The sequence below is a fragment of the Oncorhynchus tshawytscha genome, unplaced genomic scaffold (assembly GCF_018296145.1).
Source record: "Oncorhynchus tshawytscha isolate Ot180627B unplaced genomic scaffold, Otsh_v2.0 Un_contig_3519_pilon_pilon, whole genome shotgun sequence".
Classification (NCBI taxonomy): Eukaryota; Metazoa; Chordata; class Actinopteri; order Salmoniformes; family Salmonidae; genus Oncorhynchus; species Oncorhynchus tshawytscha.
The window spans coordinates 1-53,403 of record NW_024609629.1 but is presented as its reverse complement, the minus strand read 5'-3'; the positions used below and the strand labels follow the sequence as shown (position 1 = coordinate 53,403).

At 46.6% G+C, this 53,403-nt stretch overlaps 1 protein-coding gene across 2 annotated transcripts; it reads left to right on the top strand.

Annotated features, from left to right (window-relative positions):
• The first annotated feature begins 10,949 nt into the window (after window positions 1-10,949).
• On the top strand, window positions 10,950-47,645 carry gaa2 (alpha glucosidase 2). Of its 2 annotated transcripts, none has more exons than XM_042316472.1 (21): window positions 10,950-11,096; window positions 11,706-11,789; window positions 13,490-14,044; window positions 16,261-16,406; window positions 17,833-17,998; window positions 18,303-18,405; window positions 19,574-19,693; window positions 19,780-19,898; window positions 21,047-21,178; window positions 22,959-23,069; window positions 24,937-25,050; window positions 26,035-26,119; window positions 26,279-26,396; window positions 28,502-28,635; window positions 30,159-30,310; window positions 31,807-31,955; window positions 35,241-35,382; window positions 40,532-40,630; window positions 42,498-42,662; window positions 43,836-43,982; window positions 47,254-47,645. In XM_042316472.1, exons 2-21 carry the CDS (start codon window positions 11,706-11,708, stop codon window positions 47,314-47,316), a joined length of 2,904 nt encoding a protein of 967 aa, XP_042172406.1. In that variant the 5' UTR covers window positions 10,950-11,096; the 3' UTR covers window positions 47,317-47,645. The 2 variants fall into 2 exon arrangements, with proteins under 2 accessions (XP_042172406.1, XP_042172407.1); XM_042316473.1 differs by lacking the exon at window positions 10,950-11,096 and adding an exon at window positions 11,141-11,350.
• The last annotated feature ends 5,758 nt before the right edge of the window (window positions 47,646-53,403 follow it).

The window sequence follows — 53,403 nt, the reverse complement described above, 5'->3', positions numbered from 1 at the left end:
ATTCAGATTATATTCTTGTTTGTGGATGAATGGTTTCTCTGTCAGATGCACTTTATGATGTTTTTAATGAAGACCATTCAAAACCATTCATAACTCCTAGAAAAGGTGAAGAGGGCTTCCTGGAAAACGAGGATCTGGGTTTCACTGGCTCAGAAGGAGAGGGGGGACGATCAAGAGAATGAGTGGGGTTCAGAAGGGATAGGATCCCTACCAGTGGTAGGATATGGCAGTAAGAAAGGGGAGCAATGGCTAAAGGTTTCTCTGTCAGAAGGAGAGAGAGAACGAGAGGGGAACCACCCTACTATGGTAGAGGGGAAGAGGGCAATAGGCTGGGTTTATTTTTTTGACAGGGAGTCAAAGCTGAGACTGAGGTCTCTTTCCCAGATGAGCCCTGGATAGCACCACAATGCTGGGGTGGCAGGGTAGCCTAGTGGTTAGAGCATTGGACTAGTAACCTGGAGGTTGCAAGTTCAAACCCCCGAGCTGACAAGGTACAAATCTATCGTTCTGCCCCTGAACAGGCAGTTAACCCACTGTTCCTAGGCCGTCATTGAAAATAAGAATTTGTTTTTAACTGACTTGCCTAGTTAAATAAAGGTAAAATAAATCAATACTGAACATAAAGATAAAATGTTTGTCCCATCTTTCATGAGCTGAAATAACATATCTGAAATGTTCCATGTGCTTATTTTGCACAAATCTGTTTACATCCCTGTTAGTGAGCATTTCTCATTTGCCAAGATAATCCATCCACCTGACAGGTGTGGCATATCAAGAAGCTGATTAAACAGCATGATCATTACACAGGTGCACCTTGTGCTGGGGACAATAAAAAGCCACTTTAAAATGTGCAGTTTTGTCACACAAGACAATCCTACAGATGTCTCAAGTTTGAGGCAGTTTGCAATTGGCATGCTGCCTGCAGGAATGTCCACCAGAGCTGTTGCCAGAGAATTTAACATTTCTCTATCATAATGTTGTTTTAGAGAATTTGGCAGTACATTCAGAACCACAGACCACTTGTAACCACGGCAGCCCAGGACCTCCACATCCGGTTTCTTCACCTTCTGGATCGTCTGAGACCAGCCACCCAGACAGCTGATGAAACTGTGGGTTTGCACAACTGAATAATTTCTGCACAAACTGTCAGAACCCATCTCATGTAAAGCTCATCTGCGTGCTCGTCGTCCTCACCAGGGTCTTGACCTGACTGCAGTTTGGCGTCGTAACCGACTTCAGCGGGCAAATGGCCTTCGATGGTTACTGGCACACTGGAGAAGTGTGTTCTTCACGGATGAATCCTGGTTTTAACTGTCCCGGGCAGATGGCGTGTAATGTGTATGGCGTCATGTGGATCCGCCGCCATCACCTCATGTTTCAGCATGATAATACACGGCCCCATGTCGCGAGGATCTGTATGCAATTCCTGGAAGCTGAAAATGTCCGTTCATCCATGGCCTGCACACTCACCAGACATGTCACCCATTGAGCATGTTTGGAATGCTCTGGATCGACATGTATACGACAGAGTGTTCCAGATCCTGCCGATATCCAGCAACTTCGCACAGCCATTAAAGAGGAGTGGGACAACATTCCACCAATCAACAGCGTGATCAACTCTCTGCGAAGGCTGACAGTGTATTGGGGTAAATGGTGGTCCCACCAGATACTGGTTTTCTGATCCTCTTTGAAATCGTTTAGTTTATATTTTTGTTCAGTGTCACATACGATCATTTTTTTTTGTGTCAACGTCAATAAAAACATTTTCTCAAAATGATTGTTGGAAATTCAACTAACGCAAAAGCACCAGCCTTTGCCAAATGGACACACTGATTACACCGTGATCAACTGGTGGCTAAAGAAATGAGCGCATGGAACTCTTAGATGGCCTCTATAGGCCGATGCAGCAGTAGGCCCATAACTCCCATCATCACCTGAGTAACATACATAGAGGACTAAAGCCCACAGATGACAACAGAACATCCTGATATATTCAGGTTCTTTCAGTCACATTGATTTCTCTACTCTGCATGTCTGCCTCCTTTCCACTTCACTATTGCTAGTGAAGTGTAACGTTGTATTGCCCGAGTGGCGCAGTGGTATATGGCACTGCATCTCAGTTGAGGCGTCACTGCAGTCCCCAGTTCAAATCCAGACTGCATCACATCTGGCCGTGATTGTCCCGTCAGGTAGTACACAATTGGCCCAATGCTGTCCGGGTTTGACCGGGGAGAGGCTGTCATTGTAAATAAGAATTTGTTCTTAACTGACTTGCCTAGTTGAATTAAAAATAAATAGGTCTCTCAGCATTACCAGGACAGAGAAACCACACATGCTCACATGGAGCACTCCAAACAAAAAGACAATTCAAACCTTGACTAAACTCCTAAATGATGGTTATGAAATAAACAAAGTTGTTTCTCACAAGGGTAGCAGGTTGTGAACTCTGCAAAGAAAGTTTCCACTCTGAGAAGAGTAAATGACTGTAATACAAGGCATTAATAACAGACATAGCAGTAACCAAAAGACAGAGATGAACATTTACTGGTTACATATGTAATGGGGAATTTATTACAATAAACAGTAAAAGGGAAAACTATTTGCACAATGCAGTAACCAAAAGACAGAGATTCTGTAGAGCTGAGAGCATTCTGTAGAGCTGAGAGCATTCTGTAGAGCTGAGAGCATGCTGAGAGCATTCTGTAGAGCTGAGAGCATTCTGTAGAGCTGAGAGCATTCTGTAGAGCTGAGAGCATGCTGAGAGCGTTCTGGAGAGCTGAGAGCATTCTGGAGAGCTGAGAGCATTCTGTAGAGCTGAGAGCATTCTGTAGAGCTGAGAGCATGCTGAGAGCTGAGAGCGTTCTGTAGAGCTGAGAGCATTCTGTAGAGCTGAGAGCATTCTGTAGAGCTGAGAGCATTCTGGAGAGCTGAGAGCATTCTGTAGAGCTGAGAGCATTCTGGAGAGCTGAGAGCATGCTGAGAGCTGAGAGCGTTCTGGAGAGCTGAGAGCATTCTGTAGAGCTGAGAGCATTCTGTAGAGCTGAGAGCATGCTGAGAGCGTTCTGTAGAGCTGAGAGCATTCTGTAGAGCTGAGAGCATTCTGGAGAGCTGAGAGCATTCTGTAGAGCTGAGAGCATTCTGTAGAGCTGAGAGCATCTGTAGAGCTGTTCTGTAGAGCTGAGAGCATTTCTGTAGAGCTGAGAGCATGCTGAGAGTATTCTCTGTAGAGCTGAGAGCGTTCTGTAGAGCTGAGAGCGTTCTGTAGAGCTGAGAGCATTCTGTAGAGCTGAGAGCGTTCTGGAGAGCTGAGTGCATTCTGGAGAGCTGAGAGCATTCTGTAGAGCTGAGAGCATTCTGTAGAGCTGAGAGCATTCTGTAGAGCTGAGAGCATTCTGCAGAGCGTTCTGTAGAGCTGAGAGCATTCTGTAGAGCATTCTGAGAGCGTTCTGTAGAGCTGAGAGCATGCTGAGAGCGTTCTGTAGAGCTGAGAGCGTTCTGTAGAGCTGAGAGCGTTCTGTAGAGCTGAGAGCATTCTGTAGAGCTGAGAGCGTTCTGGAGAGCTGAGAGCGTTCTGGAGAGCTGAGAGCATTCTGTAGAGCTGAGAGCATTCTGTAGAGCTGAGAGCATTCTGGAGAGCTGAGAGCATTCTGTAGAGCTGAGAGCATTCTGTAGAGCTGAGAGCGTTCTGTAGAGCTGAGAGCATTCTGTAGAGCTGAGAGCATTCTGTAGAGCTGAGAGCATTCTGTAGAGCTGAGAGCATTCTGTAGAGCTGAGAGCATTCTGTAGAGCTGAGAGCATTCTGCTGAGAGCGTTCTGTAGAGCTGAGAGCATTCTGTAGAGCTGAGAGCATGCTGAGAGCGTTCTGTAGAGCTGAGAGCATTCTGTAGAGCTGAGAGCATTCTGGAGAGCTGACAGCATTCTGTAGAGCTGAGAGCATTCTGTAGAGCTGAGAGCATGCTGAGAGCATTCTGTAGAGCTGAGAGCATTCTGTAGAGCTGAGAGCATTCTGGAGAGCTGAGAGCATTCTGGAGAGCTGAGAGCATTCTGGAGAGCTGAGAGCATTCTGGAGAGCTGAGAGCATTCTGGAGAGCTGAGAGCATTCTGGAGAGCTGAGAGCATTCTGTAGAGCTGAGAGCATTCTGTAGAGCTGAGAGCATTCTGTAGAGCTGAGAGCGTTCTGTAGAGCTGAGAGCATGTTGAGAGCGTTCTGTAGAGCTGAGAGCATTCTGTAGAGCTGAGAGCATTCTGTAGAGCTGAGCGTTCTGTAGAGCTGAGAGCATTCTGTAGAGCTGAGAGCATGCTGAGAGCATTCTGTAGAGCTGAGAGCATTCTGTAGAGCTGAGAGCATTCTGTAGAGCTGAGAGCATTTTGGAGAGCTGAGAGCATTCTGGAGAGCTGAGAGCATTCTGTAGAGCTTCTGTAGAGCTGAGAGCATTCTGTAGAGCTGAGAGCATTCTGTAGAGCTGAGAGCATTCTGTAGAGCTGAGAGTATTCTGTAGAGCTGAGAGTATTCTGTAGAGCTGAGAGCATTCTGTAGAGCTGAGAGCGTTCTGTAGAGCTGAGAGCATACTGTAGAGCTGAGAGCATGCTGAGCTGAGCATTCTGTAGAGCTGAGAGCATTCTGTAGAGCTGAGAGCATTCTGTAGAGCTGAGAGCATTCTGTAGAGCTGAGAGCATTCTGTAGAGCTGAGAGCATTCTGTAGAGCTGAGAGCGTTCTGTAGAGCTGAGAGCATTCTGTAGAGCTGAGAGCGTTCTGGAGAGCTGAGAGCATGCTGAGAGCATTCTGTAGAGCTGAGAGTATTCTGTAGAGCTGAGAGCATTCTGTAGAGCTGAGAGCATTCTGTAGAGCTGAGAGCATTCTGTAGAGCTGAGAGCATTCTGTAGAGCTGAGAGCGTTCTGGAGAGCTGAGAGCATTCTGGAGAGCTGAGAGCATTCTGGAGCTGAGAGCATTCTGGAGAGCTGAGAGCATTCTGGAGAGCTGAGAGCATTCTGGAGAGCTGAGAGCGTTCTGTAGAGCTGAGAGCGTTCTGTAGAGCTGAGAGCATTCTGGAGAGCTGAGAGCATTCTGAGAGCATTCTGTAGAGCTGAGAGCGTTCTGTAGAGCTGAGAGCATTCTGTAGAGCTGAGAGCATTCTGTAGAGCTGAGAGCATTCTGTAGAGCATTCTGTAGAGCTGAGAGTATTCTGTAGAGCTGAGAGCATTCTGCAGAGCTGAGAGCATTCTGCAGAGCTGAGAGCATTCTGGAGAGCTGAGAGCATTCTGGAGAGCTGAGAGCATTCTGGAGAGCTGAGAGCATTCTGTAGAGCTGAGAGCATGCTGAGAGCGTTCTGTAGAGCTGAGAGCATTCTGTAGAGCTGAGTATTCTGTAGAGCTGAGAGCATGCTGAGAGCATTCTGGAGAGCTGAGTATTCTGTAGAGCTGAGAGCATGCTGAGAGCATTCTGTAGAGCTGAGAGCATGCTGAGAGCGTTCTGTAGAGCTGAGAGCGTTCTGGAGAGCTGAGAGCATTCTGTAGAGCTGAGAGCATGCTGAGAGCATTCTGGAGAGCTGAGAGCATTCTGTAGAGCTGAGAGCATTCTGTAGAGCTGAGAGCGTTCTGTAGAGCTGAGAGCTTTCTGTAGAGCTGAGAGCATGCTGAGAGTGTTCTGGAGAGCTGAGAGCATTCGGTAGAGCTGAGAGCATTCTGTAGAGCTGAGAGCGTTCTGTAGAGCTGAGAGTGTTCTGTAGAGCTGAGAGCGTTCTGTAGAGTTGAGAGCATTCTGTAGAGCTGAGAGCATTCTGGAGAGCTGAGAGCATTCTGTAGAGCTGAGAGCATTCTGTAGAGCTGAGAGCATTCTGGAGAGCTGAGAGCATTCTGGAGAGCTGAGAGCATTCTGGAGAGCTGAGAGCATTCTGGAGAGCTGAGAGCATTCTGTAGAGCTGAGAGCATGCTGAGAGCGTTCTGGAGAGCTGAGAGCGTTCTGGAGAGCTGAGAGCGTTCTGTAGAGCTGAGAGCATTCTGTAGAACTGAGAGCATTCTGTAGAGCTGAGAGCATTCTGTAGATCTGAGAGCATTCTGTAGAGCTGAGAGCATTCTGTAGAGCTGAGAGCATTCTGTAGAGCTGAGAGCGTTCTGTAGAGCTGAGAGCATTCTGTAGAGCTGAGAGCGTTCTGTAGAGCTGAGAGCGTTCTGTAGAGCTGAGAGCATTCTGTAGAGCTGAGAGCATTCTGTAGAGCTGAGAGCATTCTGTAGAGCTGAGAGCGTTCTGGAGAGCTGAGAGCATTCTGTAGAGCTGAGAGCATTCTGTAGAGCTGAGAGCATTCTGGAGAGCTGAGAGCATTCTGGAGAGCTGAGAGCATTCTGGAGAGAGACCCCCACACCCCCTCCCTCCCTCCCTCCCCCCTTCCCTCTTCCTGTCTCAATGTTAAACTCAAGACACATTATCTTCACACATTTTAGATGCTTTTTACTGACAGACACAAGTCAATAATCAGCTAGGCCTGATTATAATCAGCTAGGCCAAGTCAATAATCAGCTAGACCAAGTCAATAATCAGCACTGCCTAAACTGCTGGCTTCCCCCAATAGGCACATGCCTATACACTTGTGATTTGAAACAATCCACAGCTATATATTTGAAGGTGCTAATGGCCCTCTGTGGCTGAGTCAAGCTCTCTGGTAATGACTCTCTGTGGCTGAGTCAAGCTCTCTGGTAATGACTCTCTGTGGCTGAGTCAAGCTCTCTGGTAATGACTCTCTGTGGCTGAGTCAAGATGTCTGGTAATGACTCTCTGGTAATGACTCTCTGTGGCTGATTCAAGCTCTCTGGTAATGACTCTCTGTGGCTGAGTCAAGATGTCTGGTAATGACTCTCTGTGACTGAGTCAAGATGTCTGGTAATGACTCTCTGTGGCTGAGTCAAGATGTCTGGTAATGACTCTCTGTGGCTGAGTCAAGCTCTCTGGTAATGACTCTCTGTGGCTGAGTCAAGATGTCTGGTAATGACTCTCTGTGACTGAGTCAAGATGTCTGGTAATGACTCTCTGGCTGAGTCAAGATGTCTGGTAATGACTCTCTGTGGCTGAGTCAAGATGTCTGGTAATGACTCTCTGTGGCTGAGTCAAGATGTCTGGTAATGACTCTCTGTGGCTGAGTCAAGATGTCTGGTAATGACTCTCTGTGGCTGAGTCAAGATGTCTGGTAATGAATTGTGAATTCTTTTATTTAAACAGGAGGAGAATTTAAAATATTTTAACAAAAGATACATTTACTTTAGGGGAAGCCAGAATCCAAACTGCGCAGCTGCCAATTTACCTTTCTAATTAGCGAATGGCTGAAACCAGAGATCTGTAAAAAAAAAATATATATATATTTATTTTTTATTTCACCTTTATTTAACCAGGTAGGCAAGTTGAGAACAAGTTCTCATTTACAATTGCGACCTGGCCAAGATAAAGCAAAGCAGTTTGACAGATACAACGACACAGAGTTACACATGGAATAAAACAAACATACAGTCAATAATACAGTATAAACAAGTCTATATACGATGTGAGCAAATGAGGTGAGAAGGGAGGTAAAGGCAAAAAAAGGCCATGGTGGCAAAGTAAATACAATATAGCAAGTAAAACACTGGAATGGTAGATTTGCAATGGAAGAATGTGCAAAGTAGAAATAAAAATAATGGGGTGCAAAGGAACAAAATAAATAAATAAATTAAATACAGTAGGGAAAGAGGTAGTTGTTTGGGCTAAAATAGGTGGGCTTTACAAAAGCAGTAATCTGTGAGCTGCTCTGACAGTTGGTGCTTAAAGCTAGTGAGGGAGATAAGTGTTTCCAGTTTCAGAGATTTTTGTAGTTCTTCCAGTCATTGGCAGAGAAACTGGAAGGAGATCTGAAAGAATTAGTTTTGGGGTGACTAGAGAGATATACCTGCTGGAGCGTTACAGGTGGGAGATTATTTGATTTAACCAGCTGAGATAAGGGGACTTTACCTAGCAGGGTCTTGTAGATGACATGGAGCCAGTGGGTTTGGCGATGAGTATGAAGCGAGGCCAGCCAACGAGAGCGTACAGGTCGCAATGGTGGGTAATATATTTGGGGCTTTGGTGACAAAACGGATTGCACTGTGATAGACTGCATCCAATTTGTTGAGTAGGGTATTGGAGGCTATTTTGTAAATGACATCGCCAAAGTCGAGGATTGGTAGGATGGTCAGTTTTACAAGGGTATGTTTGGCAGCATGAGTGAAGGATGCTTTGTTGCGAAATAGGAAGCCAATTCTAGATTTAACTTTGGATTGGAGATGTTTGATATGGGTCTGGAAGGAGAGTTTACAGTCTAACCAGACACCTAAGTATTTGTAGTTGTCCCTAAGTCAGAGCCAGGACTCTCACCTGTAGAGAGAGGTTGGTATTATGGGTTATAATGAGAATACCAGGACTCCTGTAGAAGGTTGGTATTATGGGTTATAATGAGACTACCAGGACTCCAGTAGAGATAGGTTGGTGTTATGGGTTATAATGAGACTACCAGGACTCCTGTAGAGAGAGGTTGGTATTATGGGTTATAATGAGACCACCAGGACTCTCTCCTGTAGAGAGAGGTTGGTATTATGGGTTATAATGAGACTACCAGGACTCCAGTAGAGATAGGTTGGTAGTATGGGTTATAATGAGACTACCAGGACCCTCTCCTGTAGAGATAGGTTGGTATTATGGGTTAGACCAGGGGTCTCTGTTTCTCAGCCCCCCACGCCATGTCTATTTCTATGGGCACCAGCACTGTTCATGCCACACTACTACTGTCCAGACAGCATCAGATACAGGTCTATTTCTATGGGCACCAGCACTGTTCATGACACACTACTACTGTCCAGACAGCATCAGATACAGGTCTATTTCTATGGGCACCAGCACTGTTCATGCCACACTACTACTGTCCAGACAGCATCAGATACAGGTCTATTTCTATGGGCACCAGCACTGTTCATGCCACACTACTACTGTCCAGACAGCATCAGATACAGGTCTATTTCTATGGGCACCAGCACTGTTCATGCCACACTACTACTGTCCAGACAGCATCAGATACAGGTCTATTTCTATGGGCACCAGCACTGTTCATGCCACACCGTTCACACGCCTCTGGTTGGTGGAGAGGATGTTCCAGGTTTAAAGTTCCTGCAGTTCTACACATTTTGTCATCAGGGAGCAAAGAAAATGTTGCTGTTTTAAAACTAATTTTCTTGCCATTCTAAATATTTACCGTGTCTAATATGTATTCATTTGAGTGACAAAAAAAATTACAACATTATCTATGTGCTAAAAAAACAACTATCCCATGCTGTCATGGACTAGTTGACCCAGACATTTCTGACCAGTTATAAATATCTCTGTAATGACTGACATGACAAGAGGAACTGAACGATGAACTACCCAATTTCTACGTTGCACCTTGTACATTCTACTATTACAACTTTAAAGAGTATATTTATTAAAGCCGGACCTTTCAAAAAATGATATACACTGCATTCTGAAAGTATTCATCATCAATCTACACACACCTCATAATGACATCACAATACCGCATAATGACATCACAATACCTCATAATGACATCACAATACCTCATAATGACAAAGCAAAAACAGTTTAAAAAAAAATGTTTTTGCAAATGTATTAAAATACAAAACAGAAATATCACATTTCCATAAGTACTCAGACTCTTTACTCAGTACTTTGTTGAAGCACCTTTGGCAGCGACTACAGCCTCTAGTCTTCTTGGGTTTGACGCTACAAGCTTGGCACACCTGTATTTGGGGAGTTTCTCCCCATTCTTCTCTGCAGATCCTCTCAAGTTCTGTCAGGTTGGATGGAGAGCATCGCTGCACAGCTATTTTCAGGTCTCTCCAGAGATGTTCAAGTCCGGACTCTGGCTTGGCGGCCAGCTCTAGGAAAAGAGACCAATGGGTATACAGGTGAGATGTGCTTAAGTCCCAGCCCATGTGGGGGGGTTGAGGGGGATGAGTCTCAGCCCATGTGGGGGGTGGAGGGATGAGTCTCAGCCCATGTGGGGGGGGGGGGTGGAGGGAGGGATGAGTCCCAGCCCATGTGGGGGGGGTGGAGGGGGATGAGTCCCAGCCCATGTGGAGGGGATGAGTCCCAGCCCATGTGGGGGGTGGAGGGGGATGAGGCCCAGCCCATGTGGGGGGTGGAGGGGGCGAGGATGGAAGTGAGGAGGCCGTCCTTTACCTCAGGGTTTCCCAAACTCGAGTTGAAACCCTGTTTGACCAGTCTTGGGGTTGGAAACAGCTGGTTGAATTAGTCATTACATCTGATAGGAAAACCCAAGTCACTTCAAAACATATTATTTGATATATTGACGTTCACACATTTAATGTGCTGCTACATACTGAACATTAGAATTATTCCCCGATGCGGATGTTTCAGCTCGCTAACCGTCTCTGATTTTGACTCGAACAGCGAAACAACAAGGCTGCCCTGTTCTGCACCGTCAACGCACCTCAGCAGAGATGGAAGAGAATGCAAGACATCCCACTCCCTATTTTTTTTTTCTGGTCCATATATGGTTAATGAACGTCGCAGACTAGCACTAGCTGCTAATGCATTGGTGTCAAAGGGAGAGCCACCCTGTAGAGCAGAACGGAAATGAATATTTTTTGTTTCAATGGGAAACAGCCTGAGTGGGACATCATTTATCCACCATCTTTGACCTCACTGCCTGGGACTTGCCTGGGCACAAAGTGTAAAGAGGTGACTGGGTAGAACCTCCACAGATATAGTATCCAAGCTTTTTGTTTTATTTTTTATTTATTTAATTAAGAGATACAGGGCTGTCAGATTTGATTGAGTTCTTCCGTTTCTCTGACTCCAGTACAGTAGGTGGCGGTAGTGCACCGTTAACGGTGAATCCCGACCGCCGTTAAATCCCCCGAAGAAGAACAGAAGAGAGAACAACAACTTGTTTCAGGAAGGAGAGACGACGGCATGCTAGACACGTTTTCAAAAAACCTACATCGAGGGAACTTGTATTATTATTATTATTATTATTATTATTATTATTATTAGTGGAAAACCCGAGACAAACAGTCGAGGTAAGAAACGTTCGTGGGTGTCGCTTTCTTTTATCTCTTATCCAAGGAAATTAAGGTTAGATAGCTACTCAAACAAGCCTAATGTTGGCTACAGGGCTAACCAGCTAATGTTTACTGTCCTCACAAAGCCTCGTCCTTCACCATCCTGTGTTATGTGGCAGAGGACGTTTCATCAATAACACATTTATCGTGGATACTTTGGTGAAACGGCACGCAAGCTAAGTTAGAGGGATACTAACTAGCTCCTTGTTTAGGTAACCTTACTTTCACAGTCTCGTTTTTGTTTATTAAATCCCTGTAATGCGATATCGTGGAGTTGAGGTAAACTCAGCTTGTATCCCCAGCCGAGGTGGCCAGATAAATTCACCTTTGGCATTTACAGCACCGCTTGTGTTGGCTGTCTACGGGTCGAAAGTCTAGCAAGGCTATTCGGCAATGTCCAATTTATGAAGCTATGTATGCAATCTTATCTAACTATATGATATACAGTCGAATCACTGGAGATGTGTGTACACAGGTCTTTACAGTATCTGTAAACCAAACACTGGGTTTGATATGCCGCTATCTGTAGTGTCCTCACCCGTCTACGTTGTCCTGGTCTCTGTGTAGATGGTGTCTTATAAGAGACTGAGCCCAGAGGATGTCCAGTTCACCAACGCTGCTGCTTCAGAGGAGGCTCCTGTACGGGAGGAGGTGAGAACTACCTGACACTCTCGTGGGATTCTGTCATGTATAGTAATGTGGTCACATTTTACCCCAACCCTACAGTACCAGTCAAAAGTTTGGGACACACCTACTCATTCAAGGGGTTTTTCTTTATTTTTTTTAGTAATTGTCTACATTGTAGAATAATAGTGAAGACATCAAAACTATGAAATAACACATATGGAATCATGTAGTAACCAGAAAAGTGTTAAACAAATCCAAATATTGTTTATGTTGAGATGTCTGTTACTTAAACTCTGAAGCATTTATATGGGCTGCAATCTGAGGTGCAGTTAATTGCTGTTTTCTGAGGCTGGTAACTCTAATGAACTTATCCTCTGCAGCAGAGGTAACTCTGGGTCTTCCTTTCCTGTGGCGGTCCTCATGAGAGATAGTTAACTCTAATGAACTTATCCTCTGCAGCAGAGGTAACTCTAATGAACGTATCCTCTGCAGCAGAGGTAACTCTAATGAACGTATCCTCTGCAGCAGAGGTAACTCTGGGTCTTCCTTTCCCGTGGCGGTCCTCATGAGAGATAGTTAACTCTAATGAACGTATCCTCTGCAGCAGAGGTAACTCTGGGTCTTCCTTTCCTGTGGCGGTCCTCATGAGAGATAGTTAACTCTAATGAACGTATCCTCTGCAGCAGAGGTAACTCTGGGTCTTCCTTTCCTGTGGCGGTTCTCATGAGAGATAGTTAACTCTAATGAACGTATCCTCTGCAGCAGAGGTAACTCTGGGTCTTCCTTTCCTGTGGCGGTCCTCATGAGAGACAGTTTCATCACAGCTCTTGATGGTTTCTGCGACGGCACTTTAATTGAAGAAACTAAAAGTTCTTAACATTTTCCTGATTGACTGACCTTCGTGTCTTAAAGTAATGATGGACTCATTTCTCTTTAGTTATTTGAGCTGTTCTTTCCATAATATGGACTTGGTCTTTTACCAAACAGGGCTCTTCTGGTATACCACCCCTACCTTGTCACAACACAACTGATTGTCTCAAACACATTAAGAAGGAAATAAATTCCGCAAATGTATTTTTAACAAGGCACACCTGTTAATTGAAATGCATTCCAGGTGACTACCTCATGAAGCTGGTTGAGAGAATGCCAAGAGTGTGCAAAGCTGTCATCAAGGCAAAGGGTGGCTACTTTGAAGAATCTCAAATATTTGGATTTGTTTAACACTTTTTTGGTTACTACATGATTCCATATGTGTTATTTCATTGTTTTGATGTCTTCACTATTATTCTACAATGTAGAAAATAGTACAAATAAAGTCAAACCCTTGAATGAGTAGGTGTGTCCAACATTTTGACTGGTACTGTGTATGTACATATTACCTCAACTGCTTCGAACCCCTGCACATTGACTCTCTACCGGAGTAGCTTGAGTGCCAGTCTGTTTCTACTCTGTCACCAACTCCCTCTGGGATTTTCCTGCCCAAACATCGGGGCGGCTTTTTTACAAAAGAGCAGAAACAGACTGGCACTCAGGTAATTGACTAGTGTCCTGTCCAGGGGGTGTACTGGTACACCAAGCTGCCTCACACTGCAGAAACAGGAGATAGGCTCCTGCAGGGCTAACGTTCTTACCCAGACTACACCAGTGTGTTGTACTGCCTTGTACTCTACTGTTTAGTATTGTGTCGTATTGCAGTCAAACTGTAACTGTCGTTGTGATTTCAGGGGAAGGACCCAGAGGAGACAGAGCGCCCCCTGCTGCCCCGGAGGCCCTCCTGTTCTGCCACCACGGCTCTAATATCCCTGGGCTCCCTGCTGCTCCTGGTCTGTGGCCTCTGGCTTCTAGTGACCATCTTCTGGCTCCAAGCCCCCTCCAACAGCGTCCCCCACAGGGCCCCGCCGCCCAGGGGCTCCCCAGGGACGGGTGGGGGAGACGGGAGTAGAGCCCTACCAGAGCCCCAGGCTTGTGGAGTGGTCCCAGAGGCCTGGAGGTTTGACTGCTACCCAGAGAGAGGGGTGGTGGTGACCAGGGAGTTGTGTGAGGCGAGGAACTGTTGCTTCATCCCTGCCTCCTCCTCCCCCCCTGCCCCGGGGAGGAACGGTGTTCCCTGGTGTTTCTACCCTCCTGGGTTCCCCTCCTACTCCCTGGTGTCTGTTAACGCCACAGACTTGGGTCAGACGGGAACTCTGGTGAAGACGGTGAAGACCTACTACCCTAAAGACATTCTGACCTTACAGCTGGAGCTCCTCTATGAGACAGACAACAGGCTCCGAGTCAGGGTGAGGAGCCAGGGAGGACACCAATGCATACAGTGGGGCAAAAAGTATTTAGTCAGCCACCAATTGTGCAAGTTCTCCCACTTAAAAGATGAGAGAGGCCTGTAATTTTCATCATAGGTTCACTTCAACTATAACAGACAAAATGAGAAAGAGAAAAATCTAGAAAATCACATTGTAGGATTTTTAATGAATTTATTTGCAAATTATGGTGGAAAATAAGTATTTGGTCACCTACAAACAAGCAAGATTTCGGGCTCTCACAGACCTGTAACTTCTTCTGTAAGAGGCTCCTCTGTCCTCCACTCGTTACCTGTATTAATGGCACCTGTTTGAACTTGTTATCAGTATAAAAGACACCTGTCCACAACCTCAAACAGTCACACTCCAAACTCCACTATGGCCAAGACCAAAGAGCTGTCAAAGGACACCAGAAACAAAATTGTAGACCTGCACCAGGCTGGGAAGACTGAATCTGCAATAGGTAAGCAGCTTGGTTTGAAGAAATCAACTGTGGGAGCAATTATTAGGAAATGGAAGACATACAAGACCACTGATAATCTCCCTCGATCTGGGGCTCCACGCAAGATCTCACCCCGTGGGGTCAAAATGATCACAAGAACGGTGAGCAAAAATCCCAGAACCACACGGGGGGACCTAGTGAATGACCTGCAGAGAGCTGGGACCAAAGTAACAAAGCCTACCATCAGTAACACACTACGGCGCCAGGGACTCATCCTGCAGTGCCAGACGTGTCCCCCTGCTTAAGCCAGTACATGTCCAGGCCCGTCTGAAGTTTGCTAGAGAGCATTTGGATGATCCAGATGAAGATTGGGAGAATGTCATATGGTCAGATGAAACCAAAATATAACTTTTTGGTAAAAACTCAACTCGTTGTGTTTGGAGGACAAAGAATGCTGAGTTGCATCCAAAGAACACCATACCTACTGTGAAGCATGGTGGTGGAAACATCATGCTTTGGGGCTGTTTTTCTGCAAAGGGACCAGGACGACTGATCCGTTTAAAGGAAAGAATGAATGGGGCCATGTATGGTGATATTTTGAGTGAAAACATTCCATCAGCAAGGGCATTGAAGATGAAACGTGGCTGGGTCTTTCAGCTTGACAATGATCCCAAACACACCGCCCGGGCAACGAAGGAGTGGCTTCGTAAGAAGCATTTCAAGGTCCTGGAGTGGCCTAGCCAGTCTCCAGATCTCAACCCCATAGAAAATCTTTAGAGGGAGTTGAAAGTCTGTGTTGCCCAGCAACAGCCCCAAAACATCACTGCTCTAGAGGAGATCTGCATGGAGGAATGGGCCAAAATACCAGCAACAGTGTGTGAAAACCTTGTGAAGACTTACAGAAAAGTTTGACCTCTGTCATTGCCAACAAAGGGTATATAACAAAGTATTGAGATAAACTTTTGTTATTGACCAAATACTTATTTTCCACCATTTGCAAATAAATTCATTAAAAAATCCTATAATGTGATTTTCTGGATTTTTTTTTCTCATCTCATGTCTGCCATAGTTGAAGTGTACCTATGATGAAAATTACAGGCCTCTCTCATCTGTTTAAGTGGGAGAATTTGCACAATTGGTGGCTGACTAAATACTTCTTTGCCCCACTGTACATACTGATGCACATGAATGGACTTTATACACACCAATACATACATACTGACACACACACACACCAATACATACATACTACATACTCACACACACACACACACACACACACACACACACACACACACACACACACACACACACACACCAATACATACATAGTGACGCACACACACACACACCAATACATACATACTGACACACACACACACACACACACCAATACATACATACTGACACACACACACACACACACACACACACACACACACACACACACACCAATACATACATACTGACACACACACACACACACACACACACCAATACATACATACATACATACTGACACATTAATGCACACACATGCAAATTAATGCTCACACACACAGGCAGAAGTGCGCACACACACATAAATACAGACAGATGCACATGAATGTACTGTATAGACACACATTAATGCTCGCTCTCACACACACACACACACACATAGGCAGAAGTGCACACACACATGAATTCAGTCCCTGTGTCAGATCTCTGGGGTCTTTGGCCGTCATATCATTCATCTCTCTTTTGTTATGTTCAGATCACCGACCCGTCTGAGTCGCGGTTCGAGGTGCCAATCGCCGTGCCCAAGGCCACAGAGAAGGCCTCTAGTCCCGCCTACTCTGTGGAGCTATCCAATGAGCCGTTTGGCATCATCGTTAAGAGAACGTCCACAGGAGCTGTGCTGTATGCATGAGTTATTCTCTCTCTCTCTGTAGTTTCTACTCTCTCTACTCTCTGTCTCTCTGTAGTTTCTACTCTCTCTCTCTCTCTCTCTGTAGTTTCTACTCTCTCTCTCTCTCTCTCTCTCTGTAGTTTCTACTCTCTCTCTCTCTCTCTCTCTGTAGTTTCTACTCTCTCTCTCTCTCTGTCTCTGTAGTTTCTACTCTCTCTCTCTCTCTCTCTCTGGTTTCTACTCTGTCTCTCTCTCTCTCTCTCTCTCTCTGGTTTCTACTCTGTCTCTCTCTCTCTCTCTCTCTCTGTGGTTTCTACTTTCTCTCTCTCTGTGGTTTCTACTCTCTCTCTCTGTGGTTTCTACTCTCTCTCTCTCTCTCTCTCTCTCTCTGTAGTTTCTACTCTCTCTCTCTCTCTGTGGTTTCTACTCTGTCTCTCTGTAGTTTCTACTCTCTCTCTCTCTCTGTGGTTTCTACTCTCTCTGTAGTTTCTACTGTCTCTCTGTAGTTTCTACTCTCTCTCTCTCTCTCTCTGTGTGGTTTCTACTCTCTCTCTCTCTGTGGTTTCTCTCTCTCTCTGTGGTTTCTACTCTCTCTCTCTGTGGTTTCTACTCTCTCTCTCTCTCTGTGGTTTCTACTCTGTCTCTCTGTAGTTTCTACTCTCTCTCTCTCTCTGTGGTTTCTACTCTCTCTGTAGTTTCTACTGTCTCTCTGTAGTTTCTACTCTCTCTCTCTCTCTCTCTGTGGTTTCTACTCTCTCTCTCTCTGTGGTTTCTACTCTCTCTCTCTCTCTGGTTTCTACTCTCTCTCTCTCTCTGTGGTTTCTACTCTCTCTCTCTGTGGTTTCTACTTTCTCTCTCTCTCTCTGTGGTTTCTACTCTCTCTCTCTCTCTCTGTGGTTTCTACTCTCTCTCTCTCTCTCTCTTTCTCTCTGTCTCTCTCTCTCTCTCTCTCTCTCTGTGGTTTCTACTCTGTCTCTCTCTCTGTGGTTTCTACTCTCTCTCTCTCTCTGTCTCTCTCTCTCTGTAGTCTCTACTCTGTCTCTCTAGTCTCTACTCTGTCTCTCTAGTCTCTACTCTGTCTCTCTAGTCTCTACTCTCTCTCTGTAGTCTCTACACTCTCTCTGTAGTCTCTACACTCTCTCTGTAGTCTCTACACTCTCTCTGTAGTCTCTACACTCTCTCTGTAGTCTCTACACTCTCTCTGTAGTCTCTACACTCTCTCTGTAGTCGCTACTCTCTCTCTGTAGTCGCTACTCTCTCTCCGTAGTCGCTACTCTCTACTCTCTCTCTCTCTCTCTCTGTCTCTCTCTGTAGTCTGGTTGGAGTAATCTGGGAATTGGGATAGTTTATTTTGATTTAACATAATGCCTGTGCTTGTGTGTCTGTCTTCATGTTGTGTGTCTGTCTTCATGTTGTCTCTCTCTGTTCCCCCCCCAGCCTCAACACCACGGTAGCTCCTCTGTTCTACTGTGACCAGTTCCTCCAGCTGTCCAGCAGTCTGTCCAGTCAGTACATCTATGGGCTGGGAGAACACCGCTCCTCCTTCCTACACGACATCCACTGGAACACCCTCACCATGTGGGCTAGAGACGTGGCGCCCACGGTAACGGCTCCCATCTCCAGACCACATATTGACCGTCTCGGTCTCATCCCTTCTACCTGACCATGACTCTATTCTATATCCTGTGTCTGTAGGACCTCATCCCTTCTACCTGACCGTGACTCTATTCTATATCCTGTGTCTGTAGGACCTCATCCCTTCAACCTGACCGTGACTCTATTCTATATCCTGTGTCTGTAGGACCTCATCCCTTCAACCTGACCGTGACTCTATTCTATATCCTGTCTCTGTAGGACCTCATCCCTTCAACCTGACCGTGACTCTATTCTATATCCTGTGTCTGTAGGAGCTGACTAACCTGTACGGGGTTCATCCCTTCTACCTGGCCATGGATGAGGGAGGGACGGGGACAGCACATGGATTCTTCCTGCTCAACAGCAACGCTATGGGTCAGTGGCCACGTCCCATTACTACCTTTACTCTAGCTACTGTTTACTGGGACACGATGGGTCCTGTGGCCACGTCCCATTACTACCATTACTCTAGCTACTGTTTACTGGGACACGATGGGTCAGTGGCTCCCATTACTACCATTACTCTAGCTACTGTTTACTGGGACACGATGGGTCAGTGGCCACGTCCCATTACTACCTTTACTCTAGCTACTGTTTACTGGGACACGATGGGTCAGTGGCCACGTCCCCATTACTACCATTACTCTAGCTACTGTTTACTGGGACACGATGGGTCAGTGGCCACGTCCCATTACTACCATTACTCTAGCTACTGTTTACTGGGACACGATGGGTCAGTGGCCACGTCCCATTACTACCTTTACTCTAGCTACTGTTTACTGGGACACGATGGGTCAGTGGCCACGTCCCATTACTACCTTTACTCTAGCTACTGTTTACTGGGACACGATGGGGTCAGTGGCCACGTCCCTTTCTACCATTACTACCTTTACTCTAGCTCCTGTTTACCTGGGACATGATGGGTCAGTGGCCACGTCCCATTTCTACCATTACTACCTTTACTATAGCTCCTGTTTACCTGGGACATGATGGGTCAGTGGCCACGTCCCATTTCTACCATTACTACCTTTACTCTAGCTCCTGTTTACCTGGGACATGATGGGTCAGTGGCCACGTCCCATTTCTACCATTACTACCTTTACTCTAGCTCCTGTTTACCTGGGACACGATGGGGTCAGTGGCCACATCCCATTTCTACCATTACTACCTTTACTCTAGCTCCTGTTTACCTGGGACATGATGGGTCAGTGGCCACGTCCCATTACTACCATTACTACCTTTACTCTAGCTCCTGTTTACCTGGGACATGATGGGTCAGTGGCCACGTCCCATTACTACCATTACTACCTTTACTATAGCTCCTGTTTACCTGGGACATGATGGGTCAGTGGCCACGTCCCATTACTACCATTACTACCTTTACTATAGCTCCTGTTTACCTGGGACGCGGTGGGTCAGGCGCTGGCCTGTTCCATTTCCTTCCCTTTTACGTTCAGTATCTTGAATCTCCATTGATGTCTGAGTGATGCTGTGTGGTCTTTATGGTGTGTTTATGAATGATCTGTGGATGTTTGTTCTGTAGACGTGGTCCTCCAGCCGGGCCCTGCCATCACCTGGCGTACCATCGGTGGGATCCTGGACTTCTACGTCTTTCTGGGTCCCGATCCGGCCTCTGTGATTGGACAGTATTTGGAGGTCGTAGGTCAGTCTACAGAAAGATTATGATCTATTTCTTCCTCGTGTCCTTAGAAGTCGTCACTGTCTGATTCTCGCCGTCACCTCTCTCAGGTTACCCCGCCATGCCTGTCTACTGGGCGCTGGGGTACCATCTCTGTCGCTGGGGTTACGGAAGTAGCAATGCCACCTGGGATGTTGTCAAGAACATGAGGAACTATAGAATACCTCAGGTACTGACTCCCTCAGTGTGTGTGTATATATGTGTGTATCGAACATGAGGAACTATAGAATACCTCAGGTACTGACTCCCTCAGTGTGTGTGTATATATGTGTATAGAGAACATGAGGAACTATAGAATACCTCAGGTACTGACTCCCTCAGTGTGTGTGTGTATATATGTGTATAGAGAACATGAGGAACTATAGAATACCTCAGGTACTGACTCCCTCAGTGTGTGTGTGTGTATAGAGAACATGAGGAACTATAGAATACCTCAGGTACTGACTCCCTCAGTGTGTGTGTGTATATGTGTATAGAGAACATGAGGAACTATAGAATACCTCAGGTACTGACTCCCTCAGTGTGTGTGTATATATGTGTATAGAGAACATGAGGAACTATAGAATACCTCAGGTACTGACTCCCTCAGTGTGTGTGTGTATAGAGAACATGAGGAACTATAGAATACCTCAGGTACTGACTCCCTCAGTGTGTGTGTGTATATGTGTGTATCGAACATGAGGAACTATAGAATACCTCAGGTACTGACTCCCTCAGTGTGTGTGTGTATATGTGTGTGTATAGAGAACATGAGGAACTATAGAATACCTCAGGTACTGACTCCCTCAGTGTGTGTGTGTATATGTGTATAGAGAACATGAGGAACTATAGAATACCTCAGGTACTGACTCCCTCAGTGTGTGTGTGTATATATGTGTGTATAGAGAACATGAGGAACTATAGAATACCTCAGGTACTGACTCCCTCAGTGTGTGTGTATATATGTGTGTATAGAGAACATGAGGAACTATAGAATACCTCAGGTACTGACTCCCTCAGTGTGTGTGTATATATGTGTGTATAGAGAACATGAGGAACTATAGAATACCTCAGCTACGTTCCGCTGACTCCCTCAGTGTGTTCACAGTTCTCTTCTGCATGGAACAGGGACTGTCTTCCTTGACAGGCAGTGGAATAACTGTGTGTGTGTTTATATGTGTGTGTGTGTGTGTGTGTGTGTGTGTGTGTGTGTTCCAGGATGTGCAGTGGAATAACTGTGTGTGTGTGTGTGTGTGTGTGTGTTTGTGTGTGTTCCAGGATGTGCAGTGGAATAACTGTGTGTGTGTGTGTGTGTGTGTGTGTGTGTGTGTGTTCCAGGATGTGCAGTGGAATGATATAGACTACATGGACCGTTCTCTAGACTTCACCTTTGACCCCACGGCCTTCTCGACCCTGCCTGACATGGTGAAAGACCTGCACAGCCACGGACAGCGCTACGTCATGATTCTGGTACGTTAACCCTCTCCTCCCCCTCTAGGGGTATTACCCCTCTCCTCCCCCCTCTAGGGGTATTAACCCTCTCCTCCCCCTCTAGGGGTATTACCCCTCTCCTCCCCCTCTAGGGGTATTACCCCTCTCCTCCCCCCTCTAGGGGTATTAACCCTCTCCTCCCCTCTAGGGGTATTACCCCTCTCCTCCCCCTCTAGGGGTATTACTCCCTCTCCTCCCCCTCTAGGGGTATTAACCCTCTCCTCCCCTCTAGGGGTATTAACCCTCTCCTCCCCCCCCTCTAGGGGTATTAACCCTCTCCTCCCCTCTAGGGGTATTAACCCTCTCCTCCCCCTCTAGGGGTATTGACCCTCTCCTCCCCCTCTAGGGGTATTGACCCTCTCCTCCCCCTCTAGGGGTATTGACCCTCTCCTCCCCCTCTAGGGGTATTGACCCTCTCCTCCCCCCTCTAGGGGTATTACCCCTCTCCTCCCCCCCTCTAGGGGTATTACCCCTCTCCTCCCCCCTCTAGGGGTATTAACCCTCTCCTCCCCCTCTTGGGGTATTAACCCTCCCCCCCCCCTCTAGGGGTGTTAACCCTCTCCTCCCCCCTCTGGGGGGGTACTAACCCTCTCCTCCCCCTCTAGGGGTATTAACCCTCTCCTCCCCCTCTGGGGTATTACCCCTCTCCTCCCCCTCTAGGGGTGTTAACCCTCTCCTCCCCCCCTCTAGGGGTATTAACCCTCTCCTCCCCTCTAGGGGTATTAACCCTCTCCTCCCCCTCTAGGGGTATTAACCCTCTCCTCCCCCTCTAGGGGTATTAACCCTCTCCTCCCCCTCTAGGGGTATTAACCCTCTCCCCCCCTCTAGGGGTATTAACCCTCTCCTCCCCCTCTAGGGGTATTGACCCTCTCCTCCCCCTCTAGGGTATTGACCCTCTCCTCCCCCTCTAGGGGTATTGACCCTCTCCTCCCCCTCTAGGGGTATTAACCCTCTCCTCCCCCTCTTGGGGTATTACCCCTCTCCTCCCCCTCTAGGGGTATTAACCCTCCCTCCCCCTCTAGGGGTATTGACCCTCTCCTCCCCCTCTAGGGGTATTGACCCTCTCCTCCCCCTCTAGGGGTGTTAACCCTCTCCTACCCCCTCTAGGGGTGTTAACCCTCTCCTCCCCCTCTAGGGGTGTTAACCCTCTCCTCCCCCTCTAGGGGTATTACCCCTCTCCTCCCCCCTCTAGGGGTATTAACCCTCTCCTCCCCTCTGGGGTATTAACCCTCCCCCTCTAGGGGTACTAACCCTCTCCTCCCCCTCTAGGGGTGTTAACCCTCTCCTCCCCCTCTAGGGGTATTAACCCTCCCCTCCCCCTCTAGGGGTATTGACCCTCCCCCTCCCCCTCTAGGGGTATTGACCCTCTCTCCCCCCCTCTAGGGGTGTTGACCTTCTCCTCCCCCTCTAGGGGTGTTAACCCTCTCCTCCCCCTCTAGGGGTGTTAACCCTCTCCTCCCCCCTCTAGGGGTGTTAACCCTCTCCTCCCCCCCCTAGGGGTATTAACCCTCTTAACCCTCTCCTCCCCCTCTAGGGGTATTAACCCTCTCCTCCCCCTCTAGGGGTATTAACCCTCTCCTCCCCCTCTAGGGGTATTAACCCTCTCCTCCCCCTCTAGGGGTACTAACCCTCTCCTCCCCCTCTAGGGGTACTAACCCTCTCCTCCCCCTCTAGGGGTACTAACCCTCTCCTCCCCCTCTAGGGGTACTAACCCTCTCCTCCCCCCTCTAGGGGTACTAACCCTCTCCTCCCTCTACAGGACCCAGGTATCAGCAGTGTCCAGCCAGAAGGAGGGTACTGGCCGTATGACGAAGGTCTGAGGAGAGGAGTCTTCATCAACCACACAGATGGAAGCACACTCATCGGGAAGGTAGGGAGACACAGATGGAATCACACTCAGCGGGAAGGTAGGGAGACACAGATGGAAGCACACTCATCGGGAAGGTAGGGAGACACAGATGGAAGCACACTCATCGGGAAGGTAGGGAGACACAGATGGAATCACACTCATCGGGAAGGTAGGGAGACACAGATGGAATCACACTCATCGGGAAGGTAGGGAGACACAGATGGAATCACACTCATCGGGAAGGTAGGGAGACACAGATGGAATCACACTCAGCGGGAAGGTAGGGAGACACACACACAGATGGAAACACACTCACCAGGAAGGTATGGGATGAGAGATGGACCAGCAGCTGGAGGTCTCCTAGAGGTTAGAGAGAGATGGACCAGCAGCTGGAGGGCTCTCCTAGAGGTTAGAGAGAGATGGACCAGCAGCTGGAGATCTCCTGGAGGTTAGAGAGAGATGGACCAGCAGCTGGAGATCTCCTAGAGGTTAGAGAGAGATGGACCAGCAGCTGGAGATCTCCTAGAGGTTAGAGAGAGATGGACCAGCAGCTGCAGGTCTCCTAGAGGTTAGAGAGATGGACCAGCAGCTGGAGATCTCCTAGAGGTTAGAGAGAGATGGACCAGCAGCTGGAGGTCTCCTAGAGGTTAGAGAGAGATGGACCAGCAGCTGGAGGTCTCATAGAGGGTAGAGAGAGATGGACCAGCAGCTGGAGGAAGTGGGCTGATGGCTACATGCCGTATCCTGCCTGCCGTTGTGCCCTTGAGCAAGACCATTAACCTCTAAAAAGGTTTACTGCGCCCCCCTCTGCTCCAGCCTCTTTAACCTGTGTGTTTGTTTCTCTGGGATAAGCAGAAGGCACATTTCTGTTGATCAATAAAGTCAACTACCTCTCTTTTTCCTTGCCCTCTCTCTCTCTCCTCTCCTATGTTGTTCACCTCTCTCTCTCTCCTCTCCTATGTTGTTCACCTCTCTCTCTCTCTCTCTCTCTCTCTCTCCTATGTTGTTCACCACTCTCTCTCTCTCTCTCCTATGTTGTTCACCACTCTCTCTCTCCTCTCCTATGTTGTTCACCACTCTCTCTCTCTCTCTATGTTATTCACCACTCTCTCTCTCTCTCCTATGTTATTCACCACTCTCTCTCTCCTCTCCTATGTTATTCACCACTCTCTCTCTCCTCTCCTATGTTGTTCACCTCTCTCTCTCTCTCTCTCTCTCCTATGTTGTTCACCTCTCTCTCTCTCTCTCTCTCCTATGTTGTTCACCTCTCTCTCTCTCTCTCTCTCTCCTCTCCTATGTTGTTCACCTCTCTCTCTCTCTCTCCTCTCCTATGTTGTTCACCTCTCTCTCTCTCTCTCTCTCTCTATGTTGTTCACCTCTCTCTCTCTCTCTCCTCTCCTATGTTGTTCACCTCTCTCTCTCTCTCTCTCTCTATGTTGTTCACCTCTCTCCTCTCCTATGTTGTTCACCTCTCTCTCTCTCTCTCTCTCTCTCTATGTTGTTCACCTCTCTCTCCTATGTTGTTCACCTCTCTCTCTCTCTCTCTCTCTCTCCTATGTTGTTCACCTCTCTCTCTCTCTCTCTCTCTCCTCTCCTATGTTGTTCACCTCTCTCTCTCTCTCTCTCCTATGTTGTTCACCTCTCTCTCTCTCTCTCTCTCTCTCCTCTCCTATGTTGTTCACCTCTCTCTCTCTCCTCTCCTATGTTGTTCACCTCTCTCTCTCTCTCCTATGTTGTTCACCTCTCTCTCTCTCTCTCTCTCTCTCTATGTTGTTCACCTCTCTCTCTCTCTCTCCTCTCCTATGTTGTTCACCCTTCTCTCTCCTCTCCTATGTTGTTCACCTCTCTCTCTCTCTCTCTCCTCTCCTATGTTGTTCACCTCTCTCAGGTGTGGCCAGGTCTGACATCGTTTCCTGATTTCTCTGATGATGTGACCCATGAGTGGTGGTACGACAATCTCAAGAGGTTCCACGACAAAGTTCCCTTCGACGGACTCTGGATCGTGCGTAAGAGTGTGTGTGTGTGCTGACATCTAACCGTGTGTGTGTGTGTGTGTGTGTGCTGTCATCTAACCTTGTGTGTGTGTGTGCTGCTGTCATCTAACCTTGTGTGTGTGTGTGTGTGTGTGTGCTGTCATCTAACCGTGTGTGTGTGTGTGTGTGTGTGATGTCATCTAACCTTGTGTGTGTGTGTGTCATCTAACCTTGTGTGTGTGTGCTGTCATCTAACCTTGTGTGTGTGTGTGTGTGTGATGTCATCTAACCTTGTGTGTGTGTGTGTGTGTGTGCTGTCATCTATCTAACCTTGTGTGTGTCATCTAACCTGTGTGTGTGTGTGTCATCTAACCTGTGTGTGTGTGTGTGCTGTCATCTAACCGTGTGTGTGTGTGTGTGTGTGTCATCTAACCTTGTGTGTGTGTGTGTGTGTGTGTGTGTGTGTCATCTAACCTTGTGTGTGTGTGTGTGTGCTGTCATCTAACCTTGTGTGTGTGTGTGTGTGCTGTCATCTAACCTTGTGTGTGTGTGTGTGTGTGCTGTCATCTAACTGTGTGTGTGTGTGTGTGCTGTCATCTAACTGTGTGTGTGTGTGTGTGCTGTCATCTAACTGTGTGTGTGTGTGTGTGCTGTCATCTAACCTTGTGTGTGTGTGTGCTGTCATCTAACTGTGTGTGTGTGTGTGTGCTGTCATCTGTCATCTAACCTTGTGTGTGTGTGTGTGCTGACATCTAACCTTGTGTGTGTGTGTGTGTGTGTGTGTGCTGACATCTAACCTTGTGTGTGTGTGTGTGTGTGTGTGTGTGCTGTCATCTAACCGTGTGTGTGTGTGTGTGTGCGCTGTCATCTAACCGTGTGTGTGTGTGTGTGTGTGTGTGTGTGTGTGTGTGTGTGCGCTGTCATCTAACCGTGTGTGTGTGTTTTCCTGTGTCAGTCTGGAGTCAGATATTGTGAACGGCTTTGCCCTCTGACCCCTCTCACTTCCTGCCTAGGACATGAACGAGCCATCTAGCTTCGTGGACGGGTCGACCGTTGGTTGTCCTGACACCGAGCTGGAGAACCCTCCGTACACACCTGGTGAGACACACACACCTCTCTCATCTTGCTCTCTTTCTCTGCCCTCCCTCCTCTCTCTCTCTCACCTCTTGTTCTCTCACCTCTCTCTCATTTCTCTCTCTCCCTCGTTCTCTCACCTCTCTCTCATTTCTCTCTCACTTCCTCTCTCTCTCCCTCTAGGTATATTAGGAGGGTTGTTGAGGGCTAAGACCCTGTGTGCCTCTGCTGTCCAGAAGACCTCGTCTCACTACAACATGCACAGCCTGTATGGACTTCTAGAAGCTAAGGCCTCGGCACGGTCAGTACGACACATACACACTCTGTTACACCACCAAACTAGGATACAGTCAGACAGACATGTACACACTCTGTCACTGACTCACTTTCATTTTTAAAGACGTGACCAATACACTATAGCCACCACCTAACTAGGATATAGTCAGACGTGGCCAACACACCACCTAACTAGGATACAGTAAGATGTGACCAATACACCACCTAACTAGGATACAGTCAGACACAACTAGGATACAGTCAGACGTGACCAATACACCACCTAACTAGGATACAGTCGGACGTGACCAATACACCACCTAACTAGGATACAGTCTGACGTGACCAATACACCACCTAACTAGGATACAGTCTGACGTGACCAATACACCACCTAACTAGGATACAGTCTGACGTGACCAATACACCACCTAACTAGGATACAGTCAGACGTGACCAATACACCACCTAACTAGGATACAGTCGATGACAGTCCACCTAACTAGGATACAGTCGGACGTGACCAACACCACCTAACTAGGATACAGTCGGACGTGACCAACACCACCTAACTAGGATACAGTCGGACGTGACCAATACACCACCTAACTAGGATACAGTCGGACGTGACCAATACACCACCTAACTAGGATACAGTCGGACGTGACCAATACACCACCTAACTAGGATACAGTCGGACGTGACCAATACACCACCTAACTAGGATACAGTCGGACGTGACCAATACACCACCTAACTAGGATACAGTCGGACGTGACCAATACACCACCTAACTAGGATACAGTCGGACGTGACCAATACACCACCTAACTAGGATACAGTCGGACGTGACCAATACACCACCTAACTAGGATACAGTCGGACGTGACCAATACACCACCTAACTAGGATACAGTCGGACGTGACCAATACACCACCTAACTAGGATACAGTCGGACGTGACCAATACACCACCTAACTAGGATACAGTCGGACGTGACCAATACACCACCTAACTAGGATACAGTCGGACGTGACCAATACACCACCTAACTAGGATACAGTCGGACGTGACCAATACACCACCTAACTAGGATACAGTCGGACGTGACCAATACACCACCTAACTAGGATACAGTCAGACACCACTAGTGACCAATACACCACCTAACTAGGATACAGTCAGACGTGACCAATACACCACCTAACTAGGATACAGTCAGACGTGACCAATACACCACCTAACTAGGATACAGTCAGACACACCTACTAGGATACAGTCAGACGTGACCAATACACCACCTAACTAGGATACAGTCAGACGTGACCAATACACCACCTAACTAGGATACAGTCAGACGTGACCAACACACCACCTAACTAGGATACAGTCAGACGTGACCAATACACCACCTAACTAGGATACAGTCAGACGACCAATGACAGTCAATACACCACCTAACTAGGATACAGTCAGACGTGACCAATACACCACCTAACTAGGATACAGTCGGACGTCACCACCTAACTAGGATACAGTCGACCAATACACCACCTAACTAGGATACAGTCAGACGTGAAATACACCACCTAACTAGGATACAGTCAGACACAACTAGGATACAGTCAGACGTGACCAATACACCACCTAACTAGGATACAGTCAGACCAATACACCACCTAACTAGGATACAGTCAGACGTGACCAATACACCACCTAACTAGGATACAGTCAGACGTGACCAATACACCACCTAACTAGGATACAGTCGGACGTGACCAACACACCACCTAACTAGGATACAGTCAGACGTGACCAATACACCACCTAACTAGGATACAGTCAGACGTGACCAATACACCACCTAACTAGGATACAGTCAGACGTGACCAATACACCACCTAACTAGGATACAGTCAGACGTGACCAATACACCACCTAACTAGGATACAGTCAGACGTGGCCAACACACCACCTAACTAGGATACAATTGAGTTTTCTTTGACGGCCCAATATATATGTTTTCTCTTCTCTTCCCTCCCTCCCGCCCTCCCCCACCTCCTCCCTCTCTCCCACCCCTCCCTCTCCCCCTCCCTCCCTCTCTCTCCACCTCCCTCCCTCCTCCCCAGTGCTCTGAAGCGTATGTTAGGGAAGAGAGCGTTTGTGATCTCTCGCTCCACCTTCCCCAGTCAAGGCCAATACTCTGGACACTGGCTTGGAGACAACAGGAGTCACTGGAAGGACATGTACACCTCGATAGCAGGTAGACACACACACACACACACTCACACACTCACACACACACACACACACACACTAGGGCTGGGCGATATGTCCAAAATATCCTATCAGGATTTGTGTTATTATGGACGGTTTTACAGTATTTGATGTTTCTACTTGGTAAAAGTTGTAAATATGTTTTCTGAGTAGTGCAGGACTGTTCTCCATTCTGTAACCAGGTTGAGAGAGATGAGACATGATTAGATACCAGCCTAGTTCCATGTGACAGAGAGAGAGAGATGAGACATGATTAGATACCAGCCTAGTTCCATGTGACAGAGAGAGAGATGAGACATGATTAGATACCAGCCTAGTTCCATGTGACAGAGAGAGAGAGATGAGACATGATTAGATACCAGCCTAGTTCCAGGCTGGTATCTAATCATGTCTCAGTCTCCATGTGACAGAGAGAGAGAGATGAGACATGATTAGATCCATGTCAGTTCCATGGAACAGGAACTGAGACTGGTATCTAATCATGTCTCATGAGACTCTTAGATCTCTAGTTCTGTCACATGGAACTAGGCTGATATCTAATCATGTCTCATCTCTCTGTCTGTCACATGGAACTAGGCTGGTATCTAATCATGTCTCATCTCTCTCTGTCACATGGAACTAGGCTGGTATCTAATCATGTCTCATCTCTCTCTGTCCCATGGAACTAGGCTGGTATCTAATCATGTCTCATCTAGGCTCAGACTCATCTCTCTCTGTCACATGGAACTAGGCTGGTATCTAATCATGTCTCATCTCTCTCTAGAGGTCTCTGACATGGAACTAGGCTGGTATCTAATCATGTCTCATCTCTCTGTCACATGGAACTAGGCTGGTATCTAATCATCATGTCTCATCTCTCTCTGTCACATGGAACTAGGCTGGTATCTAATCATGTCTCATCTCTCTCTCTGTCACATGGAACTAGGCTGGTATCTAATCATGTCTCATCTCTCTGTCACATGGAACTAGGCTGGTATCTAATCATGTCTCATCTCTCTCTAGAGGTCACATGGAACTAGGCTGGTATCTAATCATGTCTCATCTCTCCATCTCTCTCTCTCTGTCACATGGAACTAGGCTGGTATCTAATCATGTCTCATCTCTCCATCTCTCTCTAGAGGTCACATGGAACTAGGCTGGTATCTAATCATGTCTCATCTCTCTCTCTCTCTGTCACATGGAACTAGGCTGGTATCTAATCATGTCTCATCTCTCTCTCTCTGACATGGAACTAGGCTGGTATCTAATCATGTCTCATCTCTCTCTCTGTCACATGGAACTAGGCTGGTGTCTAATCATGTCTCATCTCTCTCTAGAGGTCACATGGAACTAGGCTGGTATCTAATCATGTCTCATCTCTCTCTCTGTCACATGGAACTAGGCTGGTATCTAATCATGTCTCATCTCTCTCCCTCCTCCTCCAGGTATGTTAACCTTTAACCTCCTGGGTGTTCCCCTGGTGGGGGGCTGATATCTGTGCCTTCTCTCTCTCCCTCCCTCCCCCTCCAGGTATGTTAACCTTTAACCTCCTGGGTGTTCCCCTGGTGGGGGCTGATGTCTGTGGCTTCAGTGAGCAGACTGAGGAGGAGCTGTGTGTCCGCTGGACTCAGCTAGGAGCCTTCTACCCTTTCACACGCAACCACAACTCTATCGACCAGAAGGTAAGACCCCCAATGTGCCCCCCTCCACCAATGTGCCCCCTCCACCAATGTCATCTCCCCACATGGAACTAGGCTGGTATCTAATGTGCCTCCCTCCACCAATGTGCCCCCTCCACCAATGTGCCCCCATCCCACCAATGTGCCCTAGGCTCCACCAATGTGCCTCCACCAATGTGCCCCCCCCTCCACCAATGTGCCTCCCTCCTCACCAATGTGCCTCCCCTCCACCAATGTGCCTCCCCTCCCACCAATGTGCCTCCCCCTCTCCCATCTCCACCAATGTGCCTCCCCCTCCACCAATGTGCCTCCCCCCCCCACCATGTGCCTCCCCCCCTCCACCAATGTGCCTCCCCCCTCCACCAATGTGCCTCCCCCTCCACCAATGTGCCCCCCTCCACCAATCCACCAATGTGCCCCCCCTCCACCAATGTGCCTCCCCCTCCACCAATGTGCCCCCCTCCACCAATGTGCCCACCCCCTCCACCAATGTGCCTCCCCCACTCCACCAATGTGGCCCTGACACAAACTGTCATAGAAAAGTCTGTGTCTCTCTCCTCCCAGCCTCAGGACCCCCAGCGTTCAGCCCTGCAGCCTGTATATTCTGTCTCTCTCCTCCCAGCCTCAGGACCCCCAGTGTTCAGCCCTCCAGCCTGTATATTCTGTGTCTCTCCTCCCAGCCTCAGGACCCCCAGCGTTCAGCCCTGCAGCCTGTATATTCTGTGTCTCTCCTCCCAGCCTCAGGACCCCCAGCGTTCAGCCCTCCAGCCTGTATATTCTGTGTCTCTCCTCCCAGCCTCAGGACCCCCAGCATTCAGCCCTCCAGCCTGTATATTCTGTGTCTCTCCTCCCAGCCTCAGGACCCCCAGCGTTCAGCCCTCCAGCCTGTATATTCTGTGTCTCTCTCTCCCAGCCTCAGGACCCCCAGCGTTCAGCCCTCCAGCCTGTATATTCTGTGTCTCTCTCCTCCCAGCCTCAGGACCCCCAGCGTTCAGCCCTCCAGCCTGTATATTCTGTGTCTCTCTCCTCCCAGCCTCAGGACCCCCAGCGTTCAGCCCTCCAGCCTGTATATTCTGTGTCTCTCCTCCCAGCCTCAGGACCCCCAGCGTTCAGCCCTCCAGCCTGTATATTCTGTGTCTCTCCTCCCAGCCTCAGGACCCCCAGCGTTCAGCCCTCCAGCCTGTATATTCTGTGTCTCTCTCCTCCCAGCCTCAGGACCCCCAGCGTTCAGCCCTCCAGCCTGTATATTCTGTGTCTCTCCCCCCAGCTCAGGACCCCCAGCGTTCAGCCCTGCAGCCTGTATATTCTGTGTCTCTCCTCCCAGCCTCAGGACCCCCAGCGTTCAGCCCTCCAGCCTGTATATTCTGTCTCTCTCCTCCCAGCCTCAGGACCCCCAGCGTTCAGCCCTCCAGCCTGTATATTCTGTCTCTCTCCTCCCAGCCTCAGGACCCCCCAGCGTTCAGCCCTCCAGCCTGTATATTCTGTGTCTCTCCTCCCAGCCTCAGGACCCCCCAGCGTTCAGCCCTGCAGCCTGTTCAGCCATGAAACAGTCTCTGCTGCTCCGCTCCTCTCTGTTCCCTCTGCTCTACACGCTGTTCCACCGCGCACACACACACGGACACACCGTCGCTCGCCCTCTGCTGTTCGAGTGAGTTACACACACACACTGGGACACACACACACTGGGACACACACACACTGGGACACACACACACACACACACACTGGGACACACACACACACACACACACACACACACTGGGACACACACACACACTGGGACACACACACACCCACACACCTGTACACACACACACACACACACACACACACACACACACACACCACACACACTGGGACACACACACACACACACACACTGGGACACACACACACACACACACACTGGGACACACACACACACACACACACCATGGGACACACACACACACACACACTGGGACACACACACACACACACACACACACACTGGGACACACACACACTGGGACACACACACACCACACACTGGGACACACACACACTGGGACACACACACACACACACTGGGACACACACACACACACACACTGGGACACACACACACTGGGACACACACACACACACACACACTGGGACACACACACACACACCACTGGGACACACACACACACACACACACACACTGGGACACACACACACTGGGACACACACACACTGGGACACACACACACTGGGACACACACACTGGGACACACACACACTGGGACACACACACACTGGGACACACACACACACACACACAGCCTGGGACACACACACACACACACACTGGGACACACACAAACACACACAAACACACACTGGGACACACACAAACACACACTGGGACACACACACACTGTGACACACTGGGACACACACACACTGGGACACACACACACACACACACACACACTGGGACACACACAAACACACAAACACACACTGGGACACACACACTGGGACACACACACACTGGGACACACACACACTGGGACACACACACACTGGGACACACACACACACACACACACTGAGACACACACACACTGTGACACACACACACACACACTGGGACACACACACACACACACACACACACTGGGACACACACACACTGTGACACACACACACACTGGGACACACACACACACTGGGACACACACACACACTGGGACACACACACACACTGGGACACACACACACACTGGGACACACACACACACACACACTGGGACACACACACACACACACACACACTGGGACACACACACACACACACTGGGACACACACACACACACACTGGGACACACACACACACACACACACACACACTGGGACACACACACACACACACTGGGACACACACACACACACACTGGGACACACACACACACACACACACACACACACACACACTGGGACACACACACACACACACACACACACTGGGACACACACACACACACACACACTGGGACACACACACACACACTGGGACACACACACACACACACACACACACACACACTGGGACACACACACACACACACACACTGGGACACACACACACACACAGGGACACACACACACACACACACTGGGACACACACACACACACACACACTGGGACACACACACACACACACACACACTGGGACACACACACACACACACACACACACACACACACACACACACACACACACACACACACTGGGACACACACACACACACTACACACACACACACACACACACACACACACACTGGGACACACACACACACTGGGACACACACACACACTGGGACACACACACACACACTGGGACACACACACACACACACTGGGACACACACACACACACACACACAGGGACACACACACACACACACACTGGGACACACACACACACACACACACTGGGACACACACACACACACACACACTGGGACACACACACACACACTGGGACACACACACACACACTGGGACACACACACACACACACACACACACACACACACACTGGGACACACACACACACTGGGACACACACACACACTGGGACACACACACACACTGGGACACACACACACACACTGGGACACACACACACACACACTGGGACACACACACTGGGACACACACACACACACACTGGGACACACACACACACACACACACACACACACACTGGGACACACACACACACTGGGACACACACACACTGGGACACACTATACAGTACACTGGGACACTGGGACACACACACACACACACACACACACACACACACACACACACACTGGGACACCTAAAATTAATTTCTATTCACCTACCCCCAAGCCCCTAATTATAAACTGGGTGGACACCTCTGACTGCTGACATCAGACCGTATACATGTATGGGACACACACACACAGACCGTATACATGTATATTCACCTCTGACTGGGGTATACAGACCGTACACATGTATGTTCACCTCTGACTGCTGACGGTATATCAGACATACATGTATATTCACACTGGGCTGACTGTACACAGACACACATGTACACCTCTGACTGGGACACACACACACACACACAGACCGTACATGTATGTTCACCTCTGACTGCTGACGGTACATCAGACCTGTATACACACCTCACTGCTGGGACACACACACACACATCAGACCGTATACACATGTACATTCACCTCTGACTGCTGACGGTACATCAGACACGTATACATGTATGTTCACCTCTGACTGCTGGGTATACACACCGTATACATGTACATTCACCTCTGACTGGGACGGTATATCAGACCGTATACATGTATATTCACCTCTGACTGCTGACGGTATATCAGACCGTATACATGTATATTCACCTCTAACTGCTGACGGTATATCAGACCGTATACATGTATATTCACCTCTGACTGCTGACGGTATATCAGACCCTAATTATAAACTGGGTGGTTCGAGCTCTGACTGCTGACGGTATATCAGACCGTATACATGTATATTCACCTCTCTAATTACGTTGGTAACCAGTTTATAATAGCAATAAGGCTCCTCGGAGGACGGAGGACGGCCCACTACGTTGTACCTGGACACAGCCCTTAGCCGCGGTATATTGGTCATATATCACACCCCCCTCAGGCCTTAATTGTAACCCTAAACCTAATCCCTGAGTTTAAAATGGCCTTTGTCCTCATGGGGATGTGGAAAATGTTTCTACAAGGGAGAACTTTCCTTGTTTCACTCTCCTCGTGGGAGATTTTAGGTCCCCACAAGGATAGAAGAACCAACACACACACACACACACACACACACACACACACACACACAGCTCTTTCAGGATGTTCCTGACCAATGTGTGTTCATATTTTTAGGTTCCCCAAGGACGTGAGAACGTATGGGATAGACAGACAGTTCCTATGGGGGAAGAGTTTGATGGTGACACCAGTATTAGATCCAGGTGTGGACTATGTTGTGGGCTACTTCCCTCAGGGTCTCTGGTACGACTACTACACGGTAAGAACACAGCTATATATATTAACTATACATAACCCTTAATAACCCTTAATAACCCTTAATAACCCTTAGTAACCCTTAGTAACCCTAACCCCAGGTCTCTACTATACAGTAAGAACACAGCTATATATATCAACTATACATAACCCTTAGTAACCCTTAATAACCCTTAGTAACCCTTAATAACCCTTAATAACCCTAAATAACCCTAAATAACCCTTAATAACCCTTAATAACCCTTAATAACCCTTAGTAAACCTTAGTAACCCTTAATAACCCTAACCCCAGGTCTCTACTATACAGTAACAACACAGCTATATATATTAACTATACATAACCCTTAATAACCCTTAATAACCCTTAATAACCCTAACCCCAGGTCTCTACTATACAGTAACAACACAGCTATATATATCAACTATACATAACCCTTAATAACCCTTAATAACCCTTAATAACCCTAACCCCAGGTCTCTACTATACAGTAACAACACAGCTATATATATCAACTATACATAACCCTTAATAACCCTTAATAACCCTAACCCCAGGTCTCTGCTATACAGTAACAACACAGCTATATATATCAACTATACATAACCCTTAATAACCCTAACCCCAGGTCTCTACTATACAGTAACAACACAGCTATATATATTAACTATACATAACCCTTAATAACCCTTAATAACCCTAACCCCAGGTCTCTACTATACAGTAACAACACAGCTATATATATTAACTATACATAACCCTTAATAACCCTTAATAACCCTTAATAACCCTTAATAACCCTTAATAACCCTAACCCCAGGTCTCTACTATACAGTAACAATACAGCTATATATATTAACTATACATAACCCTTAATAACCCTTAATAACCCTAACCCCAGGTCTCTACTATACAGTAACAATACAGCTATATATATTAACTATACATAACCCTTAATAACCCTTAATAACCCTAACCCCAGGTCTCTACTATACAGTAACAACACAGCTATATATATTAACTATACATAACCCTTAGTAACCCTAACCCCAGGTCTCTACTATACAGTAACAACACAGCTATATATATTAACTATACATAACCCTTAATAACCCTTAATAACCCTTAATAACCCTTAATAACCCTAACCCCAGGTCTCTACTATACAGTAAGAACACAGCTATATATATTAACTATACATAACCCTTAATAACCCTTAATAACCCTAACCCCAGGTCTCTGCTATACAGTAACAACACAGCTATATATATTAACTATACATAACCCTTAATAACCCTTAATAACCCTAAATAACCCTTAATAACCCTTAATAACCCTAACCCCAGGTCTCTACTATACAGTAACAACACAGCTATATATATTAACTATACATAACCCTTAATAACCCTTAATAACCCTAACCCCAGGTCTCTACTATACAGTAAGAACACAGCTATATATATTAACTATACATAACCCTTAATAACCCTTAATAACCCTTAATAACCCTAACCCCAGGTCTCTACTATACAGTAACAACACAGCTATATATATTAACTATACATAACCCTTAATAACCCTTAATAACCCTAACCCCAGGTCTCTACTATACAGTAACACAGCTATATATATCAACTATACATAACCCTTAATAACCCTTAATAACCCTAACCCCAGGTCTCTACTATACAGTAAGAACACAGCTATATATATTAACTATACATAACCCTTAATAACCCTTAATAACCCTTAATAACCCTAACCCCAGGTCTCTACTATACAGTAACAACACAGCTATATATATTAACTATACATAACCCTTAATAACCCTTAATAACCCTTAATAACCCTAACCCCAGGTCTCTACTATACAGTAACAACACAGCTATATATATTAACTATACATAACCCTTAATAACCCTTAATAACCCTAACCCCAGGTCTCTACTATACAGTAAGAACACAGCTATATATATTAACTATACATAACCCTTAATAACCCTAACCCTAGGTCTCTACTATACAGTAACAACACAGCTATACCCCATTAACTATACATAACCCTTAATAACCCTAATAACCCTAACCCCAGGTCTCTACTATACAGTAACACAGCTATATATATCAACTATACATAACCCTTAATAACCCTTAATAACCCTAACCCCAGGTCTCTACTATACAGTAAGAACACAGCTATATATATTAACTATACATAACCCTTAATAACCCTTAATAACCCTAACCCCAGGTCTCTACTATACAGTAACAACACAGCTATATATATTAACTATACATAACCCTTAATAACCCTTAATAACCCTTAATAACCCTAACCCCAGGTCTCTACTATACAGTAACAACACAGCTATATATATTAACTATACATAACCCTTAATAACCCTTAATAACCCTAACCCCAGGTCTCTACTATACAGTAAGAACACAGCTATATATATCAACTATACATAACCCTTAATAACCCTTAATAACCCTAACCCCAGGTCTCTACTATACAGTAAGAACACAGCTATATATATTAACTATACATAACCCTTAATAACCCTTAATAACCCTAACCCCAGGTCTCTACTATACAGTAAGAACACAGCTATATATATTAACTATACATAACCCTTAATAACCCTTAATAACCCTTAATAACCCTAACCCCAGGTCTCTACTATACAGTAACAACACAGCTATATATATTAACTATACATAACCCTTAATAACCCTTAATAACCCTTAATAACCCTAACCCCAGGTCTCTACTATACAGTAACAACACAGCTATATATATTAACTATACATAACCCTTAATAACCCTTAATAACCCTAACCCCAGGTCTCTACTATACAGTAAGAACACAGCTATATATATTAACTATACATAACCCTTAATAACCCTTAATAACCCTAACCCCAGGTCTCTACTATACAGTAACAACACAGCTATATATATTAACTATACATAACCCTTAATAACCCTTAATAACCCTAACCCCAGGTCTCTACTATACAGTAAGAATACAGCTATATATATCAACTATACATAACCCTTAATAACCCTAACCCCAGGTCTCTACTATACAGTAAGAACACAGCTATATATATTAACTATACATAACCCTTAATAACCCTTAATAACCCTAACCCCAGGTCTCTACTATACAGTAAGAACACAGCTATATATATTAACTATACATAACCCTTAATAACCCTTAATAACCCTTAATAACCCTAACCCCAGGTCTCTACTATACAGTAACAACACAGCTATATATATTAACTATACATAACCCTTAATAACCCTTAATAACCCTAACCCCAGGTCTCTACTATACAGTAACAACACAGCTATATATATTAACTATACATAACCCTTAATAACCCTTAATAACCCTTAATAACCCTAACCCCAGGTCTCTACTATACAGTAAGAACACAGCTATATATATTAACTATACATAACCCTTAATAACCCTAACCCCAGGTCTCTGCTATACAGTAAGAACACAGCTATATATATTAACTATACATAACCCTTAATAACCCTTAATAACCCTAACCCCAGGTCTCTACTATACAGTAAGAACACAGCTATATATATTAACTATACATAACCCTTAATAACCCTTAATAACCCTTAATAACCCTAACCCCAGGTCTCTACTATACAGTAAGAACACAGCTATATATATTAACTATACATAACCCTTAGTAACCCTTAGTAACCCTAACCCCAGGTTATAGGAATTCTGGGTAATGACAAATAGAATGTGATGGTGGTTACAAGGCTTTTGTTTCAGGCTTCAGAGAACGTCACTTCCACTGAGCGGACAAAACATTAGGAACACCTTCCTGATATTGAGTTACACCCCCATTCAGAACAGCCTTGATTTGCCTGGACTCCACAAGGTGTGGAAAGCGTTCCACAGGGATGCTGGTCCATGTTGACTCCACAAGGTGTGGAAAGCGTTCCACAGGGATGCTGGTCCATGTTGACTCCACAAGGTGTGGAAAGCGTTCCACGGGGATGCTGGTCCATGTTGACTCCACAAGGTGTGGAAAGCGTTCCACAGGGATGCTGGCCCATGTTGACTCCAATGTTTCCCACTGTTGTGTCAAGTTGGCTGGATGTCCTTTGTGTGGTGGACCATTCTTGATACACACAGGAAACTGGTGAGCAGGGAAAAACCCAGCAGCGTTGCAGTTCTTGATAAAAACCGGTGCACCTGGCACCTACCTTACCCTGTTCAAAGGCACTTAAATATTTTGTCACACATACTCAATTGTCTCAAGGTTTAAAAGTCCTTCTTTAACCCGTCTCCTCCCCTTCATCTACACTGATTGATTTGAAGTGGAATCAATAAGGGATCATAGCTTTCACCTGGATTCACCTGGTCAGTCTGTCATGGAAAAAGCAGGCGTTCTTAATGTTTTGTTCAGTGTATAATTCACATGCTGAATATTGAATCTCTCCTGTCTCTCTTTCCTCTGTCTGCTCTCTCTCCTCTCCTCCCTCTCTCTCCTCTCTCTCCCTCTCTCTCCTCTCTCTCTCCTCTCTCTCCTCTCTCTCTCTCTCTCTCTCTCTCTCTCCTCTCCTCTCTCTCCTCTCTCCCTCTCTCTCCTCTCTCTCCTCTCTCTCTCTCTCTCCCTCCCTCTCCTCTCTCTCTCCCCTCCCTCTCCTCTCTCTCTCTCCCTCCCTCTCCCTCTCTCTCCTCTCCCTCCCTCTCCTCTCTCTCCTCTCCTCTCCTCTCCTCTCCTCCCTCTCCCTCCCTCCCTCCCTCCCTCCCTCCTCCCTCTCCTCTCTCTCTCTCCCTCCCTCTCCTCTCTCTCTCTCTCTCTCTCTCTCCCTCCCTCTCCTCTCTCCCTCCCTCTCCTCTCTCCCCTCTCCTCTCTCTCTCCCTCTCCTCTCTCTCCCTCTCCTCTCTCCCTCTCTCTCTCTCCCTCTCTCCCTCTCTCTCCTCTCTCCTCTCTCTCTCCTCCTCTCTCCTCTCTCTCTCTCTCCTCTCTCCCCCTCTCTCCCCCTCCCCCTCCCCTCCCTCCCTCTCCTCCCTCCCTCCCTCTCTCCCTCCCTCTCCTCTCTCTCCCTCCCTCGGTCTCCTCTCTCTCCCCAACTTCCCTTGTCTCTCTGTCTCTCCTCTCTCAGGGTGATTCTATCCGTAGTAAAGGAGAAGAGTTGAGGCTCAAGGCTCCTCTAGAGCATATCAACCTTCACCTGAGAGAAGGAGCTGTCATACCTACACAGGTAAACAGACAGATGTGTATACTGTACTCTATCATCTACTGCATCTTTATGTAATACATGTATCACTAGCCACTTTAACTATGCCACTTTGTTTACATACTCATCTCATATGTATATACTGTACTTGATACCATCTACTGTATCTTGCCTATGCTGCTCTGTACCATCACTCATTCATATATCCTTATGTACATATTCTTTATCCCCTTACACTGTGTATAAGACAGTAGTTGTGGAATTGTTAGTTAGATTACTCGTTGGTTATTACTGCATTGTCGGAACTAGAAGCACAGGCATTTCGCTACACTCGCATTACCATCTACTAACCATGTGTATGTGACAAATAAAATTTGATTTGATTTGTTAACATATGTTTCCCATGCCAATAAAGCCCCTTAAAGCCCCTTGAATTGAATTGACAGAGACAGAGTCAGAGAGACAGAGAGAGAGAGTGTTTTACTGTAGGGAGGAACAAATTTCCTCTGTGTCTCTGCTGTGAGGGGCACCTGATCACTGTCGGACTGTCGGACCGTCACATCCTGCCAAACGTAATCACATTTACCACAGGGGTGCGACATCTAAATCTGCCCCCCCCTAAACTTGAGACACTGTGTGTGACAACTAAATAAGCCCGTCTCTAACTAGGTGTCCACTGTGTGCAACGCCCAAATAATCCCCCCTCGAACCAGAGACATACTGTGTGCGACATCTAACTCTGCTCACCCCCGAAACATAAGGCATACTGTGTGCCACCTCTAAATATGTCCCCATCTTAACAAGACCCAAACGTTTTCATCATTGTACCACTGATACCAGAGAGAGAGAGTGTTTTACTGTAGGGAGGAACACATTTCCTCTGTGTCTCTGCTGTGAGGGGCACCTGTTCACTGTCGGACCGTTAACATCTGCTAACCGTGTGTATGTGACAAATGAAATGGGATTTGATTTGAGACAATAGATCATCAGGTAGCTGGATCATCATGTTATTGGGGCTCCTGAGGAGTTGCAGCGGTTTAAGGCACTGCATCTCAGTGCTAGTGGCGTCACTACAGACCCCGGTTCGATTCCAGGCTGTACTACAACCGACTGTGATTGGGAGTCCCATAGGGCGGCGCACAATTGGCCCAGCGTCGTCCGGGTTTGGCCCATGGGTAGGCCGTCATTGTAAATAAGAATTTGTTCTTAACGGACTTGCCTAGTTAAATAAATGTTAAGTCAAAACAATGATCACTACAGAGTTTCAGAGGGTTAATAGGAAGATGACACAAAGTGGATGGTCAGGCATCGATATCGAAAATAATTAATCACTGTGTGTCTCTCTATTCCTCTTTCTCTGTGTCTCTCCCTCGGTCTCTTTCGTTCTCTCTGTGTCTGTCTGTCGCTGTCTGTCTGTGTGTGTCGCTGTTTGTCTGTGTGTCGCTGTCTGTGTCTGTCTGTGTCTCTCTCTGTCTGTTTGTGTCTCTCTCTCTGTCTGTTTGTGTCTCTCTGTTTGTCTCTCTGTGTCTGTGTGTCTCTCTCTGTGTGTGTCTCTCTCTGTGTGTGTCTCTCTGTGTGTGTGTCTCTCTCTGTGTGTGTGTGTCTCTCTCTGTGTGTGTGTCTCTCTCTGTGTGTGTCTCTCTCTGTGTCTGTTTGTGTCTCTCTCTCTGTCTGTTTGTGTCTCTCTCTGTGTCTGTGTGTGTCTCTCTCTGTGTGTGTGTGTCTCTCTCTCTGTCTGTTTGTGTCTCTCTCTCTGTCTGTTTGTGTCTCTCTCTGTGTCTGTGTGTGTCTCTCTCTGTGTCTGTGTGTGTCTCTCTCTGTGTCTGTGTGTGTCTCTCTGTGTGTGTCTCTCTCTGTGTGTGTGTCTCTCTGTGTGTTGCTCCCTTTGTAGCGTCCCAACACAACCCTGTTTGTGAGCAGTGGTCAGCCGCTCCACCTCGTGTCCAGTCTGTCTGAAGACGGCTCGGCCGGAGGAGAGCTGTTCTGGGACGACGGAGAGAGCATCGACACCTTTGAGACAGACCAGTACGCTCACGTAGTGTTCACTGTGGTGAAGGTACGCTCCGACCGCTACAGACCAGTACGCTCCGACCGCTACAGACCAGTACGCTCCGACCACTACAGACCAGTACGCTCCGACCACTACAGACCAGTACGCTCCGACCACTACAGACCAGTACGCTCCGACCACTACAGACCAGTACGCTCCGACCGCTACAGACCAGTACGCTCCGACCGCTACAGACAGTACGCTCCGACCACTACAGACCAGTACGCTCCGACCACTACAGACCAGTACGCTCCGACCACTACAGACCAGTACGCTCCGACCACTACAGACCAGTACGCTCCGACCACTACAGACCAGTACGCTCCGACCGCTACAGACCAGTACGCTCCGACCGCTACAGACCAGTACGCTCCGACCGCTACAGACCAGTACGCTCCGACCGCTACAGACCAGTACGCTCCGACCGCTACAGACCAGTACGCTCCGACCGCTACAGACCAGTACGCTCCGACCGCTAGACCAGTACGCTCCGACCGCTACAGACCAGTCGCTGACCGGACCAGTACGCTCCGACCGCTACAGACCAGTACGCTCCGACCGCTACAGACCAGTACGCTCCGACCGCTACAGACCAGTACGCTCCGACCGCTACAGACCAGTACGCTCCGACCGCTACAGACCAGTACGCTCCGACCGCTACAGACCAGTACGCTCCGACCGCTACAGACCAGTACGCTCCGACCGCTACAGACCAGTACGCTCCGACCGCTACAGACCAGTACGCACAGACCAGTACGCTCCGACCACTACAGACCAGTACGCTCCGACCACTACAGACCAGTACGCTCCGACCACAACAGACCAGTACGCTCCGACCACTACAGACCAGTACGCTCCGACCACTACAGACCAGTACGCTCCTCCGACCAGTACGCTCCGACCACTACAGACCAGTACGCTCCGACCACTACAGACCAGTACGCTCCGACCACTACAGACCAGTACACTCCGACCACTACAGACCAGTACGCTCCGACCACTACAGACCAGTACGCTCCGACCACTACAGACCAGTACGCTCCGACCACTACAGACCAGTACGCTCCGACCACTATGCAACCTTCCAGTTACTAGTCCAACGCTCTAACCACTATAACCATGACAGCTGGTTCTATTAACACTATTACCTTCACCTCTTCTCTACCTATTGTGTTCTAGAACACGATGACATCGGAGGTGCTGCACGACCACGTGGAGGCTTCCTACATCACTGTGGAAACAGCCTCCTTCTATGGCGTGAAGGTGGAGCCTACCAGGGTTATGGTCAACTCCCATGACGCTGCATTCACCTACAGAGCCAATCAGGTGAGACTTGGTGTCAGGAGTCAAAGGTTAAGTGTTTTTTAAAGTTCAGATAATGTTTTAGAGCAGCCATACTCACAATAAAACATTTTTTTAAAGGAATGTAGGGACCTCCCGAGTGGCGCAGGGGTCTAAGGCATTGATCAGTGCTAGAGGTGCCATTACAGATCCGGGTTTGATCCCGGGCTGTGTCGCAGCCAGCCGCGACCGGGAGACTCATGAGGCGGCGCACAATTGGCCCAGCGCCGCCCGGGTTGTCCTTGTCTCATCGCGCTCTAGCGACTCCTTGTGGCGGGCCGGGCGCAGTGCGCGCTGACTTCGGTCGCCAGCTGGTACAGTGTTTCCTCCGACTGTGTCCAGAAGCAGTGCGGCCTGGCGGGATCGTGTTTCGGAGGGACGCATTGGTTCTCGACCATCGCCTCTCCCGAGTCCTTACGAGATGTTGCAGCCATGAGACTTGTAACTACCAATTGGCTATCATGAAGAAGAGGGTCAAAAAAAGGTCAAATAAAATAAGGAACGTCGTCGTGTTGAGTTGTAATAGTAGATAAGCACAAGGTGCCATTTGTAAATGTAGTCGTAGAGTTGTAATGTAAATGTAGTCATCGTGCTGAGAGTTGTAATAGCAGAAAAGCACAAGGTGCCATTTGTAAATGTAGTCGTCGTGTTGAGAGTTGTAATGTAAATGTAGTCATCGTGCTGAGAGTTGTAATAGTAGATAAGCACAAGGTGCCATTTGTAAATGTAGTCGTCGTGTTGAGAGTTGTAATGTAAATGTAGTCATCGTGCTGAGAGTTGTAATAGCAGAAACGCACAAGGTGCCATTTGTAAATGTAGTCATCGTGTTGAGGGTTGTAATAGCAGAAAAGCACAAGGTGCCATTCGTAAATGTAGTCGTCGTGTTGAGAGTTGTAATAGCAGAAACGCACAAGGTGCCATTTGTAAATGTAGTCATCGTGTTGAGTTGTAATGTAAATGTAGTCATCGTGCTGAGAGTTGTAATAGCAGAAACGCACAAGGTGCCATTTGTAAATGTAGTCTTGTCCCAATGTAAATGTAGTCATCGTGTGAGAGTTGTAATAGCAGAAACGCACAAGGTGCCATTTGTAAATGTAGTCATCGTGTTGAGGGTTGTAATAGCAGAAACGCTGCCATTTGTAAATGTAGTCATCGTGTTGAGGGTTGTAATCCAGAAAAGCACAAGGTGCCATTCGTAAATGTAGTCGTCGTGTTGAGAGTTGTAATAGCAGAAACGCACAAGGTGCCATTTGTAAATGTAGTCATCGTGTTGAGAGTTGTAATAGCAGAAACGCACAAGGTGCCATTTGTAAATGTAGTCATCGTGTTGAGGGTTGTAATAGCAGAAAAGCACAAGGTGCCATTTGTAAATGTAGTCGTCGTGTTGAGAGTTGTAATGTAAATGTAGTCATCGTGCTGAGAGTTGTAATAGCAGAAACGCACAAGGTGCCATTTGTAAATGTAGTCATCGTGTTGAGGGTTGTAATAGCAGAAAAGCACAAGGTGCCATTCGTAAATGTAGTCGTCGTGCACGGACAGTTCTCCTCTGATGATGATATTTTTCTCCCCAATTTCGTGATATCCAATTGGTAGTTAGTCTTGTCCCATCGCTGCAACTCCGGTATGGACTCGGGAGAGGCGAAGGTCGAGAGCCGTGTGTCCTCTGAAACCCTGCCAAGTCCCACTGCTTCTAGACACACTGGTCGCTGAACCCGGAAGCCAACCGCACCGATGTGTCGGAGGAAACGCCGTACACCTGGCGACCGTGTCAGCGTGGCCCGCCACAGGAGTCGCTAGAGCGCGACGGGACAAGGACATCCCAGCTGGCCAAACCCTCCCCTAACCCTCGACGACGCTGGGCCAATTGTGCGTCACCTCGTGGGTCTCCCAGTGTGACACATGTAGTGCCGTAGCCTGCCCCGACACTCGGGAGACCCCCAGCATCCACTCTTCTGGGAGGGCTTTCCACTAGATGTTGGAACATTGCTGCTATAACAGCCTTCACTCTTCTGGGAAGGCTTTCCACTAGATGTTGGAACATTGCTGCTATAACAGCCTTCACTCTTCTGGGAAGGCTTTCCACTAGATGATGGAACATTGCTGCGGGGACTTGCTTCCATTCAGCCACGAGCATTAGTGAGGTCGGGTACTGATGTTGGGCGATTAGGCCTGGCACGCAGTCGGCGTTCGAATTCATCACAAAGGTGTTCAATGGGGTTGAGGTCAGGGCTCTGTACAGGCCAGTCATGTTCTTCCACCCGATCTCGACAAACCATTTCTGAATGGACCTCGCTTTGTGCACGGGGGCATTGTCATGCTGAAACAGGAAAGGGCCTTCCACAATCTGTTGGAAGCACAGAATCATCTAGAATGTCATTGCATGCTGTAGTGTTGAGATTTCCTTTCACTGGAACTAAGGAGCCCGAACCATGAAAAACAGCCCCAGACCATTATTCCTCCTCCACCAAACTTTACAGTTGGCACTATGCATTGGGGCAGGTAGCGTTCTCCTGGCATCCGTCGGACGGTGAAGCGTGATTCATCCCTCCAGAGAAGGCGTTTCCAGAGTCCAGTGGCGGCGAGCTTTACACCACTCCAGCCAACGCTTGGCATTGCATGCTGATGTTAGACGCTTGAAGCTTGAAGCTCTCAACGAACCGTTCTTGTGCCGACGTTGCTTCCAGAGGCAGTTTGGAACTTGGTAGTGAGTGTTACAGCTGAGGACAGGTCCCGTTCTGCCGAGCCGTTGTTGCTCCTAGATGTTTCCACTTCACCATAACAGCACTGACAGTTAGTTGACCGGGGCGGCTCTAGCAGGGCTGAAATTTAGACTTTTTGGAAAGGTGGCATCCTATGGACAGTGCCACGTTGAAAGTCACTGAGCTCTTCAGTAAGTCTTTTCTACTGCCAATGTTTGTCTATGGAGATTGCATGGCTGTGTGCTTGATACACCTTTATACACCTGTCAGCAAGGGGTGTGGCCGAAATAGCCAAATCCACTCATTAAAAAGTGTGTGTGTGTGTGTGTGTTCACCAATCAAATAGTGTGTGAACAGTTTAGGGTCGCATGGGTTGTGAACTGGGGGTTTGTTACTACACCGACAAGGCTGATAAATGACACCATCCATCCTGACCTTTGCCCCCTAGGAAATGTGTGAGTTGACTAGTAGTAGTGGAGTCTCTCAATGTTTAGAGGGAAATGACATCTGTGGTTTGTTATTAATGTATCTCTGTTTCTCCGTTCGTCTCCCTCTAGGTGTTGACTGTAACAGATCTGGGATTGAATCTCAGCCAGAACTTCACCATCAATTGGATCTAGCAGCTTTTCCCCAAAAATTGGGAATTCCGACCTTTTCGAATGTTTGATGGTTTTTCCTTCCCTGACGGTCTCTACTGCTTTACGCCCCACGGCCGTGACCGAAATGGCACCCTATTCCCTATATAGTGTACTACCAGGGCTCAAAACATGCTCACTGTAGGACACATCATATGTTGCTCCGGGTGGAATTGAATCCTAACCTGAACCATTAGATACTAATCTCACCACTGATCTAGGACCAGATTACCCTCCTACAATCCTAACCTGAACCATTAGATACTAACCTAGGACCAGATTACCCTCCTACAATCCTAACCTGAACCATTAGATACTAACCTAACCACTGATCTAGGACCAGTGTCTAGGACTGGGTTCCCCAACGGGTTTTATTTGACCCCCCTCCCAGTTTTCTGAGCATATCTTTTTTATATCAAGACAAGATAATTCATTTTTATTGTTAGACATTTAAAAAAAAAAAATTGTAACACCAGATATTTTTATTTTGTAAATGTGTTCCCAGGCATAGTAGAGAGACACGTGATTGTATACCCATGTAGGCAAGGTTTGAAATGATGTGTTTTAGTCAAATTATTTTATCTGTTTGTTTGGGCTTGTTGCAGTGAAATTACAGTCTACAAATGATTTGTAATTGTATTCCGGACCCAACTATCCGCTCACGAAACATATCGGCCCGTTGCTACTACTTCCTCCCTGTCTGAATCTAGTTGATGATCTCTGGTCTAGGGGACTACTACTTCCTCCCTGTCTGAATCTAGTTGATGATCTCTGGTCTAGGGGACTACTACTTCCTCCCTGTCTGAATCTAGTTGATGATCTCTGGTCTAGAGGACTACTTCCTCCCTGTTTGAGTCTAGTTGATGATCCCTGGTCTACTACTACTTCCTCCCTGTCTTGAATCTAGTACTGATGATCCCTGGTCTAGGGGACTACTACTTCCTCCCTGTCTGAATCTAGTTGATGATCTCTGGTCTAGGGGACTACTACTTCCTCCCTGTCTGAATCTAGTTGATGATCTCTGGTCTAGGGGACTACTACTTCCTCCCTGTCTGAATCTAGTTGATGATCCCTGGTCTAGGGGACTACTACTTCCTCCCTGTCTGAATCTAGTTGATGATCCCTGGTCTAGGGGACTACTACTTCCTCCCTGTCTGAATCTAGTTGATGATCCCTGGTCTAGGGGACTACTACTTCCTCCCTGTCTGAATCTAGTTGATGATCCCTGGTCTAGGGGACTACTACTTCCTCCCTGTCTGAATCTAGTTGATGATCCCTGGTCTAGGAGACTACTTCCTTCCTGTCTGCTGTAACTGTGCCAAAAATGGTCTGTCCCAAATACCACCCTATTCCCTATAGTGTACTACTAATGACCAGGGCCCTTGTATATAGGGTATAGGGTGCCATTTTGGACAGGTATAGTCTCTGTGAAGCTTTATAGTGGTGGTGATAGTATTTTTTCCCCCATGTGACAGGTAGGCCTACATTTACTGAGGCACAGCCTAGGCTACAGTAATATAAAGACTGAATAAGCGTCTAATTTACCCATCTCTAGCTGGCTTTCAGGGGCACCTTGTTTTTTAATTGTAAAGATTTGTAATTTGTATTGCGGCTGCAGAGTTTTAAAACCACTTGTCACTCGAATATCGTTGCTTTAAATCAACGAAATATTACGAAAGGTACGCCTGTTAATTATACGTAAGGCCCTATTATATTACCAAAGTTAGAATAAAATCAGCTCGCCTCTATACTATATATATATATATATATATATATATATACTAGCTGCATGTCTCTTCCAACTGTATCATGGTTTGAACAATGTGAGTAATTCCAGTCCATATAATATACATATATAATAATATATAATATAATATACAGTATAATACAGTACAGTATAATACAGTACAGTCATACAGTTCACACTCCTATTATATTACCAAAGTTAGAATAAAATCAGCTCGTCTCTACTAGCTGCATGTCTCTTCCAACTGTATCATGGTTTGAACAATGTGAGTAATTCCAGTCCATATAATATACAGTATAGTAATACAGTATAATACAGTACAATACAGTACAGTATAATACAGTAGTACAGTAATACAGTATAATACACAGTATAATACAGTACAATACAGTACAGTACAGTAGTACAGTATAATACAGTAGTACAGTATAATACAGTATAATACAGTACAGTAGTACAGTAATACAGTAATACAGTACAGTAGTACAGTATAATACAGTACAGTACAATACAGTATACAGTAGTCAGTATACAGTAGTACAGTAATACAGTATAATACAGTACAGTAGTACAGTACAGTACAGTATACAGTAATACAGTACAGTAGTACAGTAATACAGTATAATACACAGTATAATACAGTACAATACAGTACAGTACAGTAGTACAGTATAATACAGTAGTACAGTATAATACAGTATAATACAGTACAGTAGTACAGTAGTACAGTAATACAGTACAGTAGTACAGTATAATACAGTACAGTCATACAGTTCACACTCAACAAGCCTCCTGGAGCGAGTTTCATTTATTTACCCAACAGAGGACATAGCTAGCTACATCTATGGGCTTTTCTGTTTTTCTGTCGCGCAGTAGCCTATATCATATATGTATTGGATAACAGCACAATATTTTTGACTTTTTTGGGGCTTGGGCTCATTAAATATCTTTTAATGTAGGGCTCATTAAATGTCTTTAATGTAGGGCTCATTAAATATCTTTTAATGTAGGGCTCAGTAAATGTCTTTAATGTAGGGCTCATTAAATGTCTTTAATGTAGGGCTCAGTAAATGTCTTTAATGTAGGGCTCATCAGGCTTGAAATGTTTTAATCAAAGCTCTAATCAAATCCAGACAGGCCTGTTTTTATGCTCTGTAATGCTTTTGAAGGACCGTTCCAGTTTGGACTGGAAATACCAGTTTAGTCGGTAGGAAAGTGATTTATTCTCAGGAAGGAACATTTAGTAAAATACTGTGAAAATATTCACCCGTGAGCCAGATGCCAGCATTAGTTTGAAAGGCCTCCTGTGTATTTTACTGGTTAGGTAGTAAAATATGAAGTCTAGTCGTTCTGCCACTGGTCGTTATTACAGTCAAGAGCCAACTTTTATTTGCTGTTTTCATTTCTCAGAGGAAAGGTGAAGATGTGTAATGAAAAGGAGAGGAACTTTTCTTTCCCTCAGAACAAGACTAGAATGGGGTGAGATGGATGTGTGTCTTTGGGGAGTTTCGTGATAATAATCAGTGATTGTTGTTATTGATCCTGATATGTACATATTGTTGTTGACAAGCTTGTTTGCACTGAATCAGGACATATTGAAGGTACAGGGAAGTGCCTTTAGGAATGATCAAACTGTCTCTTCTACAGCTCTGTTTTAAATCTGTTCTAGAATGATAGTTTCAGAACACCTCTAGAACAGCTCAGTTTTAACTCTGTTCTAGAATGATAGTTTCAGAACACCTCTAGAACAGCTCAGTTTTAACTCTGTTCTAGAATTATAGTTTCAGAACACCTCTAGAACAGCTCAGTTTTAAATCTGTTCTAGAATGATAGTTTCAGAACACCTCTAGAACAGCTCAGTTTTAACTCTGTTCTAGAATAATACTTTCAGAACACCTCTAGAACAGCTCAGTTTTAAATCTGTTCTAGAATGATAGATTCAGAACACCTCTAGAACAGCTCTGTTTTAAATCTGTTCTAGAATGATAGATTCAGAACACCTCTAGAACAGCTCAGTTTTAACTCTGTTCTAGAATGATAGTTTCAGAACACCTCTAGAACAGCTCAGTTTTAACTCTGTTCTAGAATGATAGTTTCAGAACACCTCTAGAACAGCTCAGTTTTAACTCTGTTCTAGAATGATAGTTTCAGAACACCTCTAGAACAGCTCAGTTTTAACTCTGTTCTAGAATGATAGTTTCAGAACACCTCTAGAACAGCTCAGTTTTAACTCTGTTCTAGAATGATACTTTCAGAACACCTCTACACATCTACATTGTTCTAAAACTAGAATTCTAGTTTCAGTTTGTTTTCTAACTGCTTTACTGTGACTCTAAAAACAGGGTCTTTCTCTCTAAAACAATGATATTAAAGTATTGTCAGGCTTTCTCAGACAGACAATTGCCTTTGCTAAATAATGAATGGATTGTAGTTTTTGACATTTGAAGCATTATGGAAATGCAACATTTGCCCTTTGAAATGGATTGGTTGAAATGTTGTTTGACAAATGTGTTTATTTGTCCTATTCTATTCAAACGGTATAATGAAAACTGTGGAAGGGAAGACTGGCCTTATGTTGGCCGGTTCTGCCAGTTGGGTGTGTCTATCTGGCATGAATAATGACTGGCCTTATGTTGGCCGGTTCTGCCAGTTGGGTGTGTCTATCTGGCATGAATAATGACTGGCCTTATGTTGGCCGGTTCTGCCAGTTGGGTGTGTCTATCTGGCATGAATAATGACTGGCCTTATGTTGGCCGGTTCTGCCAGTTGGGTGTGTCTATCTGGCATGAATAATGACTGGCCTTATGTTGGCCGGTTCTGCCAGTTGGGTGTGTCTATCTGGCATGAATAATGACTGGCCTTATGTTGGCCGGTTCTGCCAGTTGGGTGTATCTATCTGGCATGAATAATGACTGGCCTTATGTTGGCCGGTTCGGCCAGTTGGGTGTGTCTATCTGGCATGAATAATGACTGGCCTTATGTTGGCCGGTTCTGCCAGTTGGGTGTGTCTATCTGGCATGAATAATGACTGGCCTTATGTTGGCCGGTTCGGCCAGTTGGGTGTATCTATCTGGCATGAATAATGACTGTTGATGCTGTAATGCCCACCTCTTGACATCCATTTGTGTTATGTTGAACGGGGACATGCTCAGACAGATGCTCGTTTCAAATGATGACTTGATTAAACATGGATCCTGTCTCCCATGTGTCTGTTTTAGATGTGTTTGTCACATGATTGGATGGGAGGGACTTATATACCTGGGTGTAGTTTAGTTTCATCCAGGTATTACTACTGCTTGGCTGGAGCATAATCCTGCGCCCATCAAATATGCCTTTTTATTCAAATCTAATGTATTTATAAAGCCCTTCTTACTGATATCACCTGATATCTCAAAGTGCTGTACAGAAAACCAGCCTAAAACTCCAAACAGAAAGCAATGCAGGTGTAGAAGCACGGTGGCTAGGAAAAGCTCCCTAGAAAGGCCAAAACCAAGGAAGAAACCTAGAGAGGAACCAGGCTATGAGGGGTGGCCGGTCCTCTTCTGGCTGTGCCGGGTGGAGATTATAACAGAACATGGCCAAGATGTTCATGAATGGCCAACATGGTCAAATAATAATAATCACAGTAGTTGTCGAGGGTGCAACAGGTCAGCACCTCAGGAGTAAATGTCAATTGGCTTTTCATAGCTGATCATTGAGAGTATCTCTACCGCTCCTGCTGTCTCTAGAGAGTTGAAAACAGCAGGTCTGGGACAGGTAGCATGTCCGGTGAACAGGTCAGGGCTCCATAGCCACAGGCAGAACAGTTGAAACTGGACCAGCAGCACGGCCAGGTGGACTGGGGACAGCAAGGAGTCATCATGCCAGGTAGTCCTGAGGCATGGTCCTAGGGCACAGGTCCTCCGAAAGAGAGAATTAGAGAGAGCATACGTAAATTCACACCGGATAAGACAGGAGAAGTTCTCCAGATATGACTGACCCTAGCCCCCCGACACAAACTACTACAGCGTAAGTACTGGAGGCTGAGACAGGAGGGGTCAGGAGACACTGTGGCCCCATCCGGTGATACCACAGACCCAGACAGGGCCAAACAGGAATATAGGCAGGATATAAACCCCACCCACTTTGCCAAAGCACAGCCCCCACACCACTATTATTATTTTTTTGTGGGGGGCAGGTAGATTGTTCTATCAATGTAATTGCATCATTTCCAATACCCCATATTTTTTTGTAAATATATACAGTACCAGTCAAAGGTTTGGGGGCACCTACTCATTCAAGGGTTTTTCTTAATTTTACTATTAAATAACGCATATGGAATCATG

Bases quoted from the DNA above. Each gene is read 5' to 3' on its own strand.
- gaa2 (XM_042316472.1), top strand. From the start codon at position 11,706: ATGGTGTCTTATAAGAGACTGAGCCCAGAGGATGTCCAGTTCACCAAC. The intron at 28,636-30,158 runs GTAGACACACAC...CTCCCCCTCCAG, and splicing joins CATGTACACCTCGATAGCAG to GTATGTTAACCTTTAACCTC. The intron at 30,311-31,806 runs GTAAGACCCCCA...CTCTCCTCCCAG, and splicing joins ACAACTCTATCGACCAGAAG to CCTCAGGACCCCCCAGCGTT.